Raw genomic sequence first — 72,089 nt, 5'->3', positions numbered from 1 at the left:
AAAAGAAAAGCTATGGAGTTTAGGTCTCTTCCTCTGAAAGACCATAGAAATCTAAGCTTATTTTTTGAGATATTAGATAAGAATGAAGGGATATATGCATCTCAAACTCTAGGATTACCTTAAGGCTACTTGCTGCCTTCTCACAGTTTTCTCTATGTAGAGACCCTGACAGAAACAGCAAACTATTTCGACCATAACTCTCTGATAAAAACTCAGAATATAGTTGTATAACCAGTCAAAAGAACGGGAAGGCATTTGGTCTACAAGCCAGCGTGGGCAGAATAGGCAAAAACATGTGTATATAGCCACAAACGCGCCATCTTTGGAAACACGTTGTTTTTCCACATTTTTAGTATACATGGACTCTAAATGTGTAAAAGTACTCTAAATATGACCTCTTATCACCTAAAATGGAAATTCTATTTTTGGGGATACTTATCTCTTAATAGAGCTATTCTTATGTTCTTATTTCTTTTAGGATTTTTGGAGCTAATATTTTTATTCTAACACTTTTCTAATGTTTCTAGCCTTATTGTCTCACTCTTTCTAATTACACTCTCTTTTCTTATTGAAATCTATATTAAAAGAGACACATACATACATGGCTTGGGAGGGACCTTACAATCTCCCCCACTTAAAGGATTGGAGATGTCCTCATCTCGCGAGCTAGGGTAGTATCTAAGTAAATCCTCCTGTCTCTTTCAAAGCGGTGTCCCCACTAGTTAAAAATCTTCTTTCATCTAAACATTGTTCCGAGTCTCTTATTTCATGTGTTTGGCTTGTTTTATTTTACGTCCAAAAGGTCTTTATTATTCTAGAGTTAATTGGCCTTATTATCCTAATTTCTTGCATCCATATACCTCTCATATGATATGAACCTTAGAATTCCTTATTCTATACCCCCATGTAATATGGTACTTAACAAATTATCATGGTGGAAAAATATAAGGGAATCAATTCTTTACACAATCTAACCTATGATAGTAATTTCATAATCTTAGAATCGTCTTGTAGAATACTTCTATTCATCATGCATATTACTTCACATGAATCTTGCACCAATCATCTATTTACTTATAGAAATACTTGTTGAATTCGATTATCTTTAACCCTGCTATCCCTATTTCTTGACCTAATTTTTGCTCTAGCTCATGATTCCTTGTAGCCAAGAGTGGACTTGACGTTCCTCTTGAATTAGGGGACCTCTTCTTGATTAATATGGAAGGACTCATGTCCTTCTCGACACTTTCTATATAAAAACTTTATCATAGTCTCTGGCTATAACTATGGCTTCTGAAATAGAGGATGGTTTTACATTCTTGATGAGGTTATTCAAAGGTAGATTAAGCTTCCAAATGAATTGATGGAGAAGAGTTACCTCATCCATCTCTGGAGCAAATCGGAGAAGTTTAACAAAAGTTTATTGGTGGTATTCTTTTAGGGTCTTCCTTTCTTGGGTTAGCTCTAAAAATTCGTTCATTTTATCCTCTCGAAATCCTAGAGGATAAAACCTTTCACGAAGGTGCACTTTCATGGCATCTCATAAGTGATTCTAGCTCCAGTAGTGGTTAGATTGACAACAATGCTTCTAACTTTCTAGCTCCAATGGTTAGATTGACAACAATGCTTCCAACTAATTTAGCATTTCTTACGATTTTTAGACGCGAGCAAGGGTGAGCTTGCTTCTTTCATTGTATCCATTAAAAGTTCAAAACTATCAAATACTTATCATAGCACCACATTTGAAGGCAGTCAGGATTAATACATCTGAGATCTTCATTTTTTTGAGAATTACACATCTGGTATCTTGGGATTAACACATCTAAGAGCATGATCCTCTGGGAATTACACATCCAAGACCCATGTTTGTCTGAGATGGATTAAAGATCTTGGATGATCGTCCTAGTGTACAGTATCGAATGGATGGCATTCACACGTCAACTATTCAAATCTTAATGGAGTTACAATCTTAATAATTTATAATATGCAAGTTAATGAGATATATCCTAAAAATTTCTCTAAACAAGTTTCGGTCTATCCTTCCAGTCTCTCACTAGTTTCTTAATTTGATCACCTTATGTTTTTTCTCACAAAAGGTTTTCTCCCCAATCTTATTTCTCAAATTTATTATACAAATATCTTGCGTGTGCACCCCCAAGATATAAGCACAATTTCATAGGATGATTGTCTCAACATGTGAGGATATTCAAATCACTTCTATGGCCAGTAGAGATGATTGATTCGTCCTCATATGATAACCAATCACTTGTTTTAATCCCTTGATAGTTACCCTTTGAAAAACAAATCCTAGGAACTAAGATCGGCTCTGATACCACTTGTAAGGTTCCCCCCTTCCACAAATAGGGGAAACACTTAAGATAGTCCACTAAGTCTTATCTTAGAGAAAATTTGCTACTCATCGACACCTTGACCATAGAGAGATTCAAGGATACGATTCATAGGTAAGACCTAGTTCTATCCCGCAGGGGGAGCGTGGTCTTCTAAAATCAAATCACCCATAGGATAATTGATCACATAAATTGGGCAACTACAAGACTTGATTTCTAGAGGCAACGCTTTTTTCCTCATCCATGCAAGGCACAGCCGTATTTTTATTCTAATATTTTTATTCTAACACTTTTCTAATGTTTCTAGCCTTATTGTCTCACTCTTTCTAATTACACTCTCTTTTCTTATTGAAATCTATATTAAAAGAGACACATACATACATGGCTTGGGAGGGACCTTACAGCTTTGCAGGATTGGGAAAATGGAAAGTTAATTTACAGGAATGAAAATCGTAAGAAGATTATCTTTGACATGAAGGAGCAACGACAAGAGGAGATAAATGAAGAATCTTCTCAAGGCGAAATAGAGGAGGATTGGACCGATGACACCTCAGAGGAAGAAAGCAGCAGTAGCACTATGGAAGAGGAGTCTTCCATTGAAGTCATGGGGGTAAGATTCAGAGCAAAAGACAAAGAGACACCCTATCAAGGTTTGGAGGAGGTAGGCTCTCAAGAAGACCAAATTGTGCATGATGAAGAAATGTTTGATGCTATGCTCTCAAAAACGCTTACATTGGAGGAAGGAGAGGAGTTTAAATGTGTACTAAGGAAATTTCCTAGGTTTTTTGCTAAAGATTACACAGATGTGCATGGCGTAGAGGCCATTCACGAGCTAAAGCCAGAAGCCAAACCTAAGGCACAAAAGCTACGAAGACTAGGAGTCATCAAGAAGCAAGCACTACTCAAAGAGGTGAGGAAGCTTCTAGCAGCGGGGTTCATATATCCTGTAGAAAATTCAGAGTGGGTCTCTCCCGTCGTGGTCACTCCCAAGAAGAACGGCAAATGGAGGGTGTGTGTTGACTATCGTCCACTCAATGAGGCGACAAAAAGGGACCACTTTCCTCTCCCATTTCAAGATGAGATCCTAAATGAGGTAGCAGGTCATGAAAGTATACGATTTGTGATGGCTACTCGGGTTACTTTCAAATTGGGATTGCATTGGAGGATTAATTGAAAACAACCTTCATAACTCCTTGGGGTTGTTATGCTTTCAGAGTCATGCCATTTGGTTTGACCAATGCTCCGGCGACATTTCAACGTTTCATGAACATGGTGTTTCAAGCATTCTTTGGGAAATCCATTAGAGTGTTCATAGATGATTTTTGCATCTATAGCTCTAAGTCATTGCATGTGCAGAGGGTGGAAGAAGGCTTGAAGAAACTCTACGACATGGGGGGCCAACTCAATCCCGACAAATGTCATATTGGTGAGGATGAAGTAATCTTGCTTGGTCATAAGGTTTCTTCCAAAGGCATTGAGGTGGATCCTACAAAGGCAAAGGCTCTTATCGACCTACCATCTCCAAAGAGTCTCAAGGAGGCCATCTCATTCATTCAAAAGGTGAAGTACATGTCACGCTTCATTCACTTAGCCTCAGAGTTACTTCACCCCTTGCAAAAATTGACTCAACAAGTAGAGTTTGCATGGTCTAATGAGCTTGAGGAGTACTTTTGTAACATTAAAGTCATTTTGTCAGAGCTACCAACACTCATGCCTCCTTGTTGGGAGTACACTTTCTTTGTTAGCTCTAGTGTTGGAAAGGAAACAGTGGGTGTAGTTTTGTTATAGCAAGATCCCCACAGTACTAGGATGCAGCCCATCTACTTTGTTAGTAGGGTCATGAATGTCTTGGAGAAAGGCTACACGGAAGCAGAACTCATGATGCTTGCTCTCATCTTTGCGGTGAGAAAATTTAGATCCTACTTGTTACCAAAACCTTTTGTAATTCTCACTGCAGAAAATTTGTTTCCTTGGGTGTCTTCTCAAATGACTATCAGTGCTAGAATCACAAAGTGGGTTATGGAATTGCAAGAATTCCAATACTCTTTCAAGGTAGAAGATAGTGTGCGTGCACAATTGGCAGGGATTCTCACTTATAGAGTGCATGAAAAGGAGATTAAGGTGCCTGAAGTAAAGACCCTACCATTGCCACCACCACCCAAAACTATACCTAATGCATTCACCTTGTTCTTTGATGGAGCTTTTAGAAAAGCCACAGGTAAAGCAGGGGGACGGCTGGTGCTGCTCAACCCAAGTGGAGAGGTGGTTTTATGAAGGAGAAGGTCAACTTGCCAAGTTCTACTAGCAACAATGAAGCAGAGTACGACATACTACTTCATGACTTGAAGGTGTGCATCAATCAAGGGATACAACGTCTCCTGGTAAAAGGGGATGCACTTCTTATTGTAAGGCAAATTTTAGCCATTTGGGCATGCAAGAATGAAAGATTAAGGCAAAAGGTTCATGCTATCCGTAGGTTGTTTAATCAATTTGAGGAGATACAATTGTATCATATTCCTAGGAAACAAAATGCGGATGCTGATCTACTTGCATAACAAGCTGTTGCATGTGTTAAGAAGGAAATGCAAGTAGTCTTGGCTGCAGCGGCTATTAAGCAACCACGGTACCAAGGAATGGAGACACTGGTTCCCATAGTGAGCTACATCTTGGAAGGTGAATTCCCACAAGACTTCACAAGGGCACAAAAGAGGAGACTCATGAAGAGGGCAAGTTCTTTCTTGTTCTTTTAGAAGGTGCCCTCTACCAAAGAGGAAAAGATCAAGTGTGCAGAAGAGTACCAACAACCAAGGAGATTCCAGCCATTTTAGAGGGTTTGCATGAAGAAGCATGTGGTGGCCATTTTGCTCAAGAACTAACTGTGAAAAAGATTTTGCTTTGCTGGGTATGTTTGGCTAGGCTTATATGTGGATGTCCAACATTGGTGTAGGAGCTGTCATAACTGCCAAGTCAATGGTAATAAGAGGTTGCTACATGGTCCACGCCAATTAGTCATTGCAAGTGGTCCATTTGAAAAATGGGGCATTGATGCTATGGGTCCACTACCTAGAACTAAAAACGGAAAATTGTACATCTTAGTGGCCATAGACTACATGACTAGGTGGGTGGAGGCTCAAAGTGTGGCAAGGGTGAATGGAAAGACTGTAAGCAAATTTTTTTACACTCATATATGTTGCAGATTTGGCACCCCCTTGGAGATTGTTTCTGACAAAGGTCCAGGTTTTAGAAAAGGTTTGCTCACCGAAGTTTGTGAAGAGCTTCATATTTCACATCATCATAGCACACCCTACTATCCCCAATCAAATGGGTTAGTAGAGAAGGCTAATGGTGTCATTGCAGGAATCATAAGGAAGATGGTGGAGAACAAGACGAAGCTTTGGGACGAGTTCCTTGATGGAGCACTATGGGCATACCGGACTACCTACCGAGAAGCAACGGGGTTTACACCCTTTCACTTGGTTTATGGTTGGTCAATGGTCAAGAAGCATTGCAGCCTATTGAGCTCAACATTCCAACAATGCGGCTACATGGAAAAGGTGGACTAGGAGATCAAGATGCATGGGTAGATCAACTTCTCACTTTAGTTGAGCTAGAGTGGAAAAGAGAAGCTGCATACGAGTGTTATAGAAGAAAAGCCATGCAAGCAGCAGAGAAGTTCAATGCAACTTTGAAAGACAAGGGCATCAACAAAGAAGGAGATCTTGTGCTAAGGTATGACAATCGACTTGATGATCGGTTTGATGCCAAGTTTGAAACTAGATGGTAGGGACTATACATTGTCAAGAAGGTTTTCAACTCTAGCTATTATCAGCTTATGGATTTGGATGGCAAAGAACATTCTAAGAAGGTTAATGGCTACAGACTCAAGCCATACTTGAGTCGCATTCTACCGACAGACTTACAAAAGCAACCACAAAAAGGAGATAAAAGGGCATGTAACTTCTGTGATTTGAGTGATGGATGTGGTGCAAAACACAAGGAACAGAAGAAAGATGGACAAGAGAACCACATTACACCACTTGCTTTAGAAGGCCTACATCATGATGGTACATGAATATACCATCATGTAGGGGGAGGGCTAAATGATAGCCATTTTTTCGGCTATCCACATTACCACAAGGAGCTACCTCGGCCAAGAAAAATCACATAAACTCTTTGTCATAAATACCTTTTCACTGTAAATAGGCGTGTGTGCATTAGGGACTTTACCCATATCTTCTATATATTTTTTATATTATTAAAAAAAAAGGTTTTTGCTAGCTGCTCATAAAAAATAAATAAAATTATTATGGCGCCCATTTTGTGTAAATATTTCATTTTATATAAGGGCCTAAATATAGGGGTCTCTATTTTCTCTAGTTATGTAAATACTTCATTAGGTGTGTGAATTATAAAATCTAAATATATTTTTATTTATTTATTACTATTATTATTATTCTTCATAATACTTTTGGACCATCATTGTATATATACTTCAACTTCACCATGCATACACCATGTAGAAAGCTTACTATCCAAATCACTTTTTCCCTTAGACTATTTCATCTTTTATTCTCTCATCTACCCTAAAATAATGAGGGTCTCCCTTCCTTTTGACTCCCATAGTTTAGTATTTTTGTATTATATTTTTTATTATTAAATATTTTATATATTTTCATTAAATACCTTTTCATATATCAATTATTTTTGTATATTTTATTCACAATTAGATCTCTTTGTTTATTTTATTTTCCTATCATAATAACCATATTGTCATGATATGTTGACTAGTTAAATACTAGCTTATTTTTTTATTATTATGTAAATTCTTTATAAAATGGAAAAAATCTCCTCCATGCAAGTGTCCACATACACTTGAGTCTCTAAGGTCAGGTTATGATGTATTTGGGGGCTCACTCTTGGAGCTATCAAGAAATTCTACCAATGGGGATCCACACAAAGATTTTGAAAATTCAAAAAATACATGATTCTGCTGAATTTTTTGCACCAGCCTCCACTCCGAATTTGGACTGGTCATCAAAAAATAAAAGTTAGCTCAAGAGCTCAGAAATATGCTCAAATTTGTTGAGAATTTTTGGAGCTAATGGCGGTGAGATATGAATTTTTTATTGGACCCCAATCTGCCCACTTTTTGGCAAGGTACACCTAGTCTCTTCTCACCTCCCTTACACATTCATCACCTAAACACTTACTCATTCCTTTCTCACTCCATCAAACCTCCAAACTTCATGTCCTCTCTCACCCTCTTCACCTTTGCCCCCTCCTTCTATCTCCATTTGCTCTCATATCTACTCTACACCCATACCTCATCTCCATTTCTCTCCCTACTACTCCCATATTACTAAATTATTTTCCTAATCTCAAAAAATACATAAAAATTCAGCATGAATGTATCATATTAACCTCTGTAAATATAGGGTTTCCATCTACAAAAACCCCCATGTTATTCACCTCAATCAACTTTTGTGACGTCAAATGCAAGAAGGAGATCGGCGGTTAACTTAAAGATCTACACATTGGAGAATCCAAGCTTCTTCAAGCTTTCAACCACACAAAGGATCTTTCCAAATCTTTACTCCTCTCACTCAACCTCTCAGCCCTTCTCACCCAGTTGTACATTGTACTACTAACCTTTTATAGTGATTACTAACTACTAACCACTAACATATGTAAATAAGCACCCACTCTACTACTTTTTGAGTAGGCATTACTACAAGTTATTTGCTCAACCTCTACATCACACTCTCCTCTCATCCTCAATAATTCTCTCACCTTGAGCCCACGTCCATGTGACTCAAGGGATAAGAAGAGGCCCACTCTCATTTCAAAATAAAAAATCCATAATCTATGATTTTTCATAGTAAAATTGATTAGGCTTAATCCTAATTGGGGCTTCTCAAACCTATAAATAGAGCCCCTCCATTCCTTGTGAAATAGGAGATTACACACATTGTACACCACTCCCAACTCTAGTGTGTAAGGAGATAGTGAACTTGTGAGCTCTCTCTATACATCAATACCTTTGATTGCATAGAGAAGCTTGAAGCTAGTTATGTCATTTGTGAGGGCTTGAGTGATGCCATACTCCCTATCATAATTGTATCTTGCCTTTGTGCATAAATAAGATTAGTAGTTTGGGTGCAATTGTGTACAAAATCTTGGACTCCTACATCTCCAAAGTTGATTTAGCGAAGTGGTCCGATGTATGATTTAAGGTAAATTTGATCCTTGTATTTTGTGGTGTGATTTTATGCTTGGCGGATTGAGGGCCTATTTTTGATTTGTTGCCTTTCATTCCATGGTAAGAGGGTTGTATGGTGAGAGGGCTCCCGTAACCTTAAGACCGTGTGTATGCCGACAACAAAATCAAGCTCATATTGTCTCTCTAAGTTCTTCTCCAAGTTTGGTGTGCATCTATTTGTGTTATGGTAGTCTCCTTCACCACACAGAATATCATATGTTATGAGTGTTTGTTGATGGTGTGTGTGCCTTATTGATGTATATGGTTAGCTTGTATTGATTGGCTACAAGGAAAGATCTTTTGTGTCCTAGTTCACACACATAACTAGGTGGTGCCCCCTTTTTTTGTTGAGTGTGTGGTTTTGGGGTTCTTTATGTTTGTGTTGCGCTGTGCCCCAAGCCCATTGAGCAACATGGGAGCCTTGAGGAGTGCTTAGAGGCCGCTCTTCTTGTTGCCCGCCCCGGACCGCCTCAATATGAAAGGGATGCATGCCCTATGCCCTTGGAGGTCATTCGCTTGAATAGAGCTACAAAAGATTATCATATAAAATCAAAACATCAGTTCATTATGCATAATAGGGCCTATGCATAATAAGGCTATGCATAAGCCCTATTGCATAAAGAGGGCTATGCATAAGAGGCCTATGCATAAGCCCTATGCATAAAGATGGCTATGTATAAGCCCTTACGCATAAGCCCTATGCATAAAGAGGGCTATGCATATGCTATGCATAAGCCCTATGCATAAAGAGGTCTATGCATAAGAGGACTATTGCATAAAGAGGGCTATGCATAATCCCTATGTAGACGCCCTATGCATAAAGAGGGCTATGCATAAGAGGACTATTGCATAAAGAGGGCTATGCATAATCCCTATGTAGACGCCCTATGCATAAAGAGGGCTATGCATTGCCTAGCCCTTATGCATAGCCCTATGCATAAGCCCTATGCATAAGCCCTATGCATAAAGAGGGCTATGCATAGCCCTAGCCTATTGACCTAACCTAATCCTCGAAAACCAAGGGTGCAAAAACACAAAGACAAGAAGCACAAAGCACAGAGAAAGAGGGCTTACTGTATGAGAGACTATGCCCAAAACCTTGCTCACTTGAATATGCCTACAAAAAAGAACCCTAATAAATAAAAACATTAGTCCTCTCATTAACACATTAGTAAGCAAGAAGAACAAGAGAAAAAAGAGGTGAGTGCCCTAAACCCTACTCTTAATGCATAAGTGAACGAAAAAAACTAGTTTATGTTAAGCCTAAACCTATGCATAATGCATAGAATTCTTAATAGAAAGCATTGATGGAGAGCTCTCCATCAAAGCTCTCTATTAGAGGTCTATGCATTAGGCTAGGGTTAGGGAAAGGGAGAGGAAAGAGAGGGGAAGGAAGAAAAGGAGAGAGGGGAAGGGAGAGAAGCTCACCTAAACCCTATTTCCAAGCTTTCCATGAAAGCTTGGAAGAACACATAAAAGTATGAAAGAGGGAAGAAAGCAAAAAGAGATCTTACCTTTTGGAGAGGGAGACTTGATTGATTGAAGAGGCTTGAGGGATGAGTAGAGGTGGGAGGAAAACTCGTGTTGCAGGTGTAGCTCTGCATGTGCAACAATAGGGAAGTAGGTAGGTATTGACACCCATCGATAGCAATTTAGGTGAGAGTGACAGTTTCACAAGTCGCTTTTCACCAAAATAAAAATTTGTTGTCTGCTGAGCAATGTATTTTCGCTGTTGGGCAGCATATTTTTGCCTGATGTGTAGTGAAAAAATGCTACTGTAATCGCTATCTAGCAGCAAAAACTTGGGTAAATTTTTGTTTACAGTACTGGATGTTGTGTGTTTTGTATGAGTCCTAAATCAGTTTTGGCCAGGTTAAAGATGTCTGATAGTGATCATCATCAAGGGCCGGAAGTTGGATCTGAGGCATGGTTAAGAGAGAAAATTCTATGTGTGTGTGATCGATGTGCAAGGGCCAGTATATACGATAACGTCGTATAACAATTGAGCATGTCTTGACATATGGTCTTCATGAGGCAGTGGCACAACCAAGTGCAGATGATGACATATAGGAGAACCATAGGAGAGTTCTAGGTAACATGCCACACCATTCGGTGACATTGGGTAGAGTGTGGAATGTGGCAAGGCTTCATATGGAAAGCATGGTTGAGACTCATCTTCCCCAACCAATGAATGAGGTGCCTCCACCATTGCCACATGAGGAGGAAGAGAATCTCATTGTGGACGATATGGTGAATGACTTCTTTGGATGGGAGGTCATAGATGACAGTGAGAAAGCTCCAATGTCACAAAAGGAGGAAACCTTGCATCATAGAGAGGCAAGCACACCTTTGTATGAGGGATGTTCGTACTCCACACTGTGAGCAAACTTGGAGGTATTGAACTTGCAAACAACTTATGGATGGAGTGATCCAAGTGTCACAAGTCTTCTTCGATAAGACCGCCTACCCTATGTTGTAGGCTTCTCAAGAAGATTATTCCCTCTCAAAATCTATTATTGAACTCACGAGAGCACTCAACCGATGGCATCATGAGGATTGTATCTGATTCACCAGTATGGCAACATGTGGAGCATCAATGGCTAGAGTTTAAAGATGAGACTCATCACTTACGTCTTGGCTTGGCCATGGATGGTGTTAACCCACTTGGGTTCAAGTCCACATCATGGTCTACTTGGCATATTGTATTGGTGAATTACAACCTCCCTCCATGGGTGGCAATCAAGAAAGGTCATATCATGCTTGCTCTCCTTGTACCAGGCAAAAATAAGGTGGAAAACATGGATGTGTACCTCCATCCTTTGATTGAGGAGCTTGAGACACTATGGCAAGTATCAAAGTACATGAGCCAATAAATAGGCATAAGGCGGAGGTGAAAGGAGTTTTGTTTTGGATGATGCATGACTATCTCGGGTTCTCGAAGTGCTCATGTACCTACTTGAACCTTATATATGCATAAGTTTTAGTCTTCAAACTTTAATTTTATATCTCTATCTCAATCATCTCAATTATAATAGATTTGGCAACCTCCGAACATCATGCATGTTTGATTTGTGGAAATCACTTGTTTCGAAAAGACCCTCTACACTTAAGAAGGTGGTGTATGACAAACATCATCGATTTCTTCCTCCTTCACATTCCAAGTATGTGCCACATGATGTCTCACCACGTGTGATGAGAGGTAGAGATTGGTTTGAGGCATGGAGAATTACTCCCAATCCACCACCAAATGGGATGTCTAGACACTCAATCAATATTGAAGTTAGCACAATAAGATGCAGATGTTGAAGCCAGCATAGTAGATGCTATTAAACAATCTGTAAACTATTAAAAATTAGTAGTGGGATCGTCGATTGTTGGAGTCTTAGATTGGGCAATCCAACTTTGGAATCAGATAATCAAAGATAGTAGATTCGGAGAGTAGAATTAGTTAAACAAAAAGTGGAATCATTACGATCCCAAAAATAAAATTGAACAATCACAGAAAGTGGAATTAGATGATCACAGAAAGTAGAATCAGACAATCCCAAAGAAAAAGAATCAGTCAATCGTATAAAGTGAATCAAGCAATCCCAAGAAATAGAAACGGTTGATCATATAAAGTGGAATTGCCACTTTCGACTTCCATATTGGTGTGACATGAAGATCAATCATCTCTTAAATCCCATGCATATCTTCAAGAATGTGGCAACTAATATTCGGGACCATTTAACTGGTAAAAGAGATACAAAGGATACAAGGGATGACTTACAAAACATTGGACACCTTCAAAGTGCATGGCCAATTGAAAGTGAGATTGGTAAAATAGTCCTGCCAAAGGCACCATGGGTATTAACCAAGAGGGAGCACAATAAGGTGAAAAGTGTGATCGCCTCTTTTCATACACCAATGAGAGTAATGCATTCATTGAAGGGTGCCTTCCAAAAGACCAAAAAGAAAGGAGAGGAACAATTATATGGCCTCAAAACACATGATTGGTGCAAGATATTATAGGTATATAAATATTGGCTTTTTCATTTTCTCTTTGTGGTACATAATTTTTAAGCTCATATACTAACTTCCATTTTTTTCTATACATAGTTTATTCTTCCAATTACTATAGTTGGTTGTGGAGACAAGAAGGTGAGAGAGGCTATTTACAAAATGGGAAGCTTGGTGAGGTATGAATCTTCTCTTCAATTCACTAAGTTATATTGCTTATTTGGAATTCTTATGCACTCACAAGTCAGTGTACTGGTAAATAGTACACGTAATTGCTATGTATGTGTAGGTACATATCCTTAAAGGAGATAGATTGTACATCCATTGAGATGGCTCATCTCAATGCTATTGTGGCAGTGTGTATGATCGAGGACAACTTCCCTAGAACAATTCTCACTAGCCAACTGCATCTTGTGGTGCATTTGGTTGCTAAAGTGGCATTGTGTGGAGTTGTTCATGTTCGATGAATGTTTTTCCTTGAAAGGTTTATAAAAACCTTGAAGGACTTTGTGAGACAAAGAGCAAGGCCATAAGCAAGCATGGTAGGGGGATGGTTGATGCAAGAGTCTCTTGTGTATATCTTAAAACATCTCTCGCATAGATCCTTCCATGCCATGATTGTGGAGAAATGAGGAGGATGACCGACTAATCACTAATGTGCCTCAGGGAAAAGGAAGGCAACGAAGACTGGATGAAGCTTTATGCCACAAGGTGAATATATTCTGCATTCAAAATAGTCCCATCATGGAGAAGTGGATTGGAAGATACAAGGATGCAATCAATAGACAAAAGGATGAGAGAAGAGCTTTGAGAAGAGCAAATAGATGCTTGCCACTCGTGCCTAGCTTGGAACCTCTACCAAATGTGATCAATATAGAATGGCTTTGTATGGAAATATTGATGGCATCGCTGTAACATACCCATCTTCACTAATAAAGAAATGTCCATGTAATAGATAAATTTATGAGTTTTTATGGTATAAAAATCAATGATTTTATTAAATGAGTGATTTCTACTTAGAATCTTCAAATTTTGAGCCCAAATTTAAAATTTGCGTGTAATTTTACCCTAATATAGGATTTTACAGCATCCAAAACGAACACCGGATCAAGCTTATACGTAAATTTCAGTCATTTTTAGTTAAAAAGCAACGACCTTTGAACCTTAATAAATGCACGATCGGGCCTTCAATTGACAAACAGTCTGCACCCCAAGGACCAAGAGAACATCCCGGACAATCGTTTTATTTTCTGTTCATAGCTTAGTTTTCTGCATCTTTAATTTTGTGCATTTTAGTTCTCTGTTAAACCTGCACCTATAGAGAAACTGAAATCTGTACACACACATGAAGATTGAACATTTCGAATTCCCTGTAAATCTCACAACTGCACATGCATTGAGTTCCCTGCCACACGCATTGAATTCGTTGCAAATCTCACAGCTGCACACGCATTGAATTCGCTGCACGCATTGAGCACACACTTCAAAAAAATAAAAAAAATAAAAGAAGGCGACTGTGCGTGAACAGCGCACCACGCGGATAGACCCACACACCGCACCATAAAGACCGCCACCGCCGCACCGGATAAAGGGGTGCCAAAAAAAAAAGTCTGGAAAATTTTTCATTTTCTGCCACAAAAAATTGGGAGGTTTTCTAACTTTCGGAGAGGAGTTAGAAAACACCCATCATCGAAATTTTGGTCCCAGAACCATTTTCCCATAGTGAGTTCAGTATGGGAAACTGGTAAATTTTAGGCAATTTTTGATCCTGAAAATACACTATTTTTTAAGCCTAATGTGTTCGAGGGGGTTCAAAATGGGTTCTGGCAAAGTTTGAGCCAACTTGAAAATTTTTGGATTTTTTTGAAAAAAAAACCTTAAAATTTGACCTTATGCACTTGCAGTCGGGACGTCATATAGACACTGCCATAGGGTCTAGGGCACCTTCTAGAGTACCTACGTAGGAAAGTGGGACCCAGTCGATAGGAAATTTGGCAGATATTGTTGAAACCTTTTCCGAATCCCAATCTGATACCCTCAGGACAACTAGCTCATTGTCTATGGACAATCTAGGGCCCTCAAATAGTCATCCCTTAGCCCCAAATAGGACACCCACCAGATCTTTAAATCCATTTGAAGCCGACATCATGGGGTTACCACTCAATGTGAGACTTCAATATGTCTACACGAATGCTCAAGGAGCTGAGATCTTTAGGGATCCACAACAACGGTATCTCGTTAAGATTGCAGACTTTTTCTCAGAACTTGATAGAGTACCTCTAGTCAATGACCAGGGTAACATGTACATGGGTGGAGATGGTGTTCGCTACAAAGTCACCTATCATCCAGAGAATGTAGACAAATTAGGAGAGCTCTCTAAGAGTGAGTTCCTAGATTTATCAAAGCCTTCTGGAGCAAGGGAGTCTAGAGATGATTGGCTTATTGAGCCGGACATGCCTGGACCATCCAATGCCCAGTCATCCATAGATGATTTACTTTTTGTAGATCTAAATTTGAAAAGGGACAGGAAAGGCAAGAGCAAAATGGATCAGGGGACTGAGAACCAATGGAAGTTTGTACGACAAATTCTAGTGACAAAGGTCTTTCAGGATGACCCACTTCACGAGGTCTATAAGGACTCTTTAGAAGGATATTATGCCACAACTAGATTGCTAGAGCTAGATCTTCCTCTAGCACTTGTGGTGGTAGTCGAGAAGCTTATAGGATACAAGAACCGAATCATTGATAAATGGGCCAATGAATACTGAACCTTAGATTGGAAGGAGATTCGTGAGCTCACGTGGAGAGGACAACCATTATTCATGGAAGTGTTCTCTACTAATACAGCTAAACCAGGAGAGACAGCCTTTCTTGGAGAAACTGTTGCTCCTCCCCTACGAGAGTTCACTAGAGAGGGACCCTCAACATCAAAGTGGACCACTACAAGTAGCCCAACTCTAGCACCAAGATATTATCCTACACCAAAAGTGTGACCACATATCACACCACAACAACGTTTCTCTCACTCGGAGGGTAGGGGAGCCAATTCCGCCTCCCATAAATGCACCTCCTGAAATGCGGGTAACAGGATCTTTGGAGAGGGTTGGTGAGGCAGGTAATAGGGGACCCACACCAATTCGGGATGCATATGAACCACCTTACCAAACAGAGGAGCCATAGAGAGTGAGAGGCTGCAGGCCTGATGATAAGTATTCAAGACGACTAAGGCCATGAACTCTTCAGAAACTGGTAAAGAAGTACGAAGGGTCGGGAGATCCATATGACCATGTAGTAGCATTTAGGCAAGCAGTTCGAGCTGAGCAAGTGGTGACTGACAAGCATACGCAAATTGAAGGGTTTGGGCTCACTCTTGAGGGAAAGGCCCTTGCTTGGTTTCAGACGCTAGAGGCTTTAGACAAATCTTCTTTATGAGTTTTGGAAGAGAGATTCATTGCTGCTTTTTCCTTGATGGGGATTCAGCATGACACAGTAGCAAACATCTACTCTTTCAAGCAAGGCGAGACTGAGAGTGTTAGAGACTGTGTAAATAGGATGAAGCAGTACATTAATCATTGCCCAGAAGATGAGAAGCCCACCCAGAGTCCATTAATTTCTCTCTTCTTAAAAGGACTCAAAAATTCAACACTGCACACACATCTCTATGCAAAGAAGCATACAAATTTCAATGAGTGTTGCCATGATGCTATGGATTTCACAGATAACTTCAAATTCCAAGATGGTACTGGCCCTGAGGTGCAACCTAGAGATCAGTGGGGCGATGACCAAAGTTCAGGGTCTAGCCGCACTAGTAAATCCAGACCAGATAGCTAACCTAGTTCTTAGGAGATTGGGATAAACCTATCGCCCACCCATGCAGCCATAACAACAGTAGCACAGCGAATGAGGAGTGTACTACCTACAGGTCCTCATCTTTGTGGAGCATGTGGTGGTAACCATAAAACCGAAGAATGTAATACCTTTTCTCCTCTAGTCACAAACCAACCCACAAAGAAGTGGTGCCAGGCCTGTGCTTGGAATTATACCCACACCACACAGGAATGTACTCGCATTGCAAGAATGAGACAAGAGCGTGAGTAGCAAAGGGATGTAGTGGCTCCACAAATACATCAACAGTATACTAATTTTGAACATAAGCCACCGATGGCACAAGAGCAAGCACGACCTGTACTTGGAGCTCAACCTCCTGCTCTTGGGACTGCTCCTGTGAGGTTTGTTGACAATGACAATTCAAATATGTGTAGAGACTTGGTAAACTCAATCTATGTGGAGGAGGAATATGCATCATATTCATCCAAGGAAAATCTATTTGAAAGTCCCACATATCCAAGCCAAGCATTGGAGCCTCAACCGGGGAAACAAAATTCTTTGATGTTGCTAGGCGGCTACCAACCTAGGACTTCAGGCCCCTCAGGTCAATGGCAGCAAAGGAAAGTAGAAGCCAAACTAATGGGCCCCTGTATTGAGTGCGAAGAACCCCATTGGGCTCGTGATTGTCCACATCGCCCAAGGCAAGCAGCTCAATTCAATACAACAGTACCACAGTTTCCACCAATTGAAAGATGTTGTCTAGGGTGTTGTGTAGAACACTTTCCAAAGGATTGTTTGCTGAAACCACATGAGGAAGGCACCTCTCAGCCAAATGTCTCACTCAACTTTGTAGAGGCAGTTCCATCACCACCTTCATCAGAGAATGAGGATGTCGTGCCACTTAGAGTCATGACTAGATCACAGACACAAAATTTCGAAATGCAGATTGATGAGATGCCTCGAACTAGGGATGCAAAGGCAAATCTAGTGGACAAGACCCTACATTCCAATAGAAAAAGGACCACTAGGAGGAAAAAGAACCGCAATAAGCAAACTAACAGTGCATCCACTAGTTCTCAAGAAGTCTCTAAACAAAACATGAAGGATCAAGCTTTTACATCCCAAGAAGTGCATGAGGAGCATCAACCTCAACCTGGGCCTAGTGCTAAACAAGATGAGGCTAGTACAACCGAGGATAGTTCTGGGGGTTCTGTTTTTGTGGATAAGGTGAATGCGACTCTAGATGCCATCATTGATGCTCATAGAAGTCGCATTGCAGCTTTATCTGAGCTACCCAAGAAGCTTCAAGAATACCCAAACCCTCGTGAGGAGAAGATCAATCTAGCTATACATCACTAGCTCATTAGGGAAGCTCAATCAATACTTGAGGGCCCACCTCCACCTATCGGGGCCCAACCTCTCTTAAGCCAACATTAGAAACCATACCAGAAGTGTCATCAAGTTGGGAAATGAAAAGTGAGCTGTTCTCACAAGCTCACAGCAAGAAGTCTGCACCAATTGACACCCCATTGAAAGAAGGCATTCTGCCACCACCTAGTCTTGCCTTCCCATGCAATGATGAAGTTATTGATGCTAACGAGGACATGGCAAATGAGATGTGGGCAGCAGTTCATGAGAAAGTTAATGAGAATATATCCTCTATTATTTCACCTCCATCCTTTGAAGTAGATTTTACCAGGGGCACAGAAAACAACTTTAGATGCCCAAGCATCCAGGAGAAAGTTCAAACAATTGTTTCTCCTAGAAGTAAGCATACAATGAAAACATTACCATCTTATTTGGGAGAATATGATAACTATTCTCAAACCTTGAGGATACCCTCCATGCATAGAAGGTTGACAAAGGAGATGGATATGGGTATCGTGCAAGCTATTTTGTCAGCACTAGTGGCTTGTACCTTACCTTTGCTTGATTTGATAAAGCTTCGACCAGAGTTGTGGAATGATATTGCCACATGTTTGTCAGAGCAGGTATTGCTACAAAAGGGTCATCAATGTACTATACACCCTGAGACAAAGCATGTTATGCCAGTTCCTATCAACAAAGTAGGAAAATTTTGTGAGGACGATCAAGGAAATGCTACCCTCCCATTAGAAGTGCAAAAAGTAGCTTCAACTGCAATACTTGATAGTGGTGTAGGAGTGGGCATTGTGAGACAAGGTCCATTTGGGAAAAGTGGGGCAAACCAGCTTAGGAGTACAAGGATGTGCTTGCAGCTAGCAGATGGAAGCTTAGAACACCCCATTGGGCTGCTAGAGAACATATTGGTCACCACATGTGGGACTGAATATGAGCACACATTTGCAGTAGTGGATTTTGGAAAGCATCCAAACTATGAAGTGGTATTGGGTAGACCATTCATGTGACAATTTCAAATGATTCAAGATTGGGGATATAATTATTTGTACCTCCGACATGATTCTGTCATCACAAGGGTCAACCTAAAGAATCACTCATATCGTGATGTAACGTGGTCTCCAATAGATGAGTTTGATTTTGCTTCATCTGAGGGCTCAAGAGAGTTACATTGTCAGATGGGCGAGAAGATCTATGGATGTGTGGAGCCTCATGTAAGGATTTCAACACTGAAAGACTGAAGGGTAATCGAAGTGTATCAGATGAGGCATACATTCCACAACCCTTCCCTGAGCACTTAATTGATCCCCTAGAATGGAGTCATGTCCCTGCAACATTATCGACATGTGCTTTACCTAAGCCAATTCAATTTTGTGACTCCAATGGATATGACATTATTCCTATACGAATGGTACAACCACGTGACCTTCTAGATGATTTGTACTATGGGGTTGCATCCACAGCACTGCATGTAGAGGAAGTCTCAGTGGAGGATTTAACACTCGAATCGGCTAATGATGCTGATAAGGAAGATGGATGGGACTCTAATTTTGATGATGATGTGATAATCCCCGAGGAAGAGTTAGGAAAGGCACGCCTACGCTTGAGAGGAAGGGAGGTTCAAATAGAGATCCCTCGAAGCCGACCCAAATGTAAATGCTGTAAGAGCCATAAGAGAATCCATAAACAAGATGAGAGGGAACGACGTGAGAGAATACAAAAAGAAAACGAGGAGTTTAAGAATGAACACTCTTGACCACCACCTCACTTCTCAGGAAAGAATGGATATCTATACTATGTCCAAGCACAAGATAGTATCAAAGACCAAGTAAAACGATTAGATGGATTCCAACCAGGAGAAAAGCTAAAAACTGTTAGCAAAAATCGTAAAAAAACAAAGAGACCAAAACAAAATTTCGAGTCTCAAACCGATTCAAAAGAGAGTGTCGGAAGTGCAAAGATAACAGTTGAACAAAAAACTCTAATGCAAGATTGAAAAAGAGAGCTCAAAATCGCATGGTCTTCAATTAGTGATGACTCAAGTGGACAAGAACAAGGTCTCAATGTTCCCCCCAACTTCACACAGTACACTCTTCAAGATCGGAAGATTGTTCTTCAACAGCCCATGCGACAAAAGCCAAGCATGCCAGGGGTTTCATATGATGGTCCAGAAGATGCAAAAAAATTTGATATCGCTAATCCAGGAGAAGAGCCTCGCTATGTGTGGATTGCCAGAGACTTATCCTTAGATGAGGAGAAGTTATTAATTCAAACAATAAAGGAGTATCGTGATGTTTTTTCTTGGAGTTATAAAGACCTCAAAGGAGTTGATCCAAGCATATGTCAGCATACAATTCCATTGCGAGAGGATGCAAAGCCTTCCAAGCAACGTCCTTATACCTACAATGAGAATTTTGCATGAAAGATAAAAGAAGAAATAGACAAGCTCTTAGAGGCAAAATTTATCTATGAGATTAAACACACTGAATGGGTCTCCCCTATTGTAGTGGTGCCCAAGAAAAATGGAAAACTTCGAGTATGTGTAAACCTCAAGAAGGTAAATGTAGCTACTGTATGTGATCATTACCCACTTCTAATCACGGATCATGTTTTGGAACGTGTTGCAGGGAAAAAGGCATATAGTTTCTTGGATGGATTCTTCGGTTACAATCAAGTGTCAATTGATTCGAAGGATCAACACAAGACAGCCTTTGCAACTGAAGATGGTATCTTTGCCTATCGTGTTATGCCATTTGGTCTAACAAATGCACCTGCAACCTTTCAGCGGTTAATGAGTCATGTATTCAAGGAGTACCTTAGGCTATTTCTTGAGATCTTCATGGATGATTTATGTGTTCACTCACAAGAGCGTGATGATCATATAGAACACCTCAGACTTGTGTTTCAAAAGTGTCAAGTTTATCGTATATGTTTGAATCCTGACAAGTGCAAATTCATGGTAAGATAAGGGAAGATTTTGGGCCATATTGTTTCTCGCAATGGTATTTCAACAGATATGGATAAAATTGATGTCATTGTCTCATTACCTCGGCCTATCAACCCTAAAGGGATACAAATATTCTGGGACATTGTGGCTATTATCGTCGATTCATCTACATGTACGCTGTCCTAGCCAGACCATTATATGCTCTTCTTGTAAAGTTTAATTGGACTGACGAGTGTGAGGAATCCTTGGAAAAGTTGAAGCAAGCATTAGTGTCTGCACCCATCTTATGGGCACCAGATTGGAACCAAATCTTTCATGTCCATATTGATGCTTCAAACTTTGCAATTGGATGTATTTTGGCTCAATCGGGAGAACATAATAAGGATTTTCCAATCTCATATGCTAGTCAATAGTTAAACAATGCTGAGAAGAATTATACCACAACAGAAAGAGAAGGTTTGTCCATGATATATGCAGTGAAAAAGTTTCGCCATTACCTTTTGGCAAACAAATTTATATTTTTTGTGGACCATCAAGCACTGCTATATTTGGTGAATAAGCCTTGTGCAACTAGAAGGATTGTGAGGTGGTTTGTCATCCTTCTTGAGTTTGATTTTGAAGTGGCAGTTCGAAAAGAAACAACTCATCTTAGGGCAGATCATTTGTCTCGAATAACCTCTGGAGAAGCTCCTGTGGGTGTGGATGATGATATGTTAGATTCAACACTTTTCCTTGTAGAGACAACTCCTAAATGGTCTGACCCATCTTAGAAATTTCGACAAGTGGGCAGATACAACTAATGTGGACCTATGGCGACCATTCAAGTTAATCTGAGGGAGATTATATCGTTAGGGTAATGATGGAGTGTTGCAGCTTATACCTAACCCTGACCAATATGAGGAGATCTTGGAATGGGCACATGAGGGTATTGGTGGAATCCATGCATCAGCTCTACTACTTGTGTGCGACGTATAACTCAGGATGGGCAATGGTGGCCTACCATGCATGCGGATGCTGAAAAATTTGTTCGTAACTATGCTTCATGTCAAATTCAACAACCAATTCATAATGTCACATTATTCCAAATTTCAACTACACCAAGTTGGAGCAAGTATATTATGGACTATCTTCAGCATGGTCATACTGATCGAATAATTCCTAAATATCGAAAGCATGCTATTGAAGTTGAAGCGGCCAACTATATGCTGATAGAGGGCCAACTCTACAAGAGGGGCAAGGATGGTAACTTGTGCATACATGTGTGTATGTGAAGCTGACTACTTGAAAATCTTAACTCATGCACATGCAGGTGTTGGGGGTGGACACTTTTCGGGCAATACCACAGCTAAGTTGATTAGGTGGTCTGGGCTTTGGTGGCCAACCTTACAAATGGATGCCGAAGAATGTGTAAAACGTTGTGACGATTGTCAAAGAACCAAACCTCCCATCACAAAGGACAATATGCCATTGCGGCCTATGTTAAGCACACATGCATTTGCCAAATGGGGTATTGATTTTGTCGATCCCATTAAACCTCCAGCTCGTCACACGCATGCCGAATATATTATAGTGGCAACTAACTATTTGACCAAATGGGTAGAAGCAAAGGCTACAGTCAAAAATGATGTCAGAACCACAGCCAAGTTCTTGTATGAGTACGTGTTTACACGCTATGGCTTACCTATTGAAATCGTTAGTGTTCAAGGTGTGCACTTTGTGAATGAGGTCATAGAGCTTTTACTTCAAGAATTTATGGTAATTCACAAGCGTTCTGCACCCTATCATCCCCAGCAGACCAATGGTCAAGCTGAGAGTATTAACAAGATTCTCTGCACAGCACTCACAAAGATTGTTGAGGGACATAGGACTGATTGTTGGGAGCAAAAGTTGCACTCAATTCTTTGGGCATATAGAATAGCCTATAAAACATCTGTGGTGGTGGGCACAACCCCATTTGAGCTTGCTTTTGGGCTACATGCAATTCTTCCCATTGAATTTCTTGTATCTACTCTACGAGTTGCTAAACAATTGGACTGGACTGGTCATGAGCTTTCTCAACGCATTGATGAATTGGAAAAGCTTGATGAGACCCGCTTATTGGCGGTGAAAAGATGCAGGGGGGAAGAGAGCTTGAGCTCTTGCAAGCACACACATAAAACCCTAATAGAGAACACACAAGGTGAGAGGCTGAAAATCTTCTTCTTCTTCACTCAACACTCAACACACAATATACAAGATAAGAATACACATAATATGAAAGGTACTCAACCAATACATACACGGGTTCTCTATAGTGTGAACCTAACTAAATGAGCTGGCGCTATAACTATGCCAGTTTCTAGAATGGCTGTTACACAGCCTGTCATCCCACTGGTCGCATATCACCCAAGATCTCACCAACCATGCCAGTGGTGTAAGTGTGGGGCCTATACCCCAGGCGGGTCATCAGTGTCCACCGCCTCACTAGACGAGCTCGATATCTCAACACTCCCCCTCGAGCTCAACTCCATCTCATGTACACCAAGCGAAGCCCTGAATCTGCGGAGCTTCTCTGTACCCAATGCTTTTGTGAAGATGTCAGCTACCTGATCCTCTGTGCTGACATAAACAAGGTCAAGTTCTCCTGCCAAGACCTTCTCTCTGACGAAGTGGTAGTGGACCTCTATATGCTTCGTGCGAGCATGAAAGACTGGGTTCCTAGCCAACTGTATACTGCTAATGTTGTCACAAAAATAACTTGTCTATCCACTGATAGACCCAAATCTGCAAGTAGCTTCCTCAACCAAGCTACCTCACATGCTGCCATAGCAGCTCCTCTATACTCGGCCTCTGTACTCAATAGAGTAACCGTAGGCTGCTTCTTGCTGGTCCAAGTCACAGCAGCACTCCCCAAAGAAAACATGAATCCACTGGTAGATCTTCTATCTGAGATACTACCAGCCCAATCAGCATCTGTGTACCCATGTACACATCTCTGTCCCAGTCTCATAGAATAGTCCATAATGCAAAGTAGACCTCACATACCTCAGTATGCGTCTCACTGCATCCAAATGCAGTTTCCGTGGAACCTGCATAAACGACTCACCAACCCAACAGCATAGCTCAAATCTGGTCTGGTGATCGTCATGTAGATCAAGCTTCCTACTATGTGCCTATACATAGTAGGATCCTCCAAGATCTCTCTTGAATTTACACTCAACTTGCCATTCTGATCCAATGGCACGGAAATAGGTTTACAGCCTGTCATACCATACTTAGACAACATGTCCAAGCCATACTGTCTCTACAGTAATCCAATACCATGTGGTGACCTAATCACCTCAATGCCCAAGAAATATCTGAGCTCCCCTAGATCCTTCATCTCGAACTTCTGTCCAAGCAAGATCTTTACATCAAAGATCTCTACATCATGGTCCCCCGTAATGATCAAGTCATCTACATAGATGACTGTTGAGATTCAAGCTCGATGTCAGTTTGAGCCAGCTATGCTATGTGCTGGCAGATTAGGTAGGAACATGTGTGAGACATAAATGACCGCGTGTCCAGCTGGTCATAGTGTGTGGACATTAGCTAGGGTTAGTAGAGTGTGGACACAACTCATTGTGTGTTGTGTGGATTATGGATTAGTGCATTATGCTTTGTGTGAGAGTGGACATGGCTTCCCTCTATGGTTAGGGTTTGCAATATACATTAGGGTTTGCTCCTGTGTGTGTGTCTCCTCCTCCTCTACCGTTCTTTCAACATGGTATCAGAGCCTTGTGCTGTTTATTAGGGTTTATGAGTGAGTGAAGAGAAGAGGGAAGAAGAAGCTGTGAAGAGAAGCTGTGAAGCTTGGAGCACACCAAATACTATCAGATCTGAGAGCTTGGCCTACCGGGTAAGGTCTTCTAAACATCCTTGAGCGGATTGCAGGTGATACAGGCAAAAGCAAAGCAAAATAGAGCAAATCAAAGCAAAGAAAAATTCTGGTTTTTGGAAGCTTTCCATTAAAGCTTGGCAACATTAATGTATGGTGGAAATACATGTAAATCTGGCAAAGCAAACATGTATCTGACAATGAGAGATATAATGGAAACTCTTATGCAAGCCCTATTATGATTTTGGAGCATTTTGGAAGCATTTGAATGTATGAAAATCTCTGGTTTTTGAGCTCTCACAAAACAAAGAAGAGGAAGCCCAAAATTGAAGCATTTGGAGTGTGATTTTGGCTAAAATCCAACCATTGGTGGATTGCACATGTACCTAGGTGTCTTGGGGACATATTACCATCATCAATTATCAACAAAAACTCTCCTAAACCCCCCTATTGCAGGCGGCGCAGCCAGAACAGAGGAAACAGTGCAGATTTTGATCATTTTGCCTACGAGGAGATCGATTTCTCATTGGGTGCTTGATATCTTCCACAATTTCTTTAGCAATTGGATGCTTTACACCTTGGAGAAGAGGGCTATGTGATTTGTTTGGTCAATTATGCCTAATTGAGCTGGGAATGAGCTGATTAAAACAGGCTGTCCACTACTTGCAGAGAAACAGAGCTTTTTTAATTGAGCAATTAATCTTTGGTCTTTTACAATTGGACAAATTACTCTTACATGGAGTTGATGGACACTAATGCTAAGCTAATGAATGCCTGGTTGCTCAATTTGGACAAATATTGAAGGAATTAGAGCAAATTTTCTACTGGTTTTTTTGGTTTTTCCCAAAACAGAGAAAGGGGTTTTCAAAAATTGATATGTACACATGTCAGATGGTGTTGATACTCAACATTGACGTTGATTAGGTGTCAATACAAGTTGCCCATACTTGATTGCACCATTACATTGTGATTTGGAGCCTTGGAAGGCGTGTCAATTCAGGGTATCCCGCACTGAGTGAGTCAGTTCATCTTGGATGATTACAGGTTGATTTTCTACATCAAATTTGGAGTTTGTTGGCTACCTTGGAGTATCTGGAACATTCATTGGAGTGTGGTTGAGCTGAGGAAGGCTCATTTACAGATTTGAAGTGTGCGGAAGGTGTATGCATTGAGCAAACATGTCGTACAATCCAATTCAGATTGTTGGTGAAAAGCTGGATAGGAAGAACTTCCAGGCATGGAAGTACAGGATAAAGAGTTTCTTGAAAGGGAAAGGCTTTTGGAATCTCATTACAGGTGCTGAGCCTGAGCTTGAGCTACCTCGACAACCTACACAGCAGCAGCTTATTGCTCATAAGCAATGGTCAGAGAGAGCATTCAAAGTGCTGCATTATTTGTCTATATGTATTTCTGATGCTATGCTCATACACATTCAGGATGCTGAGAATCCCAAAGATGCATGGGATACTTTGGTCAAGATGTTTGATACAGATACGAGTGCTCGCAAGTCTCAGTTGCGACAGCAGATACACAATTTGAAAAGGAATAAAAGGAGCATACATTATTATGTGCAAGAAATCAAGAAGTTTGCAGATGCATTGGCCACAATAAATGCCCCCATGCTTGATGATGATTTGGTGGATATTACCTTGCGTGGTCTTGGCCAGCAATACAAATCCTTTGATACATCTATCTTAGTGAGGAGTACAGGTCTACCCGACTTTGATGAGTTGGTTTCACTCTTGTTGGTTGAGGAAATCAAGCTCAGTGATTCATTTCTGGATGCATCTACTAGCCATGATGATGGCAGAAATCAGGCTTTCTACTCGCAGAGAGGCTTTAGAGGCAGGGGGAGATTTGCATCACGTGGACGTGGTGGTAATGGTCGTGGATGGCAAGAAAGGACTCCACAACAGAATTTTCAGTCTTCATATGGTGCTCGAGGTGGTCGTGGATATACCCCTCAAAGAGGTCGTGGTAACCCCCGTGGAAGAGGACGTTGGCAAGGCCAACAAAATTCTATGCAAGATGTTGAATGCCATTATTGTGGCAAATATGGTCATATGGCGAGAGATTGTTTCCGCAAATAGAATGATTTGAGAGGGGGAAGAGCACAACGTGGTGGTCATTATGGTGGAAACTATGCACAACATGGTGGTAACTATGCATCAAGTAGCAATGATGGAACTGCAAATCATTTGTTTGCCATGAAGCATGTTGTGGGTTCTATGACAACAAATGCTGAGAATGATGATACATGGTATATGGACTCAGGAGCATCAAACCATATGACATGTCATGGTGAATGGTTTGAGCATATGAAGCCTATGGATGTAAAAGGCTATGTGGAAACAGGTGATGATACCCAGCATGTCATTACACATGTTGGAAGTGTACCATTGGTCATGCACAATGGTCAGACAAAGTCTATGTCAGATGTGCTGTATGTGCCTTCGATCACTAAAAGCTTGGCCTCAGTTGGTCAAATGGTGGAACAGGGATTACAGGTTCGTTTCAACGAGCATGGATGCTTCGTTGAAGATTTCAAACATGGATGTAGAGTGATTGCTAAAGGCAAGAAAGAAGGAAGATTGTTTAAGCTGGATGCTGGAATTCCTGAGCTAAAATCAGCCATGTTCTCAAAGAGCAGGAATGTGGTACAGGACATTGATATGTGGCATAAGAGGATTGGACATGTCAATATACAGAGATTAAAGAACATGCAAACAAGAGGCATTGTCAATGGTTTGCCTAGGTTCAAATATGATGGACATATGCATGTTTGTGAAGCCTGTCAGTTTGGAAAGCAGGCAAGGTTGAGGTTTCCTAGAGAAGGAAATATGAGTAACAGGCCACTTGAGATCGTACATAGTGATGTATGGGGTCCTGCACAAAACCCATCTATCAAAGGCAGTTTATACTATGTTACATTCATAGATGATTTCAGCAGGATGACATGGATATACTTTCTCAAAGAGAAGAGTGAAGTATTGGAAAAGTTCATGGATTTCAAAGCTTTTGCAGAAAAGCAATATGGCTGTTGGATTAAATGTCTGAGGACAGATGGAGGTGGTGAATACACCTCAAAGGCTTTTGAGCATTTCTTGAGGAAGCATGGAATAAGAAGACAGTTGACTTGCAGGTATACACCTCAGCAGAATGGTGTGGCTGAGAAAGAATAGAGTCATATGTGAAGTGGCTAGGGCGATGCTCAATGAAAAGAGCATGCCAGATTATTATTGGGCAGAAGCATGTGCTACTGCAGTGTATATATTGAACAAAACACCTACAACAGCCATTCATGGAAGCACGCCAGAGATGCGGCTTACAGGTTACAGGCCAGACATTGGACATCTTAAAGTTTTTGGATGCATAGCTTATGTACATGTGCCTGATGAAAGAAGAAGGAAGTTGGATCCTAAGGCAGAGAAATGTGTATTTGTTGGATATGCATAGGATCGAAAGGCATACAAATGTTATAACCCTCAAACTAGACAAGTGGTCATCTCACGAGATGTCGTGTTTGATGAGCTTGCTAGTTGGTACAAAGCAAAAGATGAAGGTGTTATTGAGTCACTTGTTGAGGCTGATGTTCATGTGAACTTGCCACCACAAGCAAGTTCTAGTTCTACTACTATGTCTGGGCCAGCAGCAGCAGAAGCTGAGAGTAGCAGTGTATGTCCATGGTCAGGACGTTCGAGGCATGAGAGTGTGAGCACTGGGAGTAGTGCTATGGATAAAGGCAAGAAGAAAGTCGAAGGAATTGGAATCACAGGTTATGAGTCATCTAGTTCTAAGAGTTTGGATGAGGAGCTTGGCATACCTGTTTTACGCACACCTGGTCCTAGGCAGGACAGATATGTGCCACCACCACATGCTAGAGTTATAGGTGTACAGAGTGACCCGCATGCATTGCGGAGATCCCAGAGAGTCAGATATCCTGTTGACATATTGACATATAGAGATTTTGCTATGCACTATGCATATATGACATCTATGGTGAAGCATGTGGAACCTACATGCTATACAGAGGCTATTGGAGAGCATGTATGGGAGAAAGCAATGGATGTTGAGATGGACGCATTGGTCCATAATGACACATGGGACTTGGTTGCATTACCAAAGGACAAGAATGTTATTGGATGTAAATGGGTTTACAAAGTGAAGTGCAAATCTGATGGTTCTATTGAAAGACATAAAGCAAGATTGGTAGCAAAGGGTTATGCACAGACCCAAGGATTGGATTATGATGAGACGTTTAGTCCAATGGCTAAGATGGGCACAGTGAGAGCAGTCATTGCTATGGCTGCAGCTAATGGATGGGAAATGCATCAGATGGATGTCAAAAATGCATTTCTGAATGGAGATCTACAAGAGGAAGTGTACATGGCACAGCCAGAAGGGTATGTACACCCTAGATATCCCACTCACGTATGCAGATTGAAAAAGGCATTGTATGGTCTAAAGCAAGCACCTCGTGCTTGGAGTGATAAGATGAGCAGATATCTTATCTCACTTGGTTTTCAGATTTGTACAGCAGATTCTTCACTCTATGTGAAGAAGACACAGCATGGGATTGTTTTACTCGTCATCTATGTGGATGATTTGATTATCACAGGTGATCATAGTGCAGATGTGATGCATGTCAAGAAAGCTTTGAGTGGGCAATTTGACATGAAAGATCTTGGTGAGTTGAGATACTTCCTTGGAATTGAAGTGGTGAAAGATCATGCAGGTACATGGTTAGTACAGCGCCAATATGCATTGGATATGTTGGCAAAGTATGGCATGACAGGGTGTAAGCCTATGAGTACACCATTGGAGCAAAATGTGAAGTTGCGGGCTGATTATGGCGAGGAATTGGATGATCCTTCTATGTACAGGAAGATGGTTGGTAGTCTCATATACATGACTATCACACGCCCGTATTTGAGTTATGCTGTGGGGCTAGTGAGCCAGTTTATGCAGAGCCCCAGGAAACCACATTTGGATGCAGTGAGACGCATCATGAGATATGTGAAGACCACAACACATTATGGTCTATTTTATGAGAGTGGTAAAAGCTTGGACATACATGGCTCCACAGATGCTGATTGGGCAGGTAGCGCATATGACAGGAGGTCTACTAGTGGATATGCTTTTACACTTGGAAGTGCCGTGGTGAGTTGGAGTAGCAAGAAGCAACCTATAGTTGCTTTATCCAGTACAGAGGCTGAGTACAGGGGTGCAGCCATTGCTACTTGTGAGGCAGTTTGGTTAAAGAGTCTCTTGGCAGATTTATGTGAGCCTATTGGTGGCAAAGTTGTCATTCATTGTGACAACATGAGCAGTATACAGTTGGCAAAGAATCCAGTGTTTCATGCGAGGACAAACACATAGAGGTCCATTATCACTTTGTCAGAGAAAAGGTGCTGGATGGTACAGTTGATCTTCAGTATGTGAAGACTGATGAGCAGGTGGCAGACATCTTTACAAAGCCACTTAGCAGGGAGAAATTTGAGTACTTCCGAACTATGTTGGGAGTACATGGGATGAGCTTGAGGGGGAGTGTTGAGAGTCTTGATATCCCAAGCTCATCTACATCTTCATCGGCAGTACATCATGAGCTTGAGAGGGGCTGTTGAGATTCAAGCTCGATGTCAGTGTGAGCCAGCTATGCTATGTGCTGGCAGATTAGGTAGGAACATGTGTGAGACATAAATGACCGCGTGTCCAGCTGGTCATAGTGTGTGGACATTAGCTAGGGTTAGTAGAGTGTGGACACAACTCATTGTGTGTTGTGTGGATTATGGATTAGTGCATTATGCTTTGTGTGAGAGTGGACATGGCTTCCCTCTATGGTTAGGGTTTGCAATATACATTAGGGTTTGCTCCTGTGTGTGTGTCTCCTCCTCCTCTACCGTTCTTTCAACAATGACAACAAGCACAACCCCTCTATCACCATGTCTCACATACAGCAAGAAATCTGCATTGGCTACATGAAAGCCAATAGTGACAAGATATTCAAAAATCTTGTCAGACCATGCTCTTGGTGCTTGTTTTAAGCCATACAAGGCTTTCTTCAACCTGCAAACATGCTCAGGGTGACTCACATCCTCATAACCAGGTGGCTGCAACATGTACACCTCTTCCTACAAATCCCCATGCAAGAATGCATTCTTTACATCCATCTGATGTAAAGACCATTGCTTTGACGCAGCCACTGCTATCACAACTCTCAGTGTTGCCATCTTGGCAACTGGGCTGAAAGTTTCCTCATAATCAATGCCATATGTCTGCGCATACCCTTTGGCTACCAATCTAGCCTTGTACCTGTTTATGCTTCCATCACTGTTATGTTTAACTTTGTACACCCACTTGCATCCAATGGCTTTCTTGCCTTCAGGCAATTGCACTAAATCCCAAGTCTCATTTCCATATAGTGCATTCATCTCCTCATCCATAGCTTTCTCCCAATACACATTTCCAACAGCCTCATCAATGCATGTGGGCTCAACAACCTGCACAACCTTTGCCATATATGCATAGTGATGTGCCACATAACCATCATAGGTAAATCTCTGCACAGGATTTTTCACTCTCCCAGATCTTCGTAGCTTTTCATTCATGGCTTCCACTCCATCCCATAAGTTGTTTTTGCAAGTTTAATAGCTCCAAGTTATCTTGGAGTGTAGAGTACGAACATCCCTCATACAAGGGGTGCTTGCCTCTTTACGCAAGGTTTGCTCCTCTTGTGACATTGGAGCTTTCTCTCTATCATCTATGACCTCCCATTCAAAGATCACCATGTCTTCCATGATGAGATCGTTTTCCTCCTCATGTGACAATGGTGGTGGCACCTCATTCATTTGTTGGCAAAGATCATGCTTTCCCTATGAAGATTTGCCACCTTTCACAATCTACCCAATGTCATTGAATGGTGTGGCATATTTTGTAACACTCTCCTATGGTTCTCCTCTATGTCATAATATGCACTTTGTCATGCCAATGTCTCATGAAGCCCATATGTACGAACATGCTCAATTGTTATACGATGTCGTCGTTTATATTGGCCCTTGCATCGATCACATATACAAACGTATCTTTTCTCTCAATCATTCTTCCTCCGAACCAACATCTAGCCCCCCTTGATCACTACAAACATCTAAAATAATACCAAAAGTAAATTTATATTAGCATAAAATAACATGTGCTATCCAGAACTTTTATATTAGCATAGAAAGCCATGTGCTATCCAGAACTGCTAGGTGGAAAGTGGCCCAGGGTTTTGCTACTATGTAATATTTGTGACAACAAAATTTTACTACTCAGTAGAGCGACTTGCAAATTGATACTCCTGCCTAAATTGTTGCCACCCATGATTTTGTGTACCTACTCCCTTTGTTATACGTGGCCACGACGACAGTGGATTGATGGTAGCAGCTCTTCCTCCCAACCAAGTGCTTTCCATCCCTTCCACCTCCCTCCATTAAACCTCATTCCTCTTCCAAGGTATTTCCTTTGCTCCCTCTCCTATGCTCCCAAGATTTCATGGAAAGCTTCATTCCTTTTTTCTTTTCTCTAAAGCTTTCATGGAAAGCTTCAATCGTGTTCTCTATGAATGTGAGCTTTTCTTTTCCTTTCTCTCTCTTTCCTTTGTCTTTCTCCTATCTCTTTGCCTTGCCCTACCCCTAGCTTCTACATATAGAAGTGCTAATAGAAAGCTTTGATGGAGAGCTCTCCATCAAATCTCTCTATTAGGATTTCAAGTCAATAACCGACAAACCTAGCTTCTTGAGGTAAGAGCTCACTGCTTTCTATTATGCTTTGAGGGCTTTTAGGATTTTGTGAAATTTTTTGGGTTTTATGCTTTTAAGGTTAGCTCTAAGCATGTATAGAGCTCTCAATGCATGCATAGAGCTCTCAATGCTCTCAATGCATGCATAGGGCTCCCAATGCATGCATAGAGCTTTTAGGGTTTTGTATTTTCTTAAGGTTTTATGCTTTTAGGGTTAGCATAGAGCTCTCAATGTATGTATAGAGCTCTCAATGTATGTATAGATCTTTCAATGCATGTATTAAGTTCTCAATGTACTAATCACTTTGTTTAATAACTTTATCTTATGTTTTGTAGGTACTAATCCTCTCCTTCGGCTTCACAAAAAGAGGTAAGCCCTCTTTTTGTTTTAATCATTTATGCTTTTCTCTATGTTGGGTTCTTAGTGCAAGCATGGAGCTCCCAATGCATGCATAAAGCATGTATAAAGCTCTCAATGCTCTCAATGCATGTATAGAGCTTTTAGGGTTTTGTATTTTTATAAGGTTTTATGCTTTTAGGGTTAGCATATTAGAGCTCTCAATGTATGTATAGAGTTTTTAATGCATGTATTAAGTTCTCAATGTACTAATCACTTTGTTTAATCTTAACGTTTATAATCACTTTGTTTAATAACTTTATCTTATATTTTGTAGGTACTAATCCTCTCCTTTGGTTTCACAAAAAGAGGTAAGCTGTCTTTTTGGGTGTTGGATTTAGGTTTAGTTTGCAAGCTTACGCATAAGCTTGCATAAAGCTCTATGCATAGGCTTGCATAAAGCTCTTGCCATAGGCTTGCAAGATCTATACACATAGGCTTGAAAAAGCTCTATGCACGTAAGCTTCCCATATTTATGCATAGGATTACATAAAGCTTTATGCAAAGGCTTGCACATAAAGATCTATGCATTAAGCTCTATGCATAGGCTTGCAAGATTTATGAATAGGCTCTATGCATAGGCTTGCATAAAGCTCTATGCATAAAGCCTATGCATAGGCTTGCATAAATCTTTATGCATAAAGCTTATACATAGGCTTGCAAGCTCTATGTATTGGCTAGCAAGCTTTATGCATAGGCTTACATAAAGCTCTATGCATAGGCTGGCAAGCTTTATGCATAAAGCTTATACATAGGCTTGCAAGCTCTATGTATTGGCTAGCAAGCTTTATGCATAGGCTTACATAAAGCTCTATGCATAGGCTGGCAATATTTATGCATAGGCTTCAAAGATTTACGCATAGGATTGCATAAAGCTTATGCATAGGCTTGCATAAAGCTCTATTCAAGCCTATGCATAGCTTGCAAGCTTTATGCATAGGCTTGTATAAAGCTCTATGAATAGGCTTGCATAAAGCTTTATGCCTAGACTTGCAAGCTCTATGCATAGGATTGCAAGATCTATTCATAGGCATGCATAAAGCTCTATGCATAGGCTTGCAAGCTTTATGCATAGGCTTGCATAAAGCGCTATGCATATGGTTGCAAGCTGCGTAGCTTTATGCATAGGCTCTATGCATAGCACGTATGCTTAAGAGCCTATGCATAGGCTCTATGCATAGACTCTATACAAAGCTTTATGCGTAGGCTCTATGCATAGCTATTTATGAATGTTTTATGCTTCGAGAAATTAACTCTTATGCATGTATTTGGGTTGGGTTATAGGTATAGGCAATGTCAATCAACTCATATTGCAGGACCCAGATTTCACAAACCTACTCAATATCATCAACTAACGATATGGGCAGCAGACATGGAGTTAGTTCTCACATACACATGTATGGTTTGACATCCCTTTTCACATACACAAAGTTTATTCTTTATGAATTTTGTAAGTCAATTTGTTTAATCTTATATGCAGGCCAACATTCTGCTCTATATAATTAGTCATCTCCATGGAGACAGTCCACTCCATTGATAGGAATAGATCCAAGTGGTCAGGCCCATCACACTATGGGCGTGTTGACCCTACACCACCAACATCAAATAGACCCACCCCCGCTCCCTCACATCCATATTCACCCATGACATTGTAGGGAGTCTAGGGGGTCTTGTAGATATATTAGTGGGGGGGCATGGTGCTTTTGCTTTGGAAAAAGTAGCTCTAGGTCTCTTGAGTCATCTCCCCCAACAAGGGGTTCTTCATCCTCTTATTTTGAGCCACCCCCAAGGGGAGCCATCCCACCATTTGATCCATGAACCCTGCCATATAATGTGGATATCAATGGGAGCCTCATGGATGGATGCACAAGGGAAGCAAGTCATCAACCAGATGCACGTACTTGCTAACCTCGAGTTCACAAACTCTTTTAAGAACTGGAAAGCCCAATATGAGCTTTCAAAACAATATGTTATTGATGCGCTCAAGAATGATTTGGATGTTCCATATGTTGGCCTCGCCTTCTTGAAGGACTGGATGAAGCCTACAAGGATAAAGCTTTTGCTCTCTATAATAGGAGAGAAAACAATAAGAGAGAAGTGAAGAATAACATGGAAAAGCCGTGTTTTTTTATTACAAGAGGATTGGAGTTACGCGTGAGCATTGTGAGAAAGTATCCAGGTGCTTTTAGCAACAAGTGGTGGCGGGAAAGTGCTTCACAACTTTGGAACTGAGGAGCATCACACTTTTGCTCGGGAGGAAAATCCTCCTTCAATTCTTGCTTTGTAAGTATCTATTTTACTATTTTCCTTCTCCTCTTTTATTTCATTTTAACCTATACTATTTTCCTTCTCCTCTTTTATTTCATTTTTTTAAACCTATATTATTTCCTTTAACTAATTGTATTTTTTAATTATTTTTTTAGAGGGAGGTTGTTGGGTGTGACCCGAAAAAATAGGAGTACGATTATAGATATAGAGTCCCCCATCCGTAATTGTGGGCTTGGATGCATACGCAAGGTGTACGCTTGAACGAGTCCATTTTGGGGACTCAAGATAATGAGGTAAGTAGCTGCTGCTAATCCTTCTAGTAATAAAAGCGCTACTATTTTTGCTGGCTAGACTCTCATTCTATTGTAGTGTATACACCTCAATAAAGCAGTTTAGTTGAGCATAAAAATAGGTCTCTCAGGGGGGTTATGCCAGGGGGGGTAGGCTATATCCCTCATCCATGATCTACATACGTGCATGCATGGACGTGTTTTAGGGTTTGGATAAGTAATTGTAACATAACACCCAAGACCATGTAGCCATATATTTGCAAAAAGAAATAAGGAAATAAAAGCATAAAATAAGAGGACTTACCTCTAATAGCGGATGGGAAAAGATGTAAAGTACCTGCATGAAAAAATCAAGCAAATAAACAAGGATTAGGGAGAGGTAAAAAGAGCTTGATATGACAAAATTAAGCAAATAAAAAAGGATTAGGGAGAGCTAAAAAGGGATTACCTTTGTAAGAATCAAAGTATACGGTTGTGAGGAGCTAAGACCTGCAATAAAACCTAGGTTAGATCTACATGCAAAAATTTATACATGAGTGTAGAAAAGAGGAAAATAGCAGACTGTAGAAACCCGAAGGGGAGAAGAAAGGGCGTGGAGGGTGAGTTAAACCATGACAATGTCGGGGGGGAGGTGCATGTACAACCCACCTCCACCATAAATCTTCCAAGTACCTACAAGAAAGCAAACCAGTATGCAATTTTTGACGCTATGAAATTTTAACGCCATCAGAATAAGAGTTGAAAATAACCTAGGAAAATATGTCTAAAATAATGTTGGTAAAAACATCAAAAAAATGTCCATACATGTTATATTTTGATGCCTTTTTAGACGGAATTTTCGACGTTGTTTCTGATGATTGTATGGACGATGGGGATTTTTATTTCAAAAAAAAATAAAAGGCCTTTGAAATTAAAATGTGTTTCATACCCCGACACCTTTTCTATTTGAATGTAAACTTTGGCCGAGTAGACCAGCGCCGCCTAATATATAAGGGGCCATTTTCCCCTTCAAAATCTATTATCATGGACCTCGAAAACACTATTGCAAACACGCTATCTTGTTTGAATGATGAGGATAAATTCTTGTGCCCTTGTACCTGATGCAAGTACCAAATCTCTCAAAATGACGGCAAATTTGTAACGATCATGTAAAAAACAACGGTATATTTCTAGTTGAGCATCTAAATGCCTTACTTGGTGTTGTGAATATGCGTCCTCGCAATGATGAACTGATTGATTGCTTGGACCTTCGACCCGAGCAGAGTAGACGGCCATTGACACAGGCAAGTACTAAGCCTCATGTTGAAGATAAAACTAAGGTGGACTCTCTGGCATCTTTGGATCAAGACATGAATGATATGATAGCGCCACATGACGTAGGGGATCTTGAGCAATAAATAACACATGAGATGGGAGGTTTCCATTAACACATGGATCAGGTCTCGAGAAAAGAGAAAGAGTAATGTAGCCGATTGGCTCGTATGCCTCTTTATCATGGTTCACATATATTTGTTTTGCGCACATGCTTTGTAATGATAAACTTGCAATCGATATTTGGATGATTTGATACTAGCATATCAAAACTTTTTGAGTAAGTACTTATCACCCTTTCCATTTTTATCTCTTTATTTTACCTTTTCTAATCATCGTGGCCAATATGACAAGTCATTGAGAGATCAAATGTTTCCCGAGGGCAACGAGATGCATGTATCAAAGTATAGCAAGAGCAAGGGCTAGTCGAAGGTATAGAGATCAAATAATTAGAGACAAGAGATACCTCAAACACTCGAGGTGGTGATATTAACAAAGAGCTAGAAACAAATGAGGAACTAGGGCCAGAGCTAGAAGATTTAGAGGCCGACATAGATGGACCTTCTAGTCCTACACAATTCAAATATGGAGAGATTTTCCTTGAAATAGATCTTTTTAGGGCCAATGATCTTTTTGAGGATGAGAGAGTTGATAATGATCAAGTATGATTTTGTAAACATGTATCTCATGATCTGCACAACTTTCATCTTTTTATTGGTTTCATATATGCTTATATGTATTTATGTATACCAAAAGTGAGAATATTTATTTATTAATTTGGATACAAAAAAGGCTAGCAGAGAAAAATTTGGGGAAAAAATATTTTTTTGAAGTGGTTTTTGGCCTTCATTTTGACGAAATTATAGAAGATAACTCTTTTGGTGCCTTTTTTAGGTGCTCATTCCGACGATAGTTTAGACCCACATTCACACAATAATTTTGATGATGCGGAGGTGTCAGAACTCACCATCGGAACCTAATCATCATGTAGTATAGTGACGGTTTGCAAATTGAGTTTAACCCTCATGGCTATTATGTAAAAGATTTCAATAACCATTGTCGCATGGTTACAAAGGGATACATAATTGGAAGAATGTTTACATTGGATGTAAACATACCTAAAGTAAAGCCTATAATGTTTGCACATGGTACATGTGTGGTTGTAGACATTGACATTTCGTATTATTCATGTCAATAGTCAGCATGACTAAGAAATATGCAAGCCCAAAACGTTGATACACATCTGCTAAAAAATATGCAAGCCCAAAGCGTTGTAGACATTGACATTTCGTATTATTCATGTCAATAGTCAGTAGCACGACTAAAAAAATGCAAGCCCAAACCGTTGTTACACATCTGCTAAAGTTCAAAGTAGATATAATGTACAAAATATACAAAGCATGCCTTATTATAGGTTTGTTGTAAGTATTAAAATTCCTACAAGCATTGTTTTATAAGTTGTAGGTAATCATGTTTACATGTCTATCCCAGAGTGTGAGCAAGAAATTGCACAAGAACAACTTCCAAGCATGGAAGTTCAGGATGAGAAACTTCCTCATGGGAAAAGGATACTAGGAGTTTATTTCAAATGATGAGAAGGAACTGGAGCTTTCGAAAGGAATTGTCAATCCTCTCAACACACACACACACACACACACACACACATGTAACCTTTTACGTCACTCTAGAAGGAGTTGTCACTCCTTAACATGCACACGCACATGCACAGATGCAACCTTTTAAGTAATGGCACGAGAGAGCCAAGAAAGTGATGTATCAAATGTTATAATTAGTTATTTATAGGATTCATTGACACCTAAGGATGCATCAAATACCTTGGTTAAGCTATATAGCACAAGTACCGAGGTAAGAAAGATGGAGGTAAAGTAAGATTTATATAATGTGCAAAGGCATAAGATGAGTATCAATGATTAATCGTTAAAAATTAAAGGTATTATAGATACCCGTGTCTCTATTTTGGAACTCATGTTGATAATAATTTGATTTACAAATACGTGTGTCTCTATTGGAGCTCATGTTGATAATAATTTGGTTTCAGTCACATTGTAGTCACGGGCTTGCAGATACTTGTGTGTATATTGGAGCTCATATTGACAATAATTTGGTTTTAGTCACATTGAATGGGATATTTAATAATAAGTATGATCAATTTTAAACATCTATCTAAACAATTGAGAAAAACTTTCCAAAATTTTAGGATCTTATAGCCATTTTTATCACTTAGGATGTGCATGTCGGGGGAGTAAATCATCTTCTCAAAATATGCAAGAGCATGCCTTCTACACAGACACATGTATAGGTAGATGGAGATTCTCATCTAGAGGCCAAGGTGAAGGCCATTTTGGAAATAGAAATCAAGGGAAATATTAATAGGAATCTAATTTACAAATAGAAGGTAGAGGCATGGGGAGCCAAAGAGTCCGAGGTGGATGGTAAAGAAATCAGAGTGGAAATAGCAAGGAGTTCTATTATTGCGGAAAACCAGGTGATATAGCAAAGAAGAGATATAAAAATAAGAATGACATCAAAAGTGGAAAGTTGTAGCAAAAGGGAACTATGCATCTTCAAGTAAGCAAGTCGAAGATAGAAGTAAGCATCTTTTTTTGATATAATATATGCTTAGCTCCATGATTATAGATATACAGGACCTAGGGCTCCCCTGGAGATGTATGATATATTGATTTGGGTGCTTTACCACATGACCAATGGAGAGTGGCTTAGAGCTATGTAGAAAATGGAAAACCTAGGGTATGTGAAAATAGGTGATGATACTATGCATCCTATTTTGTATGTTAGTAAGGTGCCATAGTCTATGTAGGATGAAAAAATGAAGTACTTGGGTGATGATACTATGTATTCTATTGTGCATTTTGGTAAGGTGACATTATCTATGTAGGATGGAAAAATGTACTTGGGTGATGATACTATATTGTGTATGTTGGTAAGGTGCCAATAACTATGTAGGATGGAAAAATGAAGCACTTGGCTGATGTACTTTATGTTTCAAACATGATAAATTAGACCAATGGTTGAGAAAGATTTTGTAAAGTGAGGTTTAACCCTCAAGGCAATTTTCAAAGTGAGGTTTAACCCTCATGGTGGTTTGCAAAGGGAAGTTTGTTACCATGTGACGAGGATTGTCATAGTAAAACTTAGATTTCTTCTTCTTTTTGGATGCATTGGGGTTACCATAGCCCTTCCCCTTGCCTTTCTTTGCATTTGCAAAAATGATACATCACTACCATCTTTAGCTTTGAAATGCATCTCCTCCTCCACCAACATTGCACCAAACGCCTCAAGACTAAGAGGCGGGTTACGTACTTGTGTGTTTAGTGAGGTCACCAAACTATCATAATTTAAGAGCAACACTCTGATGCATTTTTGTGCCAATTCTTCATTGGTCTTAGTGATCCCCACCATAGCCATTATCTAATTTTATAGATTCTTTATCTACGATATGAAATGCTCTACTACTTATCCACCAGAACGTCTTTCTGCTACAAAAAATTGATTCTTAAGGTTTTGAATCCTTATCTGATTCCTCGTCTCATACTGGTTCTTTATAACTTGACATGCTTCAGAAGCTGTGGTAGTATGAATTAGGATCATCGTCGGATATCACCGAATATCAGTGATACTAGTGATGATGGCATATACTGTATCTACAATCCTTCTCTTGCATGCTAAAGTAAGAGAAGGATCTGATAGGATCGTCTATTGTATGAATCAGTGTCATCACTAAATATTAGTGATACTAGTGATGATGGCATATAGTGTATCTCCATTCCTTCTCCTCCATGCCAAAGTGCGAGAAGGATTTGGCAACATCGTCTATAGTGGATCTGCGTTCCTTCTCTTCCATGCCAAAGCACGAGAAGGATTTGGCAGCATCGTCTATAGTGGATCTGCATTCCTTCTCTTCCATGCCAAAGCACGAGAAGGATTTGGCAGCATCGTCTATAATGGATCTGCCATATCTAGAGTAGGACCTAGCTCTGCATTAGCCCCTATTTATGGTTTTCCACAACTCATATGAATCAAGAATAGACTTAATCTTAAACTTTTAGAGAGTATAATTTATCCCATCAAACTTTCCATCACCAAAAGATAGAGAAGCTCTATGTTATTTGCATGTAAGTTCATCTCTCCAAATCTTCCTTCAAATAGCAAATTGCCAAAAATAAGCTTATGCTCTGATACCATGAAAGAATACACAATAGTAGAACTTGGATCAACACAATACAAAGCATTGAATTGTAGAAAAAAGTGGAGAGAAAACAATATTACAGCTTGCAAAAACTTAATTACTGTCATGAACCTACAACATACATGTAAATGGGCCCATGGGTAAAACACTATAAATAGGGCCTTGGGCTCATGGATAGGACCTTTTGTCATTTTACTAATCTTGGACATTCCGTTGTACCTTTGGCTCCTACTATATGGAGATTGGCTCCTTCTATGAAGATGGCCATCTATGGTCAAGGCCTATGGCTAGCTTTCAAGCCATCCTCTTGGTGAGAGGTTAACACACTTAGGCCATTGTGTATCTTTCTTTCTGCTACATACACATATGGATTCTCTCTCTTGTTCATCTTTGGCTATGATGCTTAGAAATGCTAATTTCATGTGTAATGGATGCTAGAATTCATCTTTCATATGTTCATCTTTAACTCTAGATCCATTCCATTTGGTATTAGAGCCTTGATTTTGATCCACTTTCAAGGTTCTATGTGCATGAGATTGATATTTCTTCATTTTCTTGAAAATTTTCTTGAATTTCTTGGTCCTTTCTTGGTTAATGCTCCCTAATCATGCTCTAAATCTATTTATCTTAAGGGATTAGGAGATATTTGGGTGCTAGAGACTCCATTTTGATCAATTTTGGCAAAAAATTAGACCCTAGGACCAAATTTTGGGGTGCTTGCACCAAAATTTTAATTGCAGGACCAAAATTGGGGAAAAATTAATCTTGATTAATTTTTTCTTAATCCTCACATTTTTCACTAATCACCTGTTTCTTGGAGCTTCCATGGCCATTAGTCTCCATATCCCGTTTGAGCTCAAATCCTTAGGGTTTTGTTGTGCAACTCATGAGCAAGAGGTAGAGTATCAATTTTGATGGGATTTTTTGAATTTTTCTAGTCCCTCTTCTTTCCCTCACTCAAACCCTAGAACTAGAGAATTTTGTGGTCATTTACCCTCCATAACACCATTTTCTCACCATTAGAAGCTTTAATGCCACGTATATGAGCTTTACTTGAGCATTTCTTGGGTATTTCGTCTCTTTCTACCTGTTAAGTTGCTCGCGGCAGCGCTGACTGCGTGAAGCCCCTCATAGTTCAATGTGATGTCTACCAAGTGCAAGAAGCTTAGAATTAGCCCTTCTAAGCTACACATTATGTTGGAGAAGAAGTTGGAGACTGTCTGCAAGAGTTCTTGGTGATTTTGTGGCTATGGTGAACTTCCAAAAACCAGAGAATAAAATCTTCAAGAATAGAGGCATTCAAGCAATTTTCTTTCATAAAGATCAATCAACGGTGGTTCTAAACACTTTGGTAAGTGGCTATTCAACATTTTTCATGAATCAAAGCTTCCATTGTAATCAAGTTTGGGGATTCCATGTGTGTAAATCCCTAAATTACAGAAATTAGGGTTTCTTACATGCTTAGGTAATTCACTTGTTGGTATTGTCTACATGCCAAAAATGGGAGTATATAGCAAACTATTTGCTCTCATTTTCCATTGAGCCACATGTGGGATGCCTTTTTGAAGAGTTTGATGATCAAGGCAATCATTCATGCCCTTATGATGAATCTATGGCTTACCATTCTCCATTGGGATGCCATTGATCATTAGAGAAGGGAGTCTTCATCAAATGAATGGTATTATGCATGCACATGAATGTAATGGATGTGATTCTATGCATTGGAAGAGTTATGGAACCCATGAATGAGCTATTGGCACCAATTTTGCATTGATATGACACATATTCTCCTGTCTTTGAGCATTGCAAAGGGTATTGGATGCCATTGAGCCACTTATAGCCATCTCAATGCTATGAAGAGTCACATGGAGTGTGGGCATGCATATGAGATTGTGGATTGAGCTATTGATCTTGCTTACCCTCACATGCTATTGTTGTGGTGATTGGAGTTGAGTGGTTTTGTTGGATGGAGGGAAGATTCTTGGGTTTGATTGAAAAGCATGAGTCCATGCTCTTTGGTTGTAATGAATGAGTTGTAAAAGGGCATGACTCATGCCATGTGGTTGTAAGTAATCTTTCTTGCTTTTACATTCAAGCAAAGCACACTACCCATCATAATTGTTCTCACAACATTCCATTCTGAGCATCTAGTATGTTGTGAGGTACCTTGGGCATTGGAGAAAAGGCCCGAGGGGAGCATGGCTTGAATCCACCATGCCGTGAGTGCCGTGTGGGAAAGCGGTACGGTGGAGGATTAGGTACTTGGTGGGAAAGACATGGCCCCAACTTGTGTCTAGAATCGGACTAGGTGTACGAGGGTGGGAAGAGCTTGGCTAGGAGATTAGCAAGCTTCGAAAGCGGTACGGTGGAGGATTAGGTACTTGGTGGGAAAGACATGGCCCCAACTTGTGTCTAGAATCGGACTAGGTGTACGAGGGTGGGAAGAGCTTGGCTAGGAGATTAGCAAGCTTCGACGCGCTTCATCGAAGACATTGGTACATGTATTGCAGTGATTCACTTGGGTTATGTATGGACTTGATGCCTATATGATGAGGCAAACATTGGGGCAATGTGTTATGCAGTTTATGCAAGATGCCAAATGAGTATTTGATGCTTAGGAGATTGAGATTTGGCTCCTAATACAAAGGAGACCATGCTGAAATTTTTCCAAAATCCTATGCATGGTTTGAGTTTTGGGCATTGGTGAGCACATTATATGATATTTTGGATGCCAATGAAGTATTGGATGCTTGAACAAGTGATGATTTTCTTTTGAATACAATGAGTATATCTTAATTCCGTATCCCAAGACCTCTAGATCACAGGTCTGGATTCCCAAGCAGAATTCCTCAAATTCTGTAATCTTGATCCTCAGATCAAAATCAAAGGTCTCAATTTAATTTCAGATTCGGTGGGTGATTTGATTGAATTTTCCTGAACTGGTCACATCGTCTTTTCTTGAAAGTGACGAAGGAGATTAAGTCGTGGTCATAGTCTAATTCAGGGTTCGAGTCTGGAAAGGTTCTCCCTGAACTATCTTTCTCGAAGGGAAATATTTCAATTACTACTTTACTAAATTTCATTCATTGAGTATTTTGCTTAACTGAATTCAAAACTAAACACGTATTCCTATGAGGAATAAATTAATCATTTATCTAAAATTCTGACTTCGATAGATCTTCTGAATTTTCTCATTACTATCCTAGAGAATATGAAACAGTAGAATTTTCCTTCACATAGTATTTACTTATTCATTTACCATTATTCATGGGATTTAAACAATGATTAAAGAGAACTCTCATTTTGATATTTAAAAAAATTCTTTATGCATCTATTTATACATAAAATCCAACTTCTATGGAAATAACACTTTTATATAAAAGAAAATCATTTTATGCATCTATTTATGCATAAAAATCAATTTTGATGAAACTAACACTCTTATAATAAAAACATTCTTTTATGAATCTATTTATGCATAAAAATCCATTTTGATGAAAGTAAAACTTTAGTAATAAAAAAATTCTTTTATGCATCTATTTATGCATAAAAATCAATATTGATGAAAGTAACACTTTTATAAAAAAAACAAAATTCTTTTATGCATCTAATTATGCATAAAAATCAATATTGATGAAAGTGACACTTTTATTTAAAAAAAATTCTTTTATGCATCTATTTATGCATAAAAATCAATATTGATGAAAGTAACACTTTTATAATAAAAAAATTCTTTTATGCATCTATTTATTTATAAAAATCAATATTGATGAAAGTAATACTTTTATAATTAAAAAATTCTTTTCTACATCTATTTATGCATAAAAATAAATATTGATGAAAGTAACACTTTTGTAATAAAAAAAAATTCTTTTCTGCATCTATTTATGCATAAAAATCAATATTGATGAAAGTAACACTTTTATAATTAAAAAAAATCTTTTATGCATCTATTTATGCATAAAAATCAATATTGATAAACGTAACACTTTTATAATTAAAAAAATTCTTTTATGCATCTATTTATGCATAAAAATCAATATTGGTGAAAGTAACACTTTTATAATAGTAAAAAATTCTTTAATGCATCTATTTATGGATAAAAATCAATATTGGTGAAAGTAACAAATTTATAATAAAAAACTTCTTTTATACATCTATTTATGCATAAAATCAATATTGGTGAAAGTAACACTTTTATGCTTAAAAATTTTCTTTTATGCATCTATTTATGCATAAAAATCAATATTGATGAACGTACCACTTTTATAATTAAAAAAATTCTTTTATGCATAAAAATCAATATTGGTGAAAGTAACACTTTTATAATAATAAAAAATTCTTTAATGCATCTATTTATGCATAAAAATCAATATTGATGAAAGTAACACTTTTATTATTTAAAAAAATTATTTTCTTCATCTAGTAATGCATAAAAATCAATATTAATGAAAGTAATACTTTTATAAAAAAATATTCTTTTATGCATAAAAATCAATATTGATGAAAGTAACACTTTTATAATTAAAAAAATCCTTTTATGCATCGATTTATGCATAAAAATCAATATTGGTGAAAGTAACACTTTTATAATAATAAAAATTCTTTTATGCATTTATTTATGCATAAAAATCTTTTTTGATGAAAGTAACACTTTTATAATTAAAAAAAAACTTTTATGCATCTATTTATGCATAAGAATCAATATTGATGAAAGTAACACTTTTATAATTAAAAAAATCTTTTATGTATAAAAATCAATATTGATGAAAGTAACACTTTTATAATTAAAAAAAAATCTTTTATGCATAAAAATCAATATTGATGAAAGTAACACTTTTATAATAAGAAAAATTCTACTATGCATTTGTCTTTGCCTAGAATGAAAATAACACTTCTAGAATACACAAACGGTGGGGATTACTCTTTTTGAATAATAAAAGATAAAACTTATTTCACAAAATTTAGAAAAATTTTGCCATAAACTCCTTTGTATGGCTGACCATTTTTCAAATTTTCCTATCCTTAAGTCACTTAAAAATTATCCCCAAATGGTTTAAAGCATTCTAAACTAATCAAATTTCACTTTTAAAAAGAGAAATAATATGAAAAATTTAATTCCAACAATTAGATTACTTATCTAGGATAAAGAAAGGCTGAATGTAAGAATGCGAGAGGGGGAAAGCCTTTCCAACAAGGCATAGCATCATTTTACATTTCAAAGAAAACAAAAATTAGAAAACCATTAAAAAAGAATAAAGAAAAAGTAGGATTTCTAGCTTACATGAATTTCTGAGAGCTTTCCTTTGGCTTGATGGTTTGAGGGTGTTTGCAACAAGAGTGGCCACCAATTCTTTAGAAGAGGGAATGGTCAAAAACTAATGAATTATTAAGAAATTCACAGTTTTTGGCTCTGGGGAGGAGTAGAGTAACAGTGCATAAAACACTATTAAGTTTCTACAAAGGGGGAGGCTTCTATTTATAGGAAAAAGTGAGCTTCTAACCAAGCAAAGTGATTCTAGAATTTTCCATATCAATTTGGTCAATTTTTGACCATTTTTGGGTCAGTTTAGCTTACTTTTTGGAACTAGACTTGAATTAAGAGAGAGGAGAGATGACATATCTCAATATTTGAGAATTTAAAACTCCACCACACATGTGAAATAGGCGCCTCCTTCATGAGGGGGAATCCCCACTCTGAGGTGTCAAAAATTTATTTTTTTAGTATTTCCTTTAGTCCTTAGTCCACTCTTCATCTTATGTGAGTATTTCCTTTGGTCCTTAGTCCACTCTTCATCTTATGTGAGTATTTACTCATTTTTGCGGGGATTTTCTTTATTTCTTCTATTTATCTCCTCCCTTCATTTGGATGAATCTGATTGGCCCCTCAGAACCTTAATTTACAATTTTTCCAAAATCTGGATCCCTAGGATAAGGCCTTTTGAACAGATTATAATTGATTTCTAATGCACCTTCTGAAAATCTTTTTGAACTTATGTTTTGGGGAAATTTATTTTAATAAGAAGTAACTTCTGTTTTGGGAAAATTTATTTTAATAAGAAGAGATATTTTTCCATTCAAAAATATCTAAACTTTGAACCTCTCTCTAGAACATTTTCTCTCTTTAGGCAAAAAACAGGTAGAAACAAGATCTTTTATATTTCTGAAGAGGGATTTGATTACAGGGAAAGATACTGGACATCTTGAGGGGCTGGGGAGGAATCTTACGTTCTCTCCCACACTTGAAAAACGTGAGATGTCCTCATCTCATAAACTGGGGGTAATCCCGCAACAGTTCGTCTTCTTTCTCCTCCCAGGTGGCATCTTCAAAAGGATAGAACTTCCATTTGACCAACAATTCTCTCAAAATTCTGTTCCTGAGAACCTTTTCTCAAACATCAAGGATTTCTTCAGGTTGGAGTTCCATCTACCCTTGGGTTGAAGAAGTTAAGATTTCATCATCAAGCACATGATTCAGGCTTGGTAAATACTTTTTAAGAAGGCTGACATGAAATAGATTATGTACTTTGAGATGAGGAGGCAGAAGAAGCTTGTAGGCTAAGTCATCTACTTTCTTTGTGATTAGATATGGTCCGCAATATCTGGGGGATAACTTCTTGTACTTCCCAAGAGATAGAGAACTTCTTTTGGGGCGTACTCGAATGAAGACCATATCTGCTTCTTCGAATTTTCTATCTGTCCTCTTCTTATCTGCATACTGCTTCTGTCTATCATGGTGGACAGCTTTTATATCTTTGTTGCGAATTGACTGCATCTGCTGCTCCATGTCATCAAGCATCTATCTAGACATCTCGACCCTAATCAATGGGTCTCACCAAGTTAATGGAGTTAAGAAATCTTGTCCATACAGAGCTTTGAAAGGGCTCATCCCAATACTTCGGTGATAAGAAGCATTGTAGGCGAATTCGACTAGGTGCAGATAGCTTAGCCACTTCTTGGGTTCCCTGCCATAGCATGACTGAAGTAGTATATCTTTGATTACTTGTTGGTTCACCCTTTCAGTTTGACCATCGGTCTTGGGGTGGTAAGCTGTGCTGAGATCCAAGAAGGTTCCTACTGCTTCAAAAAATGTAGTCTAGAATCTTGACGTGAACTTGGGATCTCGATCACTTACTATTCTCCTAAGAAGGCCATGCAATTTGAAGATTTCCTTGAGGAACACTTTGGCCACATCCACTGCAATGCTTGACTTTCTGACAGGTCAGACGTTGATGTACATGATTAAGTACATCCTTTTTTAGACCAGGCCAAAAGAAGCTTTTCTTCACAGACATGTAGGTTTTAATGAAACTTGGATGTCCTGCAATAAGGCTGTCATGGGCTTTATTCAGAATTTGACCCTTAGTTCCCTCATCATTTTGGAATGCATAGCCTGCGATTATAATACATAATTCCATTATCTAGGATGTACCCTTGAACTCGGTTCAAATCCTGTGGAGTTTTGCTTTCTTGCATAAGTAGGGTAGCAATAGGCCCAAAGAATCTATCCTCCTGCATGATCTTCTCTCTTGATTCAATAATCAAGGGATTTGACACTACAGTAATTGCAAGTAAGGAGGCTTTTCTACTGATGGCATCTGCTACCACATTTTCTTTGCGTGGGCGGTACTTGATTTCAAAATCAAATTCCTGTAGGGTCTACATCCAGCTTCTTTGGCGTATGTTGAGATCCTTCTGAGTGAAGATCCACTTTAAGCTCTGATGATCATCAAAGTGAATCTTTGACCCAGTAGGTAATGTCTCCACAACTTCAGGGCATATACTACTGAAAGTAGTTCCAGGTTGTGGACAGCATAATTTCTCTCATGTGTTCTGAGTTTTCGGGATTCATAGGCCACTACATGACCTTCCTGCATGAGTGCACCTCCTAGGGCAAAACCACTGGCATCAGTTACTACCTCAAAGGGTAGAGAGAAATCTGGCAACTTTAAAACGGGATTGGTTTTACCAAGGCGGTCTTCATCTTATCAAAAGCACTCTAGCACCTGGCAGACCATTGAAATAGGATATTCTTCTTGAGAAAATTAGTCAGGGGGGAAGCTATAAGAGCATACTTTGGTATAACCAGTCAATCCCAAGAACCCTCTAACTTCTTTCACTGACTTTGGTTCAAGTTAATCTGTGTGACTGCTTGGACTTTTGCGGAATCTGGAGAAATTCCATCTTTGGATACCAGAAAGCCCAAGTATTCAGCATGGTCGGTAGAGAAAGTGCATTTACTCTTTTTTGCAAAGAGTTGGTGGTGCTTCCTTAAAATCTCGAGAACTTTTCCGACATGAGCTTCATAGTCAGCTGCATTCTTTGAGTAAATCACAATATCATCAAAGAAAACAAGAACAAAATCATCTAAGTATTCTCTAATAATGTCATGCATTAAGCGATTGAATGTAGCTGGGGCATTTGTCAATCCAAACGGCATGATAGTGAATTCCTAATGCCCATACCGAGTATTGATGGCTGTCTTCGGGATATCTTGCTCATTAATCCTGATTTGGTAATACCCTGATTTGAGATCTATCTTTGTGAAGATCTGGGCTCCACTTAGCCTGTCCAGAAGCTCATCAATTCTGGGGATAGGATACTTATTCTTAACTGTCCCTGATTGAGACCTCTGTAGTCCACACAGAGTCTTAGCGTTCCATCTTTCTTTTTCTGAAAGAGAACTGGCGCACCCCAAGGTGAAACACTGGGTCTTACAAACCCTTGCTCCAACAGCTATCTAAGCTGTTCCTTGAGTTCGATGGCTTCAAGAACTAGAATTTTGTACATGCACAGGGCTACTGGTGGCTGAGCTCCAGGGATCAATTCTATCACATGATCTACTTCCCGAATTGGAGGAATCTCTGATAATTCTGTTGAGAATAAATCATCATATTCATTTAACCATTCAGGTTCTTTAGCTTTTAACTTTGAGTCTACTGAATTCATTTTGGCAACATAAATGAGCTGCTTCTTTCTAAGTCCTTTTAGTAACTTAGAAGCCTTTACTAATTGCAGACTTGGGGATCCTGAAATTCCGGTTCCTTGAACTTTATTTCCGTGAAGGTCACAGAAGGAAATGGTTCCATTATGATAGTGAATGTCAGCTTGATTTTTGTGGAGCCAATCCATTCCAAGGATCCCGTCAAAAACTCCCAAAGGTATAACTGTGAACTGACAGTCAATTAAATTCCCATCTAGATTGAACTAAATACGATCTGTCTCAAGGTGAGTGAAAAGAATCTTCCCACTGGCCAATTCAACTTGCATAGGTTTTTGTGATTTCTATTCTAAGACTAGCTTACGCAAGCATCCTAGGGAAATGAAAGAATGAGTACTACCTGAATCAATCAAAAGCTTAAAAGGCTTACCCTGATACTCAGCTGGAGTATGGATGACGGAGAATTGGCGATTTGGCCCTTGGTTTTCAATCGCTACATGAATCTGTCCTCTTTCCTCTTCCACTACTTCTGCTATTGTGACTGCTCTGGCTGCTGCAAACTGAGAGGCGAAACTCTTTCTCTTTGGTTGCCACAGTTCTGGGAAGGAGTTCTGAGGCTACTCTGGACAGAGGCAGATGGCTCTGAGCTAGAGTTCTCCTGGGATTGCCCTGATTTTGACGAGATAGACTCTGATTTGACTGATAGGAAGGGGCTGGTCTCTACACTCTCGGTCCTTGACTTCCCTGTCCCCTTGACATGGCAGGAGTCGGGCAGTCTTTCAGCTGGTCACCAAAACCCTGACATCCAAAACACCGGTTCTCACTTTTGAGCTCATCCCTCTGAATCCTTGAAAGAGGTGGGGCTCCTGAGAAAGTATTCTATGGGAAGGGTCTTTCTTCACTTCTGAGTCTCCTAGTATCCTGATTCTGATTTGGGACTTACTATCTCTTTGGGGGAGGAAAGTTTGAAGTACTTCCTGAGGTTTGGAATCTTTTAAAATTAGATGGTGCGGCGGGACCTTAACTACAATGGCTTTGGCAAAGTCCTTTGCCATTCTCACTGCTTCAGCCATTGAGATAAGTTTGGCATTTTTCACTAAGGTGTCCAATGGCTTGTTCATTCCTCGAATGAATCTGGCCATCAGCTGCTGCTCTTCATCCAATTGCGGGGAATATTTAAGGAGAAGGGCAAAAGCCTGATGATGGTACTCTTCAATTGTCCGGCTATCCTGCTTTAGTTCCAAGAACTCATTCATTTTAGTTTCAAGGAAGCCCGGAGGACAAAACCTCTTTCTGAGAGGTAAGCTTCAAGAGATCGGTCCAGGTTTGGTATTCTGGTCGAGACAGTTAGTCTCGCAGTGGTTCCTCCAAGTGACCGTGGCCGCCGTTTCCACAATCTTTAATCTCACGAGAGCCATCTTGCTTCTCTCATTGTAGCCAGTTACATCAAAGTATTCCTCCATTGCCTCAATCCACTTTTCCACTACTTCACCTAACTGCTCCCCTTCACCCTTGAAGGGACCAGGTTGGGATCTGTGCAGGGCTTTTCGAACATCCAGATCTAACTCTTCGTCACATCGGTTAGAGGATCCGGTTGCCTTGCATGGGCCGCGCGCCTCATGACTCTGACAAAACGAGATTTTCGTCAACTCCCAAGAGATCACTTAGTCCACACCTTTGGATAGATCTAGAATTCTGGCTGAAACTACCCAAATGGACCATGACCAAGTGCTCCCGCCCCACGCAATGATGGTTGGCTCGTTTTGGAGATGAGCAAGACATGGCTGAGCAGTCTCTGTCTGATATAGAAAATGGTTTGCCCAAATAAATGGAGATAGTTAAGGAATTGAAAAGAATGCATGCTCACGTTTGATCCACCACACCTCAAGTTGCATCTAAAGTGGGACCTAAAAAGGTCAATTCCTAGAAAAAGGGCAAAAAAAATGCACCATTTTGAATGTTAAGGGGTTGACGGACCTTTCAAAAGTCCAACTAGTGAAACAATGACTAAGGAAACAAGGAAGATTTGACTTCATAGCTCTAACTGAAGTCAAAGTTAGCGGGGATGAGCTTGAAAAAAGGTTGCTCAACATCTCTAAAGAGCACATTTGGATCTACACAGCCCACTATCAGGGTTCTGGAGGAGTGGCTGTGGGTATGCATGTGGACCATCAGAATGAGCTGAAAGACATGAGGATTGATATGTTTGATCAATGGGTTGCATTTGAAATGACAACCTTCTCCTTCATTGGTATTTATGCTGGAGGTCCTCAGGCGATCAGAATCAAAACCTGGGGTACCCTGAGAAGCGTCCCTAATCCTATCATTCTAATGGGAGACTTCAATATGGTGGAAACAAAAACTGATAGGTTAAGAGGGCTGGGACAAGTCATAAAAGGGGCAGAGCTCCTAGCCTGGCAGCGCACTGCTGATCACTTTGAGCTATGTGACGTAGGGAATATGGGAGACTTCATGTGGCAGAACTATGCCCATGGGGAAATGACCATGAAAGCAAGATTGGACATAGGATACATTAGCAAAACCCTCGGTAACTCCTACATCAGATGTGAATGTAGAGCTGACATTTCTACTTGCCTGTCAGATCATTACCCCGTTATATTAGTGTTAGATCATTACCCCGTTATATTAGTGTTGGACAACCATGACAAAAAGATCTCTAATCAATGGTTCCACACGGCTCCTACCCTATTTAAAATGACTATTGTTCAAGAGGAAGTCAAAAGAATTTGGACTAAATCCTTCAGCGATGGTATTACCCCGGCAAGGGGGCATGGAGTCTCGCCATCAAATCTACCCAAGCTCTTTTGATTTGCATTAGGAAAGAGGTAACCAGAATCAAGAAAAATAGAAGAGATCTGCTCTATCTGAAACTAAAAGAACTGGAAGTGATAGCCAATAAGGAAGATCCGGCTATTCAAGAAGCTGTTCTTGGTACTAGGGTTGAAATTAGAAGAGAAGAGGAGGTAACCCAGAAGCAGGCCCTTCTATTCTCTTTAGAGATTGGTGGGCTGGGAAAGCTGACCTTCCCACTCTCGAGATGTTCAAAATGCTAAAAGTCAAACACTCTAAGGATGCAATCCCTACATTACATGATCCTAACTCTCCAGATTGGTGGGCTGGGAAAGCTGACCTTCCCACTCCCGAGATGTTCAAAATGCTAAAAGTCAAACACTCTAAGGATGCAATCCCTACATTGCATGATCCTAACTCCTATGAGGAAGGGAATAGAACAAGAGTCTTCAAGCACTTTAACAACATATTTAGTAAAGGGGGAGGGGTGACCAATGACCAACTCAAATGCATTGCACTCATAGGGCAGGCGAGGAAGCCAACCATACCTGTCACACTTGCTAAAGAGCTAGAAAATAATATCTCCAAAGGACAGATTGGCAAGGCCGTAGATTGCTGCCTAAAGGTGAGGAAAAGCCCAAGTATAGATGGCATGCCCACTGAATTCTACAAGATGTTCAATGATCTCTTGCTATCTCTCTTACTACCGGTGGTGTGGCAGGAGGCTGTCTCTTTTGGGGCATTGCCTTGCCTGATCAATTAAGGGTGGATAAAACTTATCCATAAGAAAGGGGAGAAGAATGACTTGAGTAATTGGAGACCTATTACCATATAAAACTGTGCTTACAAAATATTTGCCAAGGCCTTAGCATTGAGACTATCGAATCATCTAAAGGATTAGATCAGACAGGAGCAGAAGGGCTTCATCAAAGGAAGGTACATTCTGGATGCCATTATCACATTGTGGGAGGGTATGGCGTATGCAGAAGAATCTGAACAGGACTACATCTTCTTCAAAACTGACTTTGATAAAGCCTATAATAGGCTCGGTTGGCATTATGTTCTAGAATCCCTTAAACACATGGGTGCAGGTCAACACTTCATCCAGATGGTGAGTACCCTTTTTGGGAATGCCACATCTAGGGTGAACGTCAATGGTTTGCTCTTTGGCACTTTCTCCGTGACCAAATCTATCAGACAAGGCTGCCCTCTAGCACCCCTGCTTTATGCTATTGCTGGAGATGGCCTGAACTGGCTGATTAAAGATAGGATGGACAAAGGGGAAATGAATGGTATCTCTCTTCCCAACAATAAACACCTATGCACCCAAATGTTTGTTGATGATACTAATGCCATGGTTGTTGCCAATAATGAGCTAAGCATTAAGTGCTTTTGGGAGTGCTTGGGACATTTATTGTAGGGCTTCTGGCTCAGTCATTAACCATAAGAAAACAGGTATCAGGACCTTTATTGACAAGCCTCCTGCTGGCTGATTCAAGCTGGCTGTAAAGTCCTGGAAGAGGGAGTGATTTCCAGATTATTGGGCATTCCCATGGGATTCAAGGTCACCCTTAAGCAGAGATGGTTGTGGGTGCTAAACAAGGTAGAAGACAAACTTACCAGATGGTAAAAAATGCATCTAAACCTGGGGGTAGAAAGATGGTAATCAACCATTTCATTATCCCTTCTATCATCTACTTTCTTGGTTGCTGGTGGATACCTCCAGAGTCTCATCTATTGCATTTCATAAGGCTATGCGCATGAACTATCTATGGGGAGGGGACCCTTGGATTAGGAAAATCCCTAAAGTCATGTGGGAATGGTGATACTTGGAAACAGGTAAAGGGGACCTTGGAATCCAATCTGGCTAGTAGAATGGCTGCCAAGTGGGTGCTGAGAAGCTTTCTCTACCCATCTGAAGACTGGGCTTGGTTGATCAATAGCATAACCGGTTGGCAGCCAACTGGTCCATTCGCATTAGTCGGCTTGGAATGCTATCAAGACTGACCTTATCCTTTTTGAGAAGCCTAGTTACACATGGGGTATACATGGGAGAGACTCCATCTGGTGGCCAAGCATTCTCCTCCCCCCAATTGATAATGCCCAAGCTGAAGTGGCTTTGAGCATGCATAGGAAAGGAATCTGCTGTTGGTGGGATATTTGGGACAGAAACATCAATTCTTGGATGTCTAGAGCTGATTTGATCAGAGAATATAATGTCTCATATGCAAAATTAGACCTTATTGGGGTAAGAATCAGCTTATGGCACCAATCGGACACCTGGCCGCTTTCGATTAAAGATATGCCAGCTCACAAAGCTTTCCAATGGAAGAATCAAAAAGGACTTCTCCCTATTCCCCCCTTAACAGAGGACTGATCCTATCCATTGCACTCTAAACAAGAGATGAGGAATCCTTTTGGACATATCACAATGGTATTTTCTATTTGATAAGCTATGGAATAAATATGTGGAACCAAAAAAAGCATGCCTAGCATGGTTGGTCATGTTAAGAGCTATTTGGACCCAGCTTAAAGCCCTCAGCAGACTTAACATAGGGGATGGTAAGTGCCACAGATGCAAGGAGGTGGAGGATGACGCACATTTTCTTGCACTGCCCTATTGCAAAGAAATGTTTTGAGTCATTGGCCAATTGCATTCACCTATGGAATGGCTACACCCTTGGCTGGAAAAACTTGTTACTTGGAGAAGTCATCGGTTGCACATTGGAACTATGGGCTGTCTTGTGATGAGAACTGAACTGTTATGGTGCTTGTGGTTATATAGACTTGATGCCATTTTTGATAGTATGCCTACTAACAGTTTCAGGCCGAAAGAGAACTTGATACATGTAGGTGAAAGATGCATACAAAGACGGTTGAAAGACCTGGACACCAAGCTTCATCATCTGCAGAAAAAAGCTAAAGCAAAGCAGGTGGACCAGATGACATGGCAAATTCAAGAACTGTTGAAGATGAGAGAGTCTGTCATCTCCAAGGATGTGGTGCGCATCAAAGCACTCTATGTTTTTTGAAAGTCACACTCAGGAAATGAGGGAAAAGCTAGATACATAGCTAGAGAAACTTCTCAATAAAGTTAAAGGCAAGCTCAGGGCCTGCGGAACTGTATATCATGTGCATGGACATTGTTCTCATTAGAGTTCTGAACATGTTGTAACCTGTCTCTTTCTAACCTCTTAATATAAGCAGTCGTTTTTTTTGAAGGGCAACCTTACTAAGGCTAGGTTCAGACGAGGCGGCGGCAGTACGCGTGCAACCTGTACGCGCCAATCGATTGGCTCCAACTCTGTACGATCTGTTCACACGAGACGGTGGCAGTTACCAGCAGCATAGCCACGTCGCGGTAGAGATCACAGTGATTATTTGCCGACCCCCCCCCTCGCCTTTGGATCTGCCGCCCTCCACGTAGGAGGCATGCGTTGAGTTGGCACCCCCCCACCACCATACATGCTAGTGCCCGTCAAAGGATGCAACGAAGGCTTGTCACAAAAGAAGTATTATTGGAATTTCATTCAATCAAGCACTAGGATGCCTGTTGAGAGAGCATTTGGCATGCTTAAGGCTAGGTTTGTATCTTGTTGAGAAGGTGTGATATGAATTTACGGTATGTGCCAGATGCTGTTGTTGCTTGCCTTGTGCTCCATAACATTTGTATTTGCCATGGAGAAGCTTTTGATATGGAATGGGTACCAGAGGCGGAAGCTGAATTAGCACGTTCGGGCCATGCGAAAGAGGATCGAAGAAGTGCGACTACTTCAATGATGGAATTACGAGCTATGAGAGGAGTTGAAACCGAGGAGGCAATGGAGCGTGCACAAAGAGGCAATGAAGGTGCTAGTGACCTTGGCTTAAGCTCAGAGAGACGGGACAACCTTACTAGGGCAATGTATCGAGAGCAATCAAGAGTGAATATTCAACAAGTATTCGGTGAGCAGGCGCTGGGCGGACATGGATTCATCATCATCTTCCACCTAGTATTTGTAGCCGAGGCACGCATTAGTGAGAAAAGTTCGATTTGTAGCACAAGCATCCATTAATGAGCAATATTCCATTTTTGTGTCCAAGTGTGTTCTTATATGGTTCTCTTTATTAAGGTTTAGCAGGTAAATTAAACTTCTTTTTGCCGGCACAGTGTGAACCTTGGGGTGGCGGCGGAAGAATGGAACAGAGGCTTTTCCACCTCTCCGTGTGAACTGGGGGGCGGCGGAAGAGCATGCACAGGATAGATTCCACCCGGAAATGGGGTTTTAGGCTCCCATTTCCGCTGCCCTCTTGTGAACCCAGCCTAATACTTTTCCATGTCCTTATGTGGCCCTTAGAACTTAGAAGGTATCGACAGTCTTCGGACCTTTTTTTTAAATGAATACACGTACAGAAGAAATAAACTGCATGGCGTTATGAATTTTGGGCGGCGTACAAGATATAGATTGCATGACATAATTGACAATGAAGGTTTATGCAAGGACGACTATTTACCTCCCGTCCGGACGAGACAGAGGTTTCACGGAGTCTCCATGAATTATTCAGCGGACGCAAGCCTGCCCGGCTCGGCGAGGACCGCGCGATTCGGGGGCCTGTCCGGCTTGCGCGTCAAGAAGCACGATGCGTCTGTGCAGGAATGCGAATAATTTAATACAAGCGTACTTGCACACGCAATTTATGAGCTCTCTCCCGTATATTAAATAGAAACCCGTGAACATTCTTCCCAGCTTTTAACCCACGTACAGCGGTACATGCTCGTGATTCGTGAACTTATTTCCTCAGACTCAGAGTCCCTGCTCTTAACCAGTGTGTGTACTACGTGAACAAGACCAAGGGTATTTTAAGAGGCTGTTCCCGCGCAGCTGGACCTTTCAGTGCTCACCCTTTCAAATTACAGGATCTTACAGAGTAGATTCACACTCTACTCCACCTGCCTACCTATTTGGTCACCTCACTGCTTTAATGCCTGCTTGTTAGTCCTCCACGTTCGTGTTGAGGGTCTTTGACGCATGTACTCGATTGTATCCATAGCAATGTTCACAGAAATTAAACCTGCAAACCTTTAATAATTTTGCAATTTTGAAAATCAATAAAATTTTAAGCTTTTTAGTTGTATTTTGACGAAAAAACTTGTAAGAAGAAAAACTTGTAAATGTAAGAATTGCAAGTTTTTTGATTGGAGGGAAAAAATATTCTTCGTGAAATAGTAGAGGTTAGTTTCCACGCCTGGTCACGTCATCGATATGTGCGTCGAAATATGCGTGGAAAAATGTGTCGAAATAAGTGTGAAAGAAGTCATCGGAATAAACGTCGAAATAACAGTCAAAATTTTTCTTTATAAAAAATAAATTTATATATAATATTTGCTAGTTTCTATCCTAGGATGTGTTTTAGCCTTCTCTTTCTACCTCTTTACAAAGTATATGTGTCTATGAGAGAGAGAGAGAGAGAGAGAGAGAGAGAGAGAGATGATCAGAGAGAAAGAGATAGACAAAGAGAGAGAGAGAGAGAGAGAGAGAGAGAGAGAGAGGGGGGGGGGGGAGCCGAGGGAAAGAGGAGGGTATAACTTCCATCATGCTCTTTGAACGAGAAAAAATGCTAGCTCCTCCTCCTCTCATCACTTAGGTGCAATTAAGAAAGTTCTCTATTTTACAATGAAATTAAAGTTCGTCATCAACTTGCTCATCTTCAGTGAGATCCATGGCTCCAAATAAATCTATTTCTAGAAATACTCCATCATTGTTGTCAATTGGTGGAACCAGTTGTCTTGTAGTAGTAGAAGGTAATTCATCCATGTCGTCATCCTCTTCTAGCTCTAGCATGAGAGTTGTCGATGCATCATGATCATACTCAGCTTGAATCTCTTCTTCTTCTGGATTATCTCTAGTGTCTGTTTCTCGTTCACGATGTATTTGCTCAATGAGTACACCTTCATCCGATCCTAATCCCGTGTGAGCGTCACCTACTTCCTCAATTAGTATGTCTTCTTCTTGTTTTTCTTGTTGTTCAATAGGTGCTAGTGGTGTATGATCAACCATCACATGATCTAGGGAGAGTTCCTCAGCATCTGGCAAACAGTCAACTGCTATTTTCACCTCTTCAAATATTTGTTTTTCACGTGGATTTATTTGGATCACAAACAACCATTTTATGGTCTGTCGGGTCTTCCACAAAGATGACTTGTTCACAGTGCCCTGGTAGCACAAATGTGTCCCTTTGGTCAGTCCATATCTTTGTGCGGTCTACTTGAAGAAATCCACACTTGTCTTTGCGTACAGTTACTTGCGCCCCTTGAGTTACCAACTTGAACCATTTCACATAAAAAATGAACATATAAACTTTTCTCAATCCAACCTTGATAATATCTTGGATTGTTCCATAATAATCTAGCATGCCTACTTCAGTATTGCCAACCATCACTTGCACTTGAACGACTTTCTTGCATAAAATTAGCCTTCACACCATAATCAAAGGTTGTTCTCTTTTTTTTATTCCTTCTACTCGTTGAAAGTGACGTCTGTGTGACTGAATTGCCCCAAACTTACGATACTGCAAGCACAATAAATAAGTACTTTTATTGTATAAATTCATGAAAGCACAACATAAAATAACTCACATACATGGAAATCACAACCATATACAAGCTCCTCTTCCTCATAACTTATTGATTCACCATTGCGTTTAGCTTGTAGTATGGTTTGCTCGAGCCATTTATTAGAAGGAAAGTCTGGAAGAAGTGCAAGTTTTGTTGGGTACGGTAGTGTGTGGGTTATTTAACTCCTTCTAAAACTCAAACGAGCTTGGTCCCTTTCAGCCTTCATCAAGTTATATCTCTCAATCTATTTTTCCATAGCATGTGAGTTTAAGATGCAAATTTTATTGATCTTCTCACGCAATGCTACATCCATTGTTCTCACAAGGCCTTTTCTTTGTGGCTCTTCCCCAACTAGTCGATCATCTTCTTCTTGTGTCCATAATCTTGGCATATCGGGATCAAACGTACTGAGAAATTCAGTTATATATACAAGTGATTCTTAAACAAGCCATCCCGGTGCCATACTACCTTCAGGACGAGCTCTTTGATGAACAAATCCTTTAAGTGTCTTCATATATCCCTCCAAGAAAAACATCCATCGGCTATGGACAACCCCAGCCACAACAACTTCATCAATCACATGAACTAGCAAGTGCAATTGAATGGTTAAAATACTTGTTGGAAAGTATTTCTCAGCCATTGTAACAGCCTCGATGGAGTTTAATCATACTGCTTCCAATGTGTCTCTAGTAATCTCTTTCCTTGATATCCAACGTACCACTGCACCAATTTTATAAATTGTTGCTCTAATGTCATCGTTGAGGCAATCCTTGATGGCTATAGGAAGCACAAATTGCAAGAATTTGTGCCAATCATGACTCTTCAAGCCACTAAGCTCATCGTCCTTTGTAAATGCTCCCTCAAGCAATGCATGCATCCTGTAGGGGTACGAAACTCACTAATGCACTTCTTTATACGCCGTTGCTCATCCTTTGTCTTGACCCAAGGTGCTTTTGGTAGCTTCACCTTTTCATTTGCTCTATTTTGGGCCCATAAGTGGTGCATGCATTGAACCTCTTGTAAATTATCTCATTGTGCCTTGCTCTCCTTTGCTCTTGTGATGGTTTTCCAAAGCACCTCGGCTATATTCGTGAAAATGTGCATTGGGTCTAGAAGATGGTTCACTAGAAGGTCATTCCAGTATGGAAGTTGATGGAAAATGGATAGACGCTTCATTCCTAGAGGTGTACAGGTTAGATCCAGCTCCCATAAGGTCCTCCAATCACTGCTCTTCCATATGCAAGGAGACCTCCCTAGAAATCCCTCATGCAAAGGATGGTCCACTGGGAGATACTTCTTGTGGCCCCTCGTATACTATCTTCTTCATAGACTTTGAGTATTGAGCCTCAAGTTGCAGCCCACATAATGGACATCCATTATACCCTGAAACTGAAAGCCCTGTAGAACATCAAACAAGATTGTAGCAGGTAAGTTTGGATGATAATCATGACTTAACATAATATGTTAACAAGCTACAGTATTACCTGAGCACTCTCCATAGCCAAGCCAATCATGCATAGTCCACATAAGTATTCCTCTCAATGTTAGCGCACGTTGTCCAAACCTCTTGAAAATATCATGAACTTCAATGCCCTCCCATATAGAACATGAAGCTCCTCAACTAAAGGGGCTAAATACACATCCATGTTCTTCACCTTGTACTTTCCAGGAACTATCAAAGACAATAAAAGATGTCCTTTTTTTATCGCTAGCCATGGTGGTTAACTAGACAAACAGGCCATGTACTCCATGATGAACTTCGTAGAACAAATGGATTCACTCCATCCATCGCTAGTCCGAGTCGAATATGGCAAGCCTCCTCTTGAAAGGCTACCCACTTGTCTTCAATGTGCTCCATGCACGGAAATCTACGGGCACACGCATAACACCATCCGTGGACCTAGTGGTACGATGCCAAGTCATCAATCTTGTAATGGATTTGCACTTGAACATTGTTTTAATCTGAGGGATGATGGGAAAGTGTCGTAAAACTTTTGCTGGTACCCTTTCTCCTTGCACATCTTGTCTATATCGCGATGTACCACAATGTGGACATTGTACTGCGTTGTTTTATTCTTGTCGCTTGCGATAAAGAATACAATCATTTGGACAAGCATCGTGTGTGTTGTAGTCCATGCCAATCGAGTGCACCATTGCTTTTGCTCGACTACGGTCCATTGGCATCTCATTATCTTCTAGCAATATTTGATGTTTCAATAAGCTATTACACAAAATAGCCAGGCTAAGAAAATGCATATAAAGGTACATAACTCACTAAATTGCATATGATATCATCACTTACGCAAAAAGTTTTGATAGACTCGTATCAGACCATCCAAAAATCGATTGCAAGTTCAATACGGATAGGCAAGCGCGTAAAAGAGATACGTGTGCTCCACGTTGTAGTGGAAGACGAGCAAGCCTGCGTAGTTGTTTCTCTTCTTGGGAGCGTATTCCACACGTCGTTTTTCTTCTAGTAACCCCTTCGTGTTCCAAACCTCGATCTTCTGTTCCATCGTGTAAGGCATTTATCATGTCATGTTCTAGTATTTGCTCCGAATCCGCCTCAAGTTCCTCGGGTTGTTGGATCACCTCGTTTGTGGCTACTCTTGTTGGTCTCCATCGTTCAGGCCGGATATCCACTGGTTTGTCATTGTTGAGGTGCGCATTGCCACTAATTAGATGTTCCAATCGCTTTACCGAAAATATTTCCCATTTTTTTGTATGATCATTGCAAATTCGTCGACGTCGAGCCACTTGGTATTTGCAGTGAGTACATGGGCAAAGTGTCTTCTCCTCTAAATCAACAAAATTTGGGGGTGTGGCATCGTCCATGATTTCCATATTGATTTGCAAAATGGGAACGAATGCTTATTTTTAGACGGGAATCCTACCTTAAGTATTGGTGGAGGGTGGTAGTCGATGATAGGTAATTTGAAATGTCGGGGGCGCGCAAGATCTGGAAAGATTTTAAATTTGAATGAAAAGTAGTGATCGTCGAAATAAGCATCGAAAAGATCGTTGAAAAGAACGTGGGAATTTTATTTTTTTGACTCTTATTTCCACGCTATTTTCCACGTGCTTTTTGACGCACTTTTCCATGCTTATTTTGATGCTTTTTTCCACGCTTATTTCGACGCATATATCGACGGCATAGGTTTTTATAGTAAAACACAATCTCTTTTTTTGCGTTTTTTTTCGTGCGCATGTATTTTGCTTCCTCACCAGGTATACCTCCTTTTCCCTCACTCCCATCTCCTCTTGGTTACATGTACATGTGATGTAAAATGTCTGTGTGTGTAATTATGAGTAATTTTCTTGTTTTTTTCTTTCTCATTTGTTTTGCAGGTTCTTTCTCTCTCCCAAGCTCTTTTCCACCTCCTTCTTTGCCCTCCCTCCCCTCCCCTCCCCTCTCCTCTCTCCTCTCCTCTTGGTTGTTAAATCACTGTGTCTGTATTGAAGGATAAACCTCCTTGTGTATCCATGCTATTCACACTTTTAGGGTTTTGTATCACTAATTCTTTCTCAACTTCTTGTTTTGTTTTGTAGGTCTTCTAATCCTCTCTTTCAACTTCACCAAAAAGAGGTAAATTTCTTTCTCTCTTTCCTTACTTTTTAACTACCAAAAAGAGGGGTTTTGTTTTGTAGGGCCTCTATGCATAGAGCTTAATGCACATGCATAGAGCTCTAATCATAGAGCTTAATCTATGCATTAAGCTCTATTCGTATAGCTTAATGCATAGATTAAGCTCTATTCGTATAGCTTAATGCATAGATTAAGCTCTATGCATGCATTCAGCTCTATGCATAGAGCTTAATGCATGCATAGAGCTTAATCTATGCATGCATTAAGCTCTATGCATGCATGCTTAATGCATAGTGTCGAGATACGGTTTAGTTTAGGATAGCGTGGCTTGCATAGTGCTTTATGCAAAAGCCTCATGCATAATGCTTTATGCATAAGCTTTATGTATAAGGCCTCATGCATAAGCTTTTGTATGTTTATGCATTACTAATCCTTTCCTCATCCTTTTATTAGTTTTGTAGGTCCTCTAATCCTGTCTTTCAACATCATGAAAAAAAGGTAAGTGCTTTTCTATCTTTCCTCTGTTATTATTGCACCCTTGGGTGCTGGGGATTTGTTTTGTAGATTTGCGCATAATGCATAATGCTCATTCATGCTTTATGCATAAGCCTCATGAGATTATGAGGTGGGATTGTGAGGTGTGCTTTGTGAGGCCAGTCTACGATCTATGAGGTGGAATCATGAGGTGCGATCCGTAAGGTCAGTCACAACGATCGGTGAGGTGGGATCGTGAGGCCATCCATGAGGTCAATCGTGAACTTGTGAGGTAGGATCATAAGGTGTAAATTGGTGAGGTGAGTTTGTGATCTATGAGGTGGGATTGTGGGGTGATCCATGAGGTCGGTTGTCATATCAATACATGAGGTCAATCAACGATTTGTGAGGTGGGATCATGAGGCAATCCATGAGATGGTATGTGAGGTTGTGATCCGTGAAGTGGAATCATGAGATTGTGTATGATCGAACTGTGAGAACACCATGAATATGTGAGGTGAGTCAATGATCTATGAGTTTGATCAAGTGGAGATAAGGCTCCACATGTTGCAAACTAGATCCGATGTGCAACACAGATAACCTCGTCAGAGAAGAACCGCTCGTTTACAGGTTTTGTCAGACAACATGTGAAGGAGGCATCTAATCCTCAGCATGCCTAAGCTCATCCCTTCAAACATAGACCTTATAGAGAGTCATGTGGATTTGGGCTACTGCACTAGCTACATTTTATCGTCACAACACTAATCATAGTAGCATCACTGTCGCATGCACTATGAAAATTTCCTATACCCACTCCTCCTCCTATCTCTCTTTAGTTTGATTTAAACATCACTTTCTCTCTTTGTTAGTTAAAAACCAACACCTCTGTCTTTGTTTCGAGCCATAGCCATTCTCTCTATTGCAAATCAAGGTTCATTTCCTCTTTCTAGTTTAATTGAAAATCACCATGTCTATCTTTCTCTTCTCCTTTTCTCCCTCACACCACACTCCTACCAGAAGACTAACCAAGAGAAGTGCACTTACCTCTCTCTTGTCATGGGAAACACCACACTCACTACCAGAAGACTAACAAGTGGACATTATACACTTTGATACCTCGCCATAGTACCTCAAGATCCTCAATCAAAGGCTCAAGGTACACATGTTCTTCACCTTATACTTACCTCGTGCACAAGGAGAGCAAGTATGATGTGACCTTTCTTGATTGTTAGCCCCATGAAGGGAGGTTATAAGTCACCAACACAATAGGCCAAGTAGACCATGATGTAGACTTGAAGCCAAATGGGTTAATGCCATCCATGGCTAATCCAAGATATAAGTGAGAGAGCTCATCTTTAAACCAAACCATTGATGCTCCACATATTGCCATGTTGATGAATCAGCTGTGATCCTCATGATGCCATCCGCATGTTGCCATGCTGATGAATTAGTTGTGATCCTCATGATGCCATCAGTTAAGCCATGAGTTGCATGCCATGTCATGAGCTTAGCAGCCTTCTTACATCTAAACATGCGTTGGATGCGAGAAATGATAGGAAAGTGTATCAAGACTTTTCAGGAAATTTGTCTCCTTTTTACAAATCATCTGTAGATCGGCACTCTCCACATTGTAGAGATCGGCACTCTCCACATTTCAGGAAATTTGCCTCCTTTATAAATCATCTGTAGATCGGCACTCGCCACATTGTAGAGATTTTTTTGCATCTTTATGAACTCCTCTAAATAGCATGAAATCATTAGGACATGCATATATTTTTGTATAATCCATACCTAAATAGAGACCAATTTACAAGACTCATCTCATGATTCCCACAATAGATTTTGAGGAGGAACAATATTCTTGAGAAGGTTGCAACATAAGATAATGAATCACATGTCAAAATAATCAATCACATGCCAATTAACAAGATACATTTATCTTGATTGGATCTTACCTAAGAAGCCTTGTAACACTTGCATCATTCCATTCATAAGTTGTTTGCAAGTTTAATACCTCCAAGTTGGCTCAGAGTGTAGAGTATAAACATCCCTCATAAAACAGGTTGCTTGCCTCTAGAGCTATGCAAGGTTTTGTTCTCCTCTGATATCGGAGCTTATTGTCCATCATCTCCAATGTCCCATTGAAAGAAATCATATACCATATCTTCCATAATGAAATCCTCTTCCGCCTCATGTGGCAATGATGAAGGCACCTCATTCATTGTTTGCAAAGGATGATTCTCAACCATGCTTTCCCTATGAAGCCTTGCCATCTTTCGTAATCTCTTCAATGCCATGGAATGGTGTGGCATATTGTGGTGACACACTCCTATGAATCTCCTCCATGTCGACATCCTCATTTGGTCATGACAACACCTTGTGAAGTCCATGTCTATGGATTTACTCAATTGTTATACGATGTTGTTGTATATATTTGGCCTTGCATAGATGACATGTTTAAGGCTGAAAATTAGATGCTACTTTTGATTCTAGTAGTAATTCAGAGAGTCAGAGGATGAGGATGAGGAGCACAAGAAGAAGAAACAAAAGAGGAAGTCAAGTAAGAAGTCAAAGGAAAAGACTAAGGAGGTGTCAGTTGAGAAGGCTGTGGAAAAGAAGTTGAAAGAGATGGGACTTCAAAAGGAGTCAGAAAAGAAGATAGAGCACTGTGACATTTGTGTCGAAGATGGTCACAAGACAACGGATTGCTGGTATAATCCTAGCTTTAGGGGGATAATTCCTGAGAGAATACAACAAAAGATGCAGCAAAATATAACACAGTCTCATGGCATTTTTCCGAAAACTTCGGATCAGCAGAGATCATTTGGAAATCAAGGATGGCAGAGGCCGTAACAACCCTATCCGAATTGGAGACCATCAGGGAGACCACCATTTAGAGGAAATTTTAATCAAGGAGGAAGATCAAGATTTGGTGGATGGCAAAATTTTCAGCCATCATGGGGAAGAAATTGGAATCAACAACAGGGATGGTCACAACAGCAAAATTGGCAGCCGCCACCAAATTGGAATCAGCAAGGCTGGAATCAACAGAACTGGACTCCACAGGGGTGGAATCAACCAAGACCTCCTCAACAACTTCCTCAGTTACCTGCGCCACCTGTGCAGCAGGAGGAAGTGAATAAATCTCCTCAGAGTAATATGGTGAATGTGGATGTTTGTTTGGAAGCAAGAGCAAGTGGAGTAATGGCGGAATGTGGAATAACATGTGACTGTTCGGAGTGTGTTGTACACGATTCGAAAGTTTTGGCAGCAGTTACACGTTCCAAAGCAAAGCTAAAGTCTCCATTGGATTGGGAGGAACAGAAGGATGTTCGTGAAGAAGTAATTGAAGGGATTTTGGATGTTCAACAGAAAGAGGAAATGTAGAAGAGAAAGAAGAAATCCTTGGATAAGGAGGAGCATAAGGAGGATAAGTCAGAAGCATTGTTTCAAGAGTTGTTGAATAGTCCTATCAGTTTTACATTGGATCAGTTGCTTTCATTGGTTTCGATGTTTAGGGATCAAGTTTATTCGGCTATGAGGAAGTTGAAGGTGTCAGGAATCAGGGCTGTGTTGAATCAAAGTGTGGGAAGTCATCAGATTAGTCCTGAAGATGTGGATTTCACTGTTCCCACAGTTCAGCTGGATTTTGATGATTGAAAATTTTTAACAATTTTTTTGGATGGCAGATCTGGAGTCAATATTTTGTCAGAATCGGAGTTTGTGAAGATGAAGAATGTTCAGCTTGAGCCAGCACCATTTCAGGTACGCATGGCGGATTAAAGCCGGGCTCAACCTATCGGGATGCTGAGGAAACAATCCCTTATCATACAAGGTTTGCAGTTTCCAGTAAATTTTGTTGTTTTGCGGATGAAGGATGATGCAAATGCATATTCAATGCTGTTAGGAAGGCCGTGGTTTAGAACAGCAAAGCTCAAGCAGGATTGGGAGAAGAATGTGGTCACATTGAAGAAGGGTAAGAAAGTGATTACAATACCAATGGGATCTAAGCAGGAGCTGTCAAGGGCAGTGAAGCCAATGATGGCACAACCAATTAGTTTGGCGGAAGAAGTTGAGGACGATGAGGAAGATAATTTTGTGGTGGGCCAATCCAACAGTGGTTCCTGTTTTTGAAGTGGATGTGGAACGGATTCTTGATAGATATGTTGATTATCCGATTCAGGAGGATGTATTTTGTCAAACAGTCGACAGTACTTCCGAACAGATTCCGCAGATAAAGGAAGAAAAAACTGATGATGGTGACAAGGTGGAAGAAGTTGATGATGCTGCAGAGATCGCGCCTAAGGAGGCAATAATCAGAGCAGAGTTCTTGTATGATAAATTGATGGAGAAGGTTTCCAGAGTGAAGGAAGATGATTTGCAGGATTTAAATTTGGGATCTGTGGAGAATCCGAAGGTTGTCAAAGTGAGTGTCAACCTGGATGATGATTTCAAGGACAATTTAAAGGTGTTGCAGGAATTCATGGATGTGTTTGCTTGGGATTATTCTGATTTGAAGGATATGGATCCCCAGGTGTATAGGCATCAGATAAATTTAAAGGAGGATACGGTGCCTGTGATTCAGCAAAGGTACCAAATGAATCCGAATTACGCCAAACAGGTGAAGGAAGAGTTGGATAAACTTCTCAATGTTTGATTTATCATCCCAGTGGATAAAGCAGAGTGGTTGTCCCCAATTGTGGTGGTGCCAAAGAAGTCAGGGAAAATTCGAGTTTGTGTGGATTACAAAAAGTTGAATGTAGCAACCATTGCAGATCCATTTCCATTGCCATTCATTGATTCAGTTTTGGATGATGTTGCACGGCATGAAATGTATAGCTTTCTTGATGGATTTTCTGGCTATAATCAGATTCCAATGGCAGAAGAGGACATTGCGAAGACAGCTTTTATCACTGATGAATGGGGAGCATTTGCTTATACAGTGATGAGCTTTGGTTTGAAGAATGGACCACCTTCATTTTCAAAAGCAGCTTTCAAAACTTTTGAACCATATTTGACAGAATTTATGCGGATTTTCATGGATGATTTTTCAGTTTTTGGGGAGAAGATTAAACATTTGGAGCATTTAAGGAAATGTTTGGAGAGGTGCAGGATGTTTAGAATGGCTTTAAACCCGCACAAATGTGCTATTGCAGTTCAAAAAGGAAAGCTACTTGGTCACATCATATCCAAGGAAGGGATGTCAATTGATGCTGACAAGATTAGTGCAATTCAGAGGGCAATAGCACCGAATAATTTGAAGGCAGTTATGCGGTTTCTTGGTCAAACTAAATGGCATAACCGTTATTTGAGATATTTGGTAGATGTGTGTGCACCTTTTGAGTCATTTGACCAAAAAGGATGTGAGTTTTGTGTGGGGTGAAGCACAGGAAAAAGCCTTTCAGATTATCAAGAAAATGTTGGTAGTTTCACCTATCCTTCAACCATTAAATTGGGAGTTACCTTTTCATATTTATGTGGATGCATTGGATATGGCAGTCAGAGCCGTTTTGATGCAGGAGAAGGTTCGAGGATGGTTTAGACCAGTGTACTATGCAAGTATTATGCTAAATTCAGCGGAGAGGAATTACACTGTCACAGAGCGAGAAGCCAGGGGAATGATTTTTGCATTAAAAAAATTCAGGCATTATTTGTTGGGAAACAAAGTTGTTTTTCATGTGGATCATCAAGCTCTGTTGTTTTTTGTAAATAAACCAAAGCTAGAAGGAAAGCTTGCAAGATGGATGCTTTTGTTGCAGGAATTTGATTACACTGTAGTACATACACCTGGAAATCAGCATGCAGTGGCGGATTATTTGAGTAGGCTAGAGAATGTCTCAGATGCACCAGGGGTGTCTGATGAATTGCCAGATGTGGAATTGTTTCAGGTTCAAGGTCAAGTATATGACAACTGGTATGACCAAATGGTTCAGTTTTTGACAGATGGGGTATTACCTTCCAACATGACAGCTGATCAGAGGAAGAAGTTTGTTCTAAGGAGCAGACCATTTTTGATAATTGCCAGATTTTTGTATAGAAGAGGAGCAGATCAGATCATTCGGCGATGTGTGCCAGATGAAGAACAGAAGGCAGTTTTACAAGAAGCACATTTTGGTGTAGTTGGAGGTCATTTTTCGAGAGAGATTACTGGTAGGAAGATTATGCAAGCTGGACTTTGGTGGCCATTATTGCTGAGGGACGCTTATTCATTTGCAAGAGAATGTGTGCAATGCCAGATGGGCCAACCAACATCCATGGATCGGATGCAGGATCATCCGATATTACCCCTTGAACCATTTCAAAAATGGGGTCTTGATTTTGTTGGGCCGATTAAGCCAAAATCAAGAAAAACAGGAGCAAGGTACATCCTGGTTGCAACAGATCATGCCACCAAATGGGTGGAAGCAGTGGCTTTGAAGGATAGCAAGGCAGCCAGTGTGGCTAGGTTCCTGTACAAAATGATGACCAGATTTGGGTGTCCGATAGAATTGGTGTCGGATCAAGGTGTCCATTTTCTAAATTCAGTCATTAAGGAATTAACATCCAATGGATTCAGCATTGTGGTCATTCAGGACTGCATACAAAGTGGCAACAGGCATGACACCTTTTAAGCTAGTTTATGGGATTGAGGCAGTTGTCCCTATGGAATATGTGATATCTAGCTTGAGGCTTGCAGTTCAGCATAGCTTGAGGCTTGCAGTTGAGCATAGATTGAGCCCTGAAGATTCAGTGATGCATAGGCAGCAGGAATTGTTAAAGTTGGAAGAAGATAGAATTTATAGTGCTTATGTGGCGGAAGTAAGTCAAAACAGAAGGCAAGCATGGATGACAAGGCAGGTCAAATTCAAAATTTTTCAGAAAGGTGATTGGGTGATGATGTACAATTCGAAACTAAGGCCACACCCGGGAAAGTTGAAGCTTAGATATTTTGGTCCATATCAGATTGTGCAAGAATTGGGGCAAGGAACTTTTAGATTGATAGATGTGTTTGGAACTCCTATCCCTAAGCCACTAAATGGATTCCGACTGAAGAAGTTTTATGGCAAGATTCCTAAAATTCCAAGATGGATGATTAATAAGGCTGAACACATTGCTGTGAGGCATGTGGAAGTTGAATTAGAAGGCAGAGTAGAATTAGTAAGGAGGAAAGTAATTTGGCAACCAGGTTTCCAGGGGAAGTTGATGGTAGGCCGAAGTGGAATCGGAATGTTTGTGGGAAAGAAGTTTTTGGATAGACAATGTGGTTGTCAGATATTTTGTCAGAGGGATAGCCAAAATGGAAGTCAAAATGAGGGGAATAAATTTTTTCGAGGGAATCTTTGCACTCAAGTTAAGAAAAGAGTGGTGCCACATGTGAGAAAGATTTTGGGCACAGATGTGATAAGCAACATCACACATACATCATATCTTCTCTCTCAACCATTCTTTGGAACCAATACCTAGCCCTATCCAGCAAACATCTGAACAATCAGACCACAAGTGTATATATATTAGCATAACAAGACATATGATATCCAAAAGTGCTATGTGGAAAGTGGCCCTAAATTTTACTGCCTAACAACGTTTATAATAACGAAATTTCACTGATGAGCAACAAAACTAGCAACAGCAAAATTTTGCTACTCGGTAGTAGCAACCTACTAAAAAAGTACACCTGCTTAAATCTTCACTGCCTATTGTGTTTCTACCTACCCCTGAACAATGTTATTTCTTGGACAACAGTCGATTGATTGTTGTAGCTGTTCCTCTTACCCATGTCACCTCCATCCCTCTTGGGGGGCTCACTATATGTAAACCCTATGTATCACGTGTGTTCAAGGGCTACTTAAAAAACCCCTTATATATGAATTTTTCATGAATAAAACACACCCTTTTTCTATTCAATCTATGAATACTCCCTTTAAATGGTACCCTTCTGTATGTAAAAAATATGTTAAAAAAGGATTTTAAAAGTCCCTTCTGTTGAACCCACGTGCTACACTTACACATTCACGAAGTGACCCCCCTAAGCATCCCTTCCACCTCTTCCTCCCATCAAATCTCATCCTCTTCCAACGTATGTTATATTCTTTCCCTCTCCTATGCTCTTAAGCTTTCATGAAAAGCTTCATCTCCATCTCCTTTACTCTCAGGCTTTCCATGAAAGCTCCATCTATGCTTAAAGTTGAGCTTTTATCTTCCTTACCCTCTCTTTCCTTTCTCTTTCTTCTCTCTCATTGCCTTACCCTAACCCTAGCTTCTACATAGAAGTGCCAATATAGATCTTTGATGGAGATCTCTCCATCAAAGCTCTCTATTAAGGTTTTTATTTATAAGCAAGGGTTAGGGTTTCATAAACCACAAGCTTTGTATTAAGGTTGTATTCCTCACAACCTCTCTAATAGTTTTAGGGTAAGGGTTAAGGAGAATCACCTTGTTCTTCTCCTCTTCCATTTCTCCTCTTTCACTTATCCTCTTGATTTCTCATATAACAAAATGTAGTAGACTTTTTAACATTTTACGTAGAGTAATAATAAAATGTTGATTACTAATTGATTTATTTTGTGTAGGATCTTATTTTAGGGTTTCAACTCAACACGTACAAGACTCTTGAGGTAAGAGAACACTCCTTTCTCTTATGCTTTTAGGGATTTTGTATGCATGAGATTTTAAGGATTTTATGCTTTTAGCGTTTTGTATTTATTAAGGTTTTATCCTTTTAGGGTTATCTCTCAATGCATGCATAGAGCTCTTTATGCATGCTTTGAGAGCATAAAAGAGCTATACTCCATATGGATAATCTACTCCATTGATAGGC

The sequence above is a fragment of the Cibotium barometz genome, chromosome 18 (genome assembly GCF_041138505.1).
Source record: "Cibotium barometz isolate CiBa-2024 chromosome 18, ASM4113850v1, whole genome shotgun sequence".
Taxonomy (NCBI): Eukaryota; Viridiplantae; Streptophyta; class Polypodiopsida; order Cyatheales; family Cibotiaceae; genus Cibotium; species Cibotium barometz.
The sequence above is the reverse complement of the archived record's forward strand: the minus strand, read 5'-3'. Positions refer to the sequence as shown.